General features: G+C 42.9%; 1 protein-coding gene and 1 long non-coding RNA gene across 2 annotated transcripts; one reads left to right on the top strand and one right to left on the bottom strand.

Annotated features, from left to right (window-relative positions):
- Positions 1-2,463: 2,463 nt before the first annotated feature.
- Positions 2,464-3,482, bottom strand: LOC141373182 (uncharacterized). Its single transcript, XR_012378886.1, has 3 exons — positions 3,387-3,482; positions 2,769-2,898; positions 2,464-2,555 (listed from the first exon to the last, which is right to left on the bottom strand). It is a non-coding gene; the product is annotated as an uncharacterized lncRNA (long non-coding RNA).
- A 30,767-nt stretch (positions 3,483-34,249) lies between these two features.
- On the top strand, positions 34,250-69,707 carry TMED10 (transmembrane p24 trafficking protein 10). Its single transcript, XM_025869629.2, has 5 exons — positions 34,250-34,528; positions 54,650-54,761; positions 57,835-57,908; positions 66,055-66,181; positions 66,577-69,707. Exons 1-5 carry the CDS (start codon positions 34,304-34,306, stop codon positions 66,696-66,698), a joined length of 660 nt encoding a protein of 219 aa, XP_025725414.1. The 5' UTR covers positions 34,250-34,303; the 3' UTR covers positions 66,699-69,707.
- The last annotated feature ends 2,116 nt before the right edge of the window (positions 69,708-71,823 follow it).

The following is a 71,823-nucleotide window of genomic DNA, read 5'->3' as shown; positions in this document are numbered from 1 at the left end:
TTGCATTCTCTGCTTTCAATACAATGCCTGGCACATAGTATGTGCTCAATACATGGCTGAGTGTTCAAATCAGACCCACCTTGCCTCTCCCATAGATAATAATCTCCTGCCTGCTTTTCCCATTAAATCCATCCTTGCTAAGGGCAGCTCTGATCGCATCTGTCCAATGGTCAAAAAGTCTTCAGTGGCTCCCCACTGTCTGAGGAATAAAGTCCAAACTCCTTAGCATGCTGTCTGGAGCTTGTCTCTGATCTTCCTATCTAGGCTCATTGCCCGCTACACCTCTGCACATACCATGTGCCCCTCCCATGCCAGGCCACCCACTATTTCCTCAATACCTTGAACTCTTTCCCTCCGGATCAGAGTTCACTCTGCTACCTTCACCAGGAATGCCACTGGGGGCTACCCTTGCCACCCTGTTGCAGTGCTCCCCGACTTCAAACCTAGTTCACTGGGCGTCCACTTCGAGAAACCTTCCTACATCCTCCTTTGGTGGTGGAGGATAAACAGTCCACCGTTTAACAGGACCTTCATGTCCTTGTGGGGTCTGGTCCCTGTTCCCTGGTCTCACCATATCTCTTTCCACTCTCCTCCTTGCTCTGTCTTCCCTAGAATGCTAGTTTTCTGTGCTTCCTGGGATGCGGCTGTGCTCTTTTGCACCACTGAGCCATTGTGCAAGCTGTTCCCTCTGCCTGGGTGGCTGTCCCTGCCTGCCCTTCACCTCCCTCTCCTTCCTGAACCCCAGACCAAGTGAGTGTTCTCTATAACACACTCTCCCAGCACCCTGTGTTTGTCCTTTTCTTAAGCTACTGTCCCTATGTCTATAGGCTAGACCATAGGCTGCATGAAAGTAGGGCCTGTATGTGTCCCGGTTATCATTACACCCAGGCACTTAGCACAGTGCCTGGAGCTCACTAGAGGCTCAGTCAGTGTAGTAAATGCTGGTGCACTCATAACCCCTTCATTTGGGGCATTCTCAGCAGCCTGCAGCAAACCAGTCATTTGTGTATACCTCTCCCCATCTTGAGCATAAGCTTTTCAATTTAATTTAATTTAATTTAATTTAATTTAATTTAATTTATTATTTATTTGAGAGAGAGAGCACATGCAAGTGAGAGAGCATGTGCCGGGTGAGGAGCAGAGGGAGAAGCAGACTCCACATTGAGCAGGGAGCCCAATGCGGGACTCGATTCTGGGCCTCTGGGATCATGACCTGGGCCGAAGGTAGACACTTAACCGATGGAGCCCCCAGATGCCCCGCTTTTTTATTTCTTAAAAAAGAAACTTTTTATTTTGGACATTTTCAAAGATATCCCAAAGTCAAGAGAATAATGGAACAACCCCCCTTTTTCCATCATGCTGCCTTAACAGTCATCAACATTCGCTAAGCCTTATTGAGATACGCTCCCTTCTGTTTTCTCTAGATTATTTTAAAGCATGTCTCAGACATCATAAGTCAAACACTTCTTGAGGGTTGATGTGTCTTATTCATCTTTGCTTTTCACATAGCCCCCAGCTCAGCATCTGGCCTCCAGCAGATGATAAATCCACAGTGAATGAATTAATTCCAAAGAAATGTCATTCATTCATTCATTTTGCAAATTTATTCCACAAAGTCTTCTTGAGCAGCCACTATATGCCAGGCGTTGTTGGCATTGGGAATAGAGTCTAGTGGGAGGACACAGGGAATGAATGAATGAATGAATGAATGAATGGACGAACGATGAATTTTAAAAGCACCTCATAGTGGTAAGTGCTATGCAGATCTTTAAGACAGGACAATGTGGTAGCAAGTGATGGAGTGGCTACTTAGAACAGGTGCTTAGGGAGAACCTCCCTGGGGAGGTGTCCTTTAACGGAGTCCTGAATGGCAAGAAGGAACTAACGTGGGGAGCTGAGGGGAGAAAGCACGCCAGAAGTAAAGAACAGCGACTTCAATATCCCTGAGGTGGGGCTGGCTTGACTGTTGGGGGAACAGAGAGAAGTGTGGCCGAGTGAGGAGGCCGGGGGAAGTAGCTGGAGCTGAGGTCTGAGGAGCAAGCTGCCCACATCCTGTAGGGCCTCATAAGCCAAGGCAACAAGCTTGGGTTTTGTGGAAGGTTTGTTGGGAATCCATTAGAAGCTTTTAAGCAGGGGAATGCTGTGATTTAGGATCCTTTTGGTTAGGGTGTGGAAAATAAACGATAAAGTGAGCAGGGCAATGACAATAGTTTAGGAGGGAAGGGTAGTGTTTGAGACCAGCGTGGGAGCAGCGGGGATGGAGAGGCGCTGAAGGCTCGGGAGACGTCTTGGAGTCAGCGTGCATCCATCTTGCTGAAGGACCAAATGCGGACATGAGGCAGCAAGAGTCAAGGACGATTCCTGGGAGGAGAAAGGTCACTCTTACAGAATGAGGGAGGCCTCAGTGGCCGGGGAGGAGGTGACGAGGATGTGCCGGCAAGTGAACTGTAGTGTGACCACATGGGTGGTATCAGCTCTGCTCACAGAGTTTTATTTCACAAGCTTCTGTACCCGCCTCAGTTTCCTCTTTCGTCAAATGGGCATCTTGAGGGTTTCTTTTGAAAGTTAAATGAGAAGGTGTGTAAAGGGCCTGCAGTGGGCACCGGGTCAATGCACAATGAGAGTTCTTACCCACCGGCCCAGCCGGAAACACCCTTCAGCCGGTTAGCCCCAGTCTGTCCGAGGAGCCATCCTGGGGAGTGGGTGTATTTCCCTCCCTCCTCTGGGAGTGTCAAAATTCCCAGGGAGAACCCATTCACCCACTTCACTTGTTGGGTAATTCCTGTACTTTCGGTGTGTCCAATAGGAAGCGACCCGGACAACAGGGACATTGTAGCCTCAGGGCTGAGGTTTTCTAGGGTGAATGAGACCCAGAACTCCTGGCGTAACTGAACTTCCCTGGAGAGGGGTAAGAATGAGAGGGAGTGGTAAGAGAAGGAGACCCTGCCTCTCTGTCCCCTGTGCGGCGCAGGGATGCAGGACGCCCAGGGGCCGGCCGCTCTCCCCTGCCTCAACGACCCCCTGGGCACAAAGAGCCCCAAGAACTTGCCTCCATGTGCCCTTAGGCGAGAACCCAGGACCTGGGGCCAGGCATCCTAGAGTTGCTCCTCCCATCTTGCCTCTGCCCCAGGGTTTAAAGTTGTGTGGGTGTGCGGTGTACATACACACACATCCATGCATGTACACACGGGTATGTCATATTTTAGAAGTTCATGTACGCATAGGAAGACTAAAAAGATATGCACTAAAATGTTAACGGTGAATTTTCTCTGGGCAGCTAACCTATGAGTGACCTTCTTTTTATCTGTGTGCTTTTTTGGTATCTACCACAATGCGGCACTTTCCAATGAAGGCAAAATATTATAGTTAAAGAACCTCTAAAATACCTTTCTTTCCAAGTGCTCAGAATCTGCCCGGATTCTAATCTGTTCCTGTAACGGCTCCATGGGCGACGTTCGTGTGAGAGTGAGGGTAGGATGGGTTCGTTCACTCACGCGTTCGTTTCGTTCCTTCTCGGATTGGACAACTATTTGAGGGCATTGTGGGTAATACCGCTGAACCCCTCAGTAACGCAAGACACAGAAGCTACGGTTCCTGTCCTCAGGATCTTTTTGAATTCAGATTTTAAAAACTTAAAGCTTGAATACTGCAAGGAAATGAATGAGTAATGCAGAAAATGAAGGGTCTTGAGGAGGACGAGATGACTTCCAGCTGGAGGTGTCAGAGGTCATTACAGACAAGAAACGGGATTGGAGGGGCACCTGGGTGGCTCAGTCTTAAGCGTCTGCCTTTGGCTCAGGTCATGATCCTTGGGTCCTGGGATCAAGTCCCGCATCGGGCTTCCTGCTCCTTGGGAGCCTGCTTCTCCCTCTGCCTCTCTCTCGCTCTCGCTCTCTCTCTCTCATGAATAAATAAATAAAATCTTAAAAAAAAAGAAAAAGAAAAACTTCTTAGCTCTTAAAAGTGATAGAGCATACAGTCGATAGAGCATGTGACTCTTGATCTCAGGGTTCTGAGTTCAAGCCCAACGTCGGGCATATAGATTGCTTAAAGAAAGGTGATAGGGCATATATAATTGTTAACGTGAAATAGTGCTGAGAAGATGTTTTTGAGTGGAAAAAATTATGTAATAGTATGTATATGGGCCCAGTTCTTTGCACATGGAACTTGTTTCAATAAATGGCTGTCAATGGCTGTGGCATTCTATTTTTTTAACAAGTAAATTGTTTTTTTAAGATTGGGAAAGTTAGCAAGAACTCTAAACTGCTTTTATTTGTTTATTTTTTAAAAGATTTTATTTATTTATTTGAGAGAGAGCACAAGCTGGGCGGGGGAGGGGCAGTAGGCGAAGGAGAAGCAGACTCCCCACTGAGCAGAGATTTTTTTTTTTTCCCCCATGCAGGGCTCTATCCCAGGACCCTGGGATCATGACCTGAGCCGAAGGTAGGCACTTAACCGACTGAGCCACCCGGGCACCCCTCTAAACTGCTTTTAAATTACATTTTCTTATTTACTGGATTTGATCACGGGCCCTGTCCTTCATGTTCCTAATTCATCTAGTGGCCCCCATGGAGCCCTCTGGCAAGGGCCGCAGCCTGTTTCCTGAAATGCCCCACGTGCAGAAGGCTTGTCCTGCTGCCCGATCCTGGGGCTTATTCACAACAGATCCTCAGCCCCAAAAATAAACAGCCAGGGTGTTTCCTCTTCCTAAAGGGGAAGCAGAAGCTCCTGAGGAGCAGGGGGAAGGGTGAGCCCTGTCTAGACCATCATCCAGGGGGAGTTTTGTCCACCCAGTTGCCCCTGGAAATCCCCGAGGCCCGGAGCAGCTCGGCTGACTCAGGCCACCCATTCGGCCGGCGCCTTAGATCCCAGCTGACCTTCCTTCTCCAGCACCCAGCTCCATTCCATCCCCCTAAGGAAAGGCAAATTATCCCAGAGGCACTGTGGTGCGGGGTGATCTTTCAAAGGAGAATTTGCTCTCAGATAAGGTAATGGGTCCAATTAGAGCCTCCTTGATTGATGGGCCTGTCAGGTCCAGCCTTGGGTCCTTGCCTGGAGATAATTCTCTCCTCTCAACCCTGGGAATGCAACTGTCTGGGGCTCGGCCAAAGAGATTCTCAAATAACAAAGAGACATTTCAGAAGTACAGGTAAATAGGCTCTCTTATTGTTTCTGAGTAAAAGAATTAACCATGGGCATTTTGTCCCCCAGGAGACGTTGGGCAACATCTGACATTTTGGGCTGTTACAAGTGCAGGGTGTGTATGTACTCTGCTGGCATCCGTGGGCAGAAGCCTGGGATGCTGCTACACACCCCAGAATGCACAGGACAGCACCCTCCCCCCAAAGAATCATCCAGCCCCAAATGTCAATAGTGCTTAAGGTTGAGAAACTCAGATCTAAGGTACGTTTTGTGCTTTATAAATGCAAAGAAAAGGGGTTCTGGGGAATCCCCAGACTTTGGGACCTACAGGGTGGAGGATTTCCCTAAGCAGCAATGTTTCCAAACTGCTGGCCCCAATCAAAACATGCTATAGTTCTATTTCAAAACTTTAAAAAAATTTTTTTAATTTTTAAAAATTTTTTATTTAAATTCAATTTAATTAACATATACTGTATTATTAGTTTCAGAGGTAGAATTCAGTGATTCATCACTTGCACACAACACCCAGTGCTTGTTACATCAAGTGCCCTCTTTAATGCCCATCACCCAGTTACCCCATCCCTCCCCCTACCTCCCCACCAGCAACCCTCAGTTTGCTTCCTAGAGTTCAGTGTCTCTTGCGGGTTGCCTCCCTCTCAATTTTCATCTTTTTATATTTTTCCTTCCCTTCCCCTATAGTCATAAAGCATTTTTAAAGTGATTGTCTTGGGCGCCTGGGTGGCTCAGTCGTTAAGCGTCTGCCTTCGGCTCAGGTCATGATCCCAGGGTCCTGGGATCGAGCCCCGCATCGGGCTCCCTGCTCAGCAGGAAGCCTGCTTCTCCCTCTCCCACTCCCCCTGCTTGTGTTCCTGCTCTCACTGTCTCCCTCTGTCAAATAAATAAATAAAAATCTTTAAAAAAAAATAATAAAGTGATTGTCTTCTAAGAATGTAGGAAAGGGTAGAGGACAGAAGGAAAAAGATCTGGATTCTGGTCCCTAGCTTTGCTCTGATTGTGAGCACTTGGTAATTACAGACAGACTCCCTGTCAGGAATTTAGCAAATAAAGCAAAAGAATAAAATCCATATTTGTCATGTTAACCCTTATAATTGTCTGGAACCTTGGAAATATCTTTGACTATGCCTGAAACTATAGCAACACGATACAAAGTGAGCTAGAAATTTAATACCACTGGAGTTAATTTAACTAATGGGTGGCCAAATATCTATGTGTAGAGAGCAAGATGGAGTCACTCATGTCAAGCAGGGGCCTGTGTCAAGCAATGACGCAATCAGTTAAGGCGACTGTAGCTACCAGCCTATCACCGAGACCGATGTCAGCTGATGACACACTCAGAACTGATAAGCAGGAGAAGCAGAGGAGGTCTACAGGGGCTCAAGACTGATTAAACCCCTTTACAAAGGGAGGATTTTTGCAGCAAACTGTCAGACTCTTCAGACGCTGACCCCTCTATGTCTGACCACTTCAAAAAGGCAGCTGCCACTGAAGGCTCTGCCCAACTGATTTCCAAACAGACCTAAGATCCTTCACTGCTTGAACATAATAAGCAGTAAGTGCCGAGAAGTGACCCAGACGGGACTGAGGCCTCATCTCAACTGTGTGCCCACAGACTGACTTCGAGTTTGGTTTGTTAACTTCCTACCCCCTGCTCTATCTTGTTTGTTGTCTTGGGTCCTGCTTTGTGTACCCTGTGAGAGGCCAAGTTAATCACATGGCAAAATGTCACTGAGTTTGGAATCCTGAACCTGCTTTATAATTATGTTAATAATATAAATATAAATAATATAAATAATTATGTTGCTTTGCAACTGAATAAAGCCGACATTGTGGAAAGACACACTGATGTGTGCACCTTCATGGCGTTCTCGTGACACCATGGTTGAGGTTGCGTCAATGAAGATTTAAATTAACTGTGCAGAAGTTCTGCCAGACCTTCACTTTGCTTCTCCCTACAAACTCTGGGTACTTCCTTGGATATCATGAGCCTCTGATAGGATGCTATTACATGTCCTCCTTCTTAGACTCCTTCCCCAAGATCTGATTTGATTCACCAAGCATTTACTGAGCCCTTCCAATATGCCCAGCAGTTTGGTAGCTGCTGGGGACACATAACAGCTGTGTTATGGTACTAGGTTATAGTACCTGGGTGCTAATTTTGGACTAGCATCTCTAGGATTTTGAGACTGAAGGCTTGGAAAGATGGTGTTGCCTCTAATGGAAGAGGGTACTTGGTGAGTGAGTGGGAGCTGGATCAGAATGGAAGATAATGACTCAGGGCATGAGATGATCAAGGACATCCCAGTGGAAAATGTTTGTGAAGTTGTTGGAGCTGGAGGGTTGGATCTCAGGTGAGAATAGCAGCTCAAGATCTAAATGTGGAAATCTTCCACGTTAAGATGAGTCCACTGAGATGGCAGAAAATAGAACAGAAGCCCAAGGCCTGGACCTTGAGGTGCAATTCATAGTTGAGAGGTAGGAGGAAGAAGAGAATGCAGCCAAAGGAGATGAGTAAGACCAATTAGAGAAATAGGAAGAAAACCAGGAGAGCACAGCATTATTGCAGTTGAGTGGGGGGAGAGGTTTTTGGTTTTGGTTTTGGTTTTTAAGGGACAACCAGAAAGTGTCCAAATTTTTTTTTCCAGTCGAAGTATAATTGACAGACAATATTATATTAGTTTCAGGTGTAAGAAACTGTCAAAGCTTTATAGCATGAACCCTGAGGAAAAGAAAGGATCCTATGGATGGAGGGTGTCCAGGTTTTCCCAAGACTGTCCCAGTTTTAGTCCTGAAAGTCCCACATCTCAGGAAACATGTCAGTCCTGGCCAAACAGGACAGTTGGGGTGCGCAAAGCCCTGAGTTAGAGTCTAAGTTGGGGCACCAGTGAAGAGTTCAGCCACCAGTCATGTTAATACATACCCTCTAAGAGACTACATTTAAAAAATAATCAGATTCTGCATTTGCCACATCCTCTGGGCATGACCCTGGCTCGGACAGGTTAATAAACTGAACTAGTTGGATCCAGTCTTTGAAAACCTTTGAACACTTTTTGAGTTTTTTTGGCCTGGAAGCATTTCCTATCATAAAATTTAGTTATCCAAACTCTTACTTGGCTCCAGTTCTCTTTCTCTAAATTGCCTTCACTCAAGTGATTGCTTTTACTGGAAACTCAGCTGTCAAAATAAAGCTGATGGCCTTTCAGAAAAGAAAGTTACCCTAAAAACTGACATACCCGAGAGAGAGATTAAAGAAAATGAGCTCACTCCATCAGAGCTATGGATTCAATTTTGAGAAAACTGCAACAGATTTGGGGAACTACAAGGTACCTCTCTGGCAACTTCCAGAAGCTCATAGCTTTTCTGAAGACCAGATGTACTGTGTTTTGTGGGTGATTGTCTCAAAGCTCTTCTATTCGTTTCCTGTGGTGCTTGGAAATCCGGGGAAACTCTGAATGATATTCATGTTTTTTGTTTTTGTTTTTCTACTTGCTTCTGGTTCTGCCCATTTCCCTTAAGCCAGAGGCCAAAAGCTGGCAGCCTGTGGGCCAATTCAGCCTGTGAATGTGTTCTGTTTGGCCCGCAGGGTGTTTTTTTTAATTTTCAATTAGTTGCCAGCACTTAAAAAAATCAAGAGATTTCACCAAAAAAGAAAAAAATCAGGATTTCCTGCTTTTCTTGAAAAAATTAGAAGACCTGAAGACATTGGGGCTGCGTGTCCTCATGGCAAGAGTCCACAGGAACTAAGGGGCAGCTGCCCCCTTGAACGGGGCATGAGCCCTTGCCTTGGCCCCACCCCCACCTGGCCTGCTACCTTCCTTTACCTACCAGGCTCATCCCAACACTCCACAGAGAATGAGGCTTCCAAAATACCTCGGTCATTAGTTCTAAACCACTTGCCTTGACCTGTTTCCTGTTCTACATCCCAACATATGCCCAAGCCTTGGATATTCTACTATCATCCACTGATTTCCTGTTTGTGGATTTGACTCATCCCCCCGGCCGAACGCCGGGCACCATTCGCCCATGTTACCTGTGCTTCCTGCCCATCCTGCCCCTGCTCCTCTCAACCGGGAAGACCCACCCATGTTCCATGCTGCTGGCAGCCATACAACCAAGCCACGGGCACCCCCCACTTGGTTTGCTCTCACTGTGGATCTGTTTCTGCTCTTATTCCTCACTTACTACCTCTCTCAAGGCCTCCCTGTTTGCTTCAACTTTGTCTCCTATTTCCATCCTTGAAATCATCCCTTGGGCTTGACTACAAAGTCCAGCTCTTCTTGTTTCATCTCTTGGTCTCTTTCTCTTAAGCATTGCTTGTGACTCTTCCTACTTACAAAATCTTTGACTTAGTCTGGCTCCAGCTCTTGAAAGTGTAGTAGTCAGCATAATGCTAGCTGCTGTAACAAGCAAATCCCAACATTTGAGGGGTGGAACATAATAAAAGTTTATTTCTCACTCCTATAACTGTCAAAAGGGAGTTTTTCTGGCCCAAAGGCAGGACCCAGCTCCTTCCAACTGTGGCTCTGCCATCCTTGAGGCCCTCGCAATCCTCCTTATCCAGCCAGTGGGTAGCAAAAAAAAAGAGAGTTGATGAGGAACCACCGCTTCTTAACTGTCTTCCCTCCTGGAAGCAACACTGGCCACGTCCACTCACATCCCATTGCTGAGAGCTAATCACGTGTCACCAGCTAAATGTCAGAAAGGTTAGGATGAGTAGTCTGTGGGTGAGGTGCCACCCTCCAGGGACAGAGTCATGCTAGGAAAGGGAGAGCGTGAGCTGTGGGAGGGCAGTGGATGATGTCTGGCCAGCACACAGTCCAAGCAGGGGCCCAGGTGGGTAACTCCCTGGCTGAGCTGGTACTGGTCCCATTCGGTATAGGAAGGGAGGTGTGCACTTCTCTCCAGGATTATGGAACTCTCCACACCGACTGACAGATACCCAAATCAGCTAAGAAAAAAGAGTTTTTGGAGCTCTTGTAACTGGCAAGTTCAGGGGGTTAAAGTGGTCTAAAGACAGTTGGATCCAGACACAAATATGGATGTTAGGCCCCTCTTTCTCCATTTCCATATTCTGACTAAGGCTCCTTCTCCTGCAGACTTTTTCCACATGGCAGAGAAGGCGGCCGGCAGCTACCCTTGCATCAGATCCTCCCAGTTCCATGTTCTCAAAGGCAAACCTTCTCCAGCTCCAAGCTTTAAAAACCACAGAGAAGGCTGACCAGCCTGGCAGGGGTCACAGGATTACCAGGGAGGTGATGAACTATGAGCTCCTTTCCCACCCCACCAGAGTGAAAGAGAAGCAGCTTCTTTAGGGAAGCAGGTACTGCAGAACAGAGAAAGCAATAAATACACAAACCTTTGACTGCATAGCCTCTGATTATACATCCGTGGTCAGCCCAGAGTCTGGGCCTCAGTGTACATCCCAGGAAGCAGCCTCCTGAGACCAGAGCACTCCCTATGCACTATTTTAGTCAAAGCCATGGTTTCCATAAGACATGATAGGATCTTCATGACTTCCCATGAATTCACGTGACTTGGAAAAGGCCCATTGTTAAGTTTTTTTTACAAGACCTGAAGACCTAGTAAGTTCCATCCAGTTCCACCAAAAGAAGATATATACAAAATGAAATATCATTGGAAAATGCATGTTTTTCAGGCAGAAATTTACTTCAAAGGCTGAAGGACCTCCTTTATTCATCCATCCAACAAATAATTACTAAGAAACTGCAATGTGCCCAGCTTGGAGTCAGGTGCTACTCCTGCAATGATGGCTAATTTCAAGGTCCATGGCCTCAGCAGGCATAGCGTCTCTATCTAGTACATAAGGAAATACGGTAGAGGCAAAATGTGATACCATGGCCAAGTCTGCAAGATAACATTGTTACACAAACAAACAAGTAAAGAAAAGACACCCTGAGTCCCTAGTATGGAATAAAGGGCTTCTCAAGAATGGAAGAAATTCCTGAGATGCTAAAGAAAGGAAGGTAGGAATCAGGAGGAAATTCATGATGGATGGCAAAACACTTCTGGAATGTAGGTATCACTGGTATGCTACCTGGCCAGGTTTGCTATCTGGACAAGACACACTCTGGCTCCAAGTGCTACTTAGTTTTGGTTGGAGATTTTTTTTCCCCAAGAACACACATTTCCAATTTTTTATTGTTAAATCAGTGGCAATTGTCCTACATTTTCAGAAACTTACAATACTATTATTACACAAAGTAAAGAAAACCTATACAGTCTAGCTCTTGATTCTTTTAATAAACTTTTTATTTTGGAATTATTTTAGATTTACAGAAAAGTTGCAAAAATAATACAGAGAGTTCCCATATACCCTTCCCCCAGTTTCTCCTAATAGCACATTTGTCAAAACTAAGAAACCAACATTGGTGCATTACTAAATTTTGCCAGTTTTTCTACTAATACCCTTTTTCTGCTCCAGGATCCAATCCAGGATACCACATTGCATTTTGTAGCTCTTTTTTTTTCTTTTTGATGTTTATAATCATTTAACGAATCTTACAAACACACTTTCACTGAGCTACAGGTGAGTTTCACGATGTTGGAAGCTGATGAACTACCCACCCAAGTGAGCACATGATTTACTAACTGTTTCCAAATACCTGGATATCAACCAGATTCAGGAGAGAACAGCATGATCACTCAGCCAGAGACTACTTAGGATTCTTACTTTCCTTCTTCATTCTCCTCTTCCTCCTCCCCTTAAAGACCTTCTGCAGGGTATGGATGCTCAGGATGGGAGAAGGGGGTTGGGAGGGTCCCATCATACCAGTGCAAATGCATTTTGTAGCTCTTGATTTTTAAGGACTATTATTCTTCAGGCATGGGTCAAGGCTGCCTCTTTTCCTGCTTGCTGCCAACGCTTTAGCCATTTCATGGTTCATTAGCACCTGCTCTAGAGTGTGAGCAGGGGAAGGAAACAATTTTGAAATGCAAATCAGCCAAATGTTATTTATTGGTTGGTGGCCATTAGCTCAGTTGCTAATAAGGCCAAGGTTATTGTCAATGAGTCAGCTGGCTTTGCAATGACAGTGGAAATTTTGACCTGTGGCCATTATTTGCTCCCTCAACCCTGTCCAGCTTCTCTTAAATGCAAACTTTTTGCCACAATGGGGTAATGATGGGTGTGCATATACTATTACCTTGCTGCTTAAAGTGTGGTTCATGGACCTGCAGCAGAAGCATCACCTGAAGCTTGTTAGAAATGCGGATTCTCGGGCGCCTGGGTGGCTCAGTTGGTTAAGCGACTGCCTTCGGCTCAGGTCATGATCCTGGAGTCCCAGGATCGAGTCCCGCATCAGGCTCCCTGCTCAGCAAGGAGCCTGCTTCTCCCTCTAACCCTCCCCCCTCTCATGTACTCTCTCTCTCTCTCTCTCTCATTCTCACTCTCTCAAAATAAATAAAGAAATCTTTAAAAAAAAAAGAAAAGAAATGCGGATTCTCAGGCCCCACCTGGGTCTAAGACTCAGAATCTGCACTTTAACAGGATCCCCAGGTGATGAAGAAGCATGGTCATTCAATAAATGTTGATTGAGAACCTACCCCATGTAAGTACTTGAATCTCAGAAGGCAAGAGAAGCATATCTCGCTATCACAGAGCATACAGCCTAGTAGGGATTCCAGACAAGCAAAATGGTAATTATAATTACAAAAGCATTTGCAGGGCACCTGGTTGGCTCAGTCCGTTGGGCGTTCGACTCTTGATCTCAGCTCCGGTCTTGATCTCAGGGTTGTGGATTTAAGCCCCGCATTGTACTCCCTGCTCCTTATGCTCCATGCTGGCCTACTTAAAAAAAAAAAAGAAAAAAAGAAAAGAAAACACACACAACAAAGGCATCTGTGATGATAGGGTACTGCTGGAGAACAAGAGAGGGCCTAATCTTGAACTGGGGGACCAGAGGATTTTCAGAGAATATCATATGAGACCTGAAGAATAAAAGATTTAGCCACTTGGAAGAGGGAGGAAGTACAGGGGGTGAGGGTTGGGGAAAAGCAGGGTGAAGCAGAGGACTCCGAGGAGAAGTAGACCACGGTGTCTCCTGAGAATTACACATAATGTAACGGGCTACAACATCCAATGCCAACAATGGGAATGTTTGATGAGGATGATCCAGAGATTTCCTCCTCTCTATATTCAACACCACCATCAACACATATTATGGAGCACAAACTATAGGCTAGGCACCGTGCTAGGTGTTGAGGATATGGATAGTAAATGTTGCAATCCCATTAGATATGAGACTCTGGTCCAAGTCAGTTAGAGATTGTAATTACCCAAACAAATGGAGAAAAGAGGTGCACAATACATCAGAGACCTCCTACCCACCACTCAAGGATCCCTCCAGATGGAACAGTCCAAAGGAGGCCAGGCCTGTGTTCAAATAGGGTCAGTAGAGTATGACAAATATTGAGGGGCTAAACGGAAAGGTCCCAGCTAAAGCATCCTATAATAAAAGGGTATGTAAGGGGCGCCTGGGTGGCTCAGTCGGGTAAGCATCTGCCTTCAGCTCAGGTTGTGATCCCAGGGTCCTGGGATTGAGTCCCCACATTGGGTTCCCTGCTCAGCAGGGGCGGGGGGCGGGGGTAGTCTGCTTCTCCCTTTCACTCTTCCTCTGTGCTCTCTCTCTCTCTTTCTCTGTCAAATAAATAACTAAAATCTTTAAAAAAGAAAAAGGGTATGTGAGTCCCATAGAGCCAGGAGGTGATGCCAAGGTCAACACCAGGTAGGAGATGGGAGGTACATATATTAGTTTTCTATTGCTGCATAACAAATCACCACAAACTTAGTGGCTTAAAATGACGCCTGTGTATTAGCTGGCAGTTCTGCCCGTGAGAAGTCCTGCAGGCGTGGTTGGGCTCTCTGCTTTGGTTCCCACAAGTCAAGGTATCAAGCAGCTGAGCTTTTATTTGGAGTCCCCAGGGAAGAACCCACTTCTAAACTCCTCCAGGTGTTGGCAAAACCCAGTTCCCTGTGGCTGTAGAAGTGAGGTCCCTGTTTCCTCACTGGCTGCCAGCCAGGGTCCACCCTCTGCTCCTAGACAGGGCCCACATTCTTTCTCAAGCAGCCCCTTACATCTTCAAAGCCAGCAACACTGCATCACACCCCCCTTGTGCTCTGAGTCTCCCATCTCCTCTGCTGCTGCTAGCCGCAGAGAGCTCTCCTCTCCCAAGGCGCCATGAGATTAGATCAGGCCCACCTGGCTCATCTCCCTGTCTTCAGGTCCACTGTGCCGTAGAATACACCACAACCACAGGTGATCTTTCATCCTCTCCAGGAGTCCGGGGGATTAGGACATCCCTGGGGGAGGGGGGGCATTTCAGAAATGTTTTCTGCCACAGGAGCTAGGAAGGTAAATGGAGGTGTGGAATCCTAACTGGCAGGCCTTGGTCAGCAGCCAACGTTTCCAAAGAGACTTGTGGCAAGGGCAGAAATGGAGTCTGCATTCTGATGAGTCCCTGGGAGGCATGCCTGTGCACTGCCGTGATTGCACACAGTCGGAGGAGGTCTCGTACCCACCCGTGTTTTAGCCGATCTCCTGTGGGATTCTGGTGATCATGGCTACCTCCGGAGCCAAACTCTTGTTTCCCCTGAATTGGATCAGTCTGTGAATCTTCTCACCACCGTGATAAAGGGGCCCTGTTTTGTCCCACAACAGTCCAGATCTGGAGCTCAGTCCCATTCCGGCCTTGGCACAAAAAGCCACTCTCTGGGCCGTGGTGGGAACAGCAGACCTTACTGAGGTTTGAGACACAGACCCTAGACTCCACCTGATAGCACTCAAACATCTCTCTCCTTCGAGGTCCTTCGTGACGCTTGGCTGTCTCCCCCTCTCCTCTCCAACTTCCTTTCTCGCACCACTTGACTTCTTCCTTGCTCTCAGGAGCCAACTGGTCTCTCCCTTTATCATATACACAGCAGCTCCATTTCTCCCAGCTCCGGACCTTCTTTGCCCAGCTGAGGATTTTGGCTAAAGCTTTGGTGTCACTGCGTGGAAGTATCTACCAGATTCAGTCCTCAAGTCAAGAGCACTCACCTCCCAAGTCTTTGTCTTCCCGTGGGAGCGAGGGTGAAGGTGGTTCCCTTCTTCTAGTTTCACATGCTGTGGACGGAAGTGCCGAGTGTAACAGGGGCACAGGGCTGGAGCACCTCCCAAGCAGGTCCAAGAGTTCCTAGATAGGAACAAGAGGCTGTCTGTCCTCCTCTCTGACGTTCTGTTGACAGGACCCTGCCTGGAAAGGTGTTTCCTCTTCCTCTCCATGTACTCGACTCTTAATCTTCTTTCAAGGTCCAATTCTGTGCTCCTTCTTCACTTTCTTTCTTTTTTCTTTTTTTTTTAAAGACTTTATTTATTTATTTGAGGGGGGAGGGGCAGAGAGAGAGGGAGAAAAATCTCAAGCCGACTCCACACTGAGCATGGAGTCCAGTGCTTAACTTCTGCAGCAAGAGGATATAAAAGCACAATTTTTCACTAAGTAGACTCTCAAAAAATATTCTTATGGTTGGCATCCAAACCGCGATGTATTGAGGGGTCTGGAGCCATGTGCCTCTTAGCACATGGGCTTTTCTAGGATAATGTTCCCAAAGTGTGATACATATATCCCTGATGATACATATACCTCCCTCTATGGGAGGATTTTGGATAGTACACAGGTGAACATTTACAGAATTTTAATAGCTGTGTATTCATATTAATGCATACTAGAAGAAAATTTACAGGTAGCATATCAGACCTGATTTCATGAATCAGTGACTTGATGAATTACATAACATTAATTGTTCATAAACAATTATTCACAAACATTATTGTTTATGGCAAGGCTAGAGTTAGAGTGGATAGCAAGTACTCCAGCAGAACATAATAATTGATTTTATGAAAAATACTTAGTAAGTAACAGATAGATGGCACACAGCTTTGGCAAAAACCATGAGGATGGTGTTCAAATGACTGAGGTTTGGGGAAACTCTCCCAGTGACTCATTCTTATGAGTGCCGTCACTGTAAAAAGAGGGGAAGAGAGCAACTTGAGATCAAAAATCCTGTTCTCAGGGCACTTGGGTGGCTCAGTCGATTAAGCTTCTGCCATACGTTCCAGGTCATGATCCTGGAGTCCTGGGATCGAGTCCCGCATCAGGCTCCCTGCTCAGCGGGGAGTCTGCTTCTCCCTCTGCCCCTCACCCCTCTCCTGCTCTCTCTCTCTCTCTCTCTTAAATAAATAAAATTTAAAAAAAATCCTGTTCTCCAATCTATACCAGACCCCACTCCCAAAGACCACCATTCCTTTTAACTCCAGGTATGACTGAAAGGTCTGAACTGCTCTGCAGTGTTGTAGAGAGAACACCCAGAGCCTATTAAGTAGGTTATCACACGTCAAGGTTGGATCAGCCCATTAACGGCACCAAAGGGTGGGGTGGGGAGGAGAAACTGCAAAAGAAGCCTGGCTCCAGAAACAGCATGTATTCAGCACAAAGCCTTAAGTTCAGAAATACCAGACTTGGGCGTGTTTGTTATGGAGACTTACTACCGCGAAAGGGGGGGTAAGAACCCAGGATTACTCTCCCCAAAGGGAAAACTGACAAAGTCATCTCCCAAGCGTCCCCATCAATAGCCACCAGCCCCAGACACACTGACAAAATAAGGGGACAGCTAGGAGCCACCCTACCTCTTTGTCCTTATTTTCGTCCCTCAGACCTCAGAAGAGATACTGCAGATATATGACTCCAAATGTAATGAGTACAAATTGCAACTACTCCAAAGCTATACCTTGATAATGCTTAACTGCAACAGCAGGGAGATAAGACAAGAAACTGGACTAGAGGACATTTAGAAAAAAGGGTCTACTAGGTCAGCAATTTCCAAACGCCCATCTACAGACCAGTGTCCAGCTGGCTACAGAATAATCACCTATGTCGGGGATGGGCGTGTGTTTTTTGTAATTTTTTCCAGCTTTATGAGATATAATTGACATATAACACTGTGTAAGTTTAAGGTATACAGTGTGTTGATTTGATATACTTACATATTGCAAAATGATTACCGCCATAAGAAGGGTGTGTGTTTTACTCCCCGCCACCACCCAGGGCATGTTCTGGTTCAGGTTAGAAATGGACTCATGGAATTGGTATTTTTAACAAAGTGCCCGATGGTTCTACCGCTCAGTCTAGTTTGCAAACTACTTTTTGAGAATTGTGCTTCACGTCTACTTGCTTCCTTCCTTTTCCCACTGGCCCAGCCTGGCTCATTCCTTCCATGTTGGGTGACTCTGACAGCTTACTAACCCACCTCCTACCTCTCTCGTTCTTCACTTTAGAGCCGAACCAATGACTGTAAAGGATAGAAAAATCACACAGGAAAGAGAAACAGGATTTAGTGTTCAAAAAGAGCTTTACCTCTTGGGAAAAGCCATGGAAACTCTCAAATCTGCAATTTTCCTCATTTTAAAGATAGGAGTTAATAAATGTGCCCACATTACTGGGTTGTTGTAGGATGAAACAAACCTATTGGTTCAAGCACCTAGCGACATGTGATCTATGTTAATCACCTCATTTCTAGGCTTAGAAGCATCCAGTGCCTACCAGGGCATCCAGTGCTTGTCTGGCTGGTTGCTCTTCCTTCAGGAACTCTCTTCCTTTCCCTGTTCTGCAAAATTCTGGAGGACAATCCATCCCAGATCCTCTGAGGCGGGCACATGACCCAAGCTAAGCCAATCAGACTCTTCTGGAAATTTGAATTTTTAGTGGGGATTCAGGGATGGGAGGTTTGAAGTTGAGTCATGAGGTCATCCTCTGGAGATCCCCTCTTGCCTGGTCAGTCTTTCCTTCAATTCTGTAAACTCCCCAATGTCCTTCCAACAGGTTGCCCATTTTTTCTTTTCAGTTAAACCAGACTTGGTTCCTGCCTTCTGAAACCGGAGAGCCCTAATTAATACAGCTCATCATCTACAGAATGAAGCATGCAAACTTCTCATCCTATGTTACAGATTCTCCACATTGTGTTTATATCTCACTTGAGGTCCTTCCCTAACTAAGCTTAAGCCTCTATATAACAATCCCTGCAGGCTAGTTATTATACTACTTGCATTTTATGGGCAAGGAGGGTGTCTAACTCATTTCTGTCCCATGCTAGATGGCTTGATACATTTTGATCAGATTTAATTGAGAACCAGCAGTGACATTTAAAAATTAACGAAAGGCATTCTGTGGCTCAGAGCAGAAATGGTTGCCAGAGATTTAGATTATAGAGAATCTGGATATAAACCAAGTTCTGGGGATTTTTAAAAGATTTTGTTTATTTATGTGAGAGAGAAAGAGTGCACGCACATGTACGGGGGAGGGGCAGAGGGAGAGGGAGAAGCAGACTCCCCGCTGAGCAGGGAGCCTGATGCAGGGCTGATCCCAGGGCTGAGAACCAGACCTGAACCGAAATCAAGAGTCAGAAACTGCCTGAGCCACCCAGGTACCCCTCTGGGGATATTTTTAAAGCATATTCTAAAGGTGTATTCTAGTCCTTTGGCTAGAAATTAGATTTGGAAGTTTAAGATAGAGGACCCAAATGACCTAGCCCGCTAAGTTGGCCAATAAGGCCAAATGCCTTTGGGTTTACATAATATAATCCTCTGGGTTATGCATTTTAATGTTCAGAAAGGTTATTTGTACTCTCAGGACATTCTGATGACCCAAGAATCCTACTCATAAGTAGTAAGTTTTGAGAACTTAAATCAAACAAACCATAATTTTTTTCTTAAATAAAGAAAAGGAGTGCAAATTCTTAACCGATCACCAATAAAATTAAGAAACCAGATTTTAGGTTGATTTTAAATTGATCTAGTGGCAAAACAATTAACAAATTCTCTTTCCTTCCCTTATCTGTTCTGCTCCCTCTGCTAAATTGGCTCCAGTCACCAATTAGCCATTGTTATCTGGGTCCATATTCACCAGAGGTTTTTTTTATTCCCTGAGAGTAGAGAGAGAAAATGGTTAAGGTAATTTCTCTTTCCAGAATGATGCAATGAAAAAGACAGCCCTGAAGTCCAATAAACTTGGGCTTATAACCTGCTCTGGCACTTGTTAGTAGTTTAACTTGGAGTAAGTAATTTTCCTTCTCTAGGTCTCAGTTTCTTTATCTGTACAATGGGGACAGTAACACTGCCCCCCCCCCCCATCTCCAAGATTCTGATTCTGTTGGTGGCTGTGGATCCTTGGAACTTTGTTAACAGTGAGTTGTTATAATGTTGGAGAGGTTGTGGAGAAAGGGGAACCCTCTTACACTGTTGGTGGGAATGCAAGTTGGTACAGCCACTTTGGAAAACAGTATGGAGGTTCCTCAAAAATTTAAAAATAGAGCTACCCTATGACCCAGCAATTGCACTACTGGGTATTTACCCCAAAGACACAGATGTAGTGAAAAGAAGGGCCATATGCACCCCAATGTTCATAGCCCCAATGTCCGCAATAGCCAAACTGTGGAAAGAGCCGGGATGCCCTTCAACAGACGAATGGCTAAAGAAGATGTGGCCCATATATACAGTGGACTATTACTCAGCCATCAGAAAGGATGAATACCCAACATTTACATCAACATGGATGGGACTGGAGGAGATTATGCTAAGTAAAATAAATCAAGCAGAGAAAGTCAATTATCATATGGTTTCACTTATTTGTGGAACATAAGGAATAGCAGGGAGGACATTAGGAGAAGGAAGGGAAAAATGAAGGGGGGGAATGGGAGGGAGAGATGAACCATGAGAGACGATGGACTCTGAGAAACAAACAGGGTTTTAGAGGGGAGGGGGGAGGGGGGATTGGTTAGCCTGGTGATGGGTATTAAGGAGGGCACGTACTGCACGGAGCACTGGGTGTTATACGAAAACAATGGATCGTGGATCACCACATCAAAGACTAATGATGTGGGCACCTGGGTGGCTCAGATGGTTAAGTGTCTGCCTTCGGCTCAGGTCATGACCCCAGGGTCCTGGTATCGAGTCCCGCATCGGACTCCCTGCTCCTTGGGAGCCTGCTTCTCCCTCTGCTTCTCTCTCTCTCTCTCTCTCTCTCTCTCTCTGTCTGTCATGAATAAATAAATAAAATCTTAAAAAAAAACAACAACTAATGATGTATTGTATGGTGACTAATATAACATAATAAAATTAAAAAAAAAAACAGTGAGTTGTTATGAGGATCAGATGTATGAAAAGCCCTAGAACAGTGCCTGGTACCAAGTCAGTGCTCAATAAATGTTCCTTTCCCTTCTCCTTTGATGCTCTCTTCCCTAATACCTTCCATTCATTTCCATTCCAGACCTCTGATCACATTATATACAGGAAGTAGATACATAAAAACACGATTTTAACTTGTCAACATATTCTTTGTACATATTCACTCATTTGTTCAACAAATAGTTATTGGGAATCCATTTGTGCTGGGCACTGTGATAAACCAGCTGGTCGAGTGCCCTGTTCTCATAGATCTTATTCTCTAGTAGGGGAGTATTCCCTCTGATGAGGAGCCACAGGTGTGGGGAAGGAGGGCCACATGGACTGATCAGGGAAGGCTTCTCTGGGAAGGAGGGCTTTGAGGCCAGAGGATGGGAGGAGCCAGCCATAAACCAGCCTGGGGTAGAGTACCCTAGGCAGAGGGCACAGCAAGTACAAAGCCCCTAGGGGGAGGCAGCTTGGTGCTTTTGAGAAACAGAAAAGGTCCAGTGCCAGGAGGTATGAGAGTGAGAAGGGGGGAATGGCAGGGCCCTGTTGGTCATGGTGAGGTGTTGGGATTGAAATGGGACACACTGGAAGATGCTGAAGCAGGGAAGGAATGGGATCCGATTTAGGTTTAAAAAGCACCACTCTGGCTGCTGTGTCTCAGAGTGGATTGCAAAGGGCCAGGATGGAAGCAAGTCCACATGACTACGTACACATGATACCAGGCATGTGGACTCCCAGAGTTAGAAAGGAGTGCAGAGCAGCTCTGGCTCAGAGGCATGGGAATTCCTGGGGATGGGGGTGGGGGCAGTGACCAGCCTGGGGAATACTGGTCCTCACCCGCACCCGCCCACTGCAATCACCTGGAGGCACAGTTAAAATTCCAAGGATCTACAGCCACTGCCGTGGGCCAAGAGAATCAAAATCTCATAGATGGGGCCAGGCTTATGGGATTTTCTTTACAAAACTCCCCGGGATATCTTATATGCATCCAGAGTTGACAATCACGGTGTCTGGGTGAACTCTCCAGGGCCTGAGATCACTTTCCAGTGTCAGATATCCCATTACTACAATGTTCTTTTTCAGTGGAGCTTCCCTGCACACCCACTCATGGGACCAGCCAGCAACTCTCCTTCTCCTACTAAAGTTACCCCTCCCTCCACCCCCATGGCCACACTCACCATTACCCAAGGCAAATCTTGGCAAAGGGAGGGAAAGAACCTGGATGCGGATGCAGGAACCCTGGATAGGAAAGGGGTGGTCAGGGGGCTCCTGGGTGGTTCAGTTGGTTAAGCATCCAACTCTTGATTTTGACTCAGCTCATGATCTCAGGGTCCTGAGATCAAACCCCCGTGTGGGGCTTTCTGCTCAGCGGGGAGTCTGCCTGGGATTCTCTCTCCCTCTGCCCCTCTCCCTGCTCTCATGCACCCTCTCTCTCTCTCTCAAATAAATTAACTAATTTTAAAAAAGAAAAGGAAAGAGGTTGTCAGGCTTCTGCGGATGCCCTCCAACCCCCTGCAGGGTTCCATTCTAACAGATACTTATACCCAGGGTCACTTCATGTGCTACTCAGAGCCCAGTCTCTGACCAAGTCCCGCGGAAGGAAGGTGACAGGATGAGTATCCTTCCTGACCCAGTCCGCATGTATTACCAGAGAATTTGAGCGCTGGACGGGGCTTTCACAGAAGTAGTTAAATTCTAACTTAACCCCAGGTTGGTAGGGGGTGGGGAAGGGGACCAGACACTAAATATGGTCAGTCTTGTATTTCTGGAGCATTCTTAGAAGCGTGAGAGGGGGAGGGAACTTGATCACCTGCATTCCGGCAGGCTCTGTGCTCTATAATTTACGGTCCTCACAAAAGCTCCATGAAACAGATGTTGTTATTCTTTCAGAGATTAGGTAACTGAGATTCAAAGAGGGAAAGTAACTTGGCCAAGGTCACACAGCTGGTCAGTGCTGAGGGCGCGAGGAAGACTGAGTCAGCCTCGCACCCCTGCTGAGGCTCTGTCCACCACTGCACTATGCTCCCTCTTGGTATCCGTCTCTAGAATCTTCCTTCGGTGGAGGGATAATCAGCATCACCCCTTTCCCCATGTTACCCCATTTGAGTCTAGGAGCCAGCTTTCCAATTCCTGCGGCGCCTCACCTGGCACTGTGTACCCCCTACCAGTACCCTGCCCCTCTGTCCCTCTGTCCTCTCCCTCCCCCCATGTTTCCTACAAACCCGGACCAGAGCACAAAACAACCCTACAGTATTAAGAACGAACAAAGTATGGAAGTTAAAAGGTGGTCCATTTTGCTGCCATGTTTTGATGGAGAAGCAGAGAGAAGAAACTGTTTTTACTTTTGTGTCTTGACGTATCACTGATTGCTTTGCCTGGGTTGCTGTGATTTTGCATGCATACTCAACAGTGAGAAATTTCCCAACTACTCAAGGCCTACAGTGACCTCTCATTTTAGGCTGTGCCCCCAGAGTTAGTACTTACACAGGAAATCAACTTACCCTGTAAGGTTCTGTTGTTGTTGCATAGGGACATGTTATAACTACCCCACCCCTACCCCCAGCCCTTGTTAAACCAAGGGGTTTAGTCTTGTGTGTGTGTTTTTTTTTAAGATTTTATTTATTTATTTGACAGAGAGAGAGACACACACACAGTGAGAGAGGGAACACAAGCAGGGGGAGTGGGAGAGGGAGAAGCAGGCTTCCTGCAGAGCAGGGAGCCTGATGTAGGGCTCAATCCCAGGACCCTAGGATCATGACCTGAGCCAAAGGCAGACACCCCAAGGGTTTAGTTTAGTTTTGTTTTTTTAAGATTTTATTTATTTATTTGACAGAGAGAGAGAGAGACAGTGAGAGAGGGAACACATGCAGGGGGAGTGGGAGAGGGAGAAGCAGACTCCCTGCTGAGCAGGGAGCCAGACTCTGGGCTCCAACCCAGGACCCTGAGATCATGACCTGAGACCAAGGCAGATGCCTAATCTAACAGACTGAGCCACCCAAGCGCCCCTCAAGGGCGTAGTTTTATACATCATTTGTGTTCCTCAGCACCCTGAGTTGCTAGTGGTTCTTGTTGACTAAGCGATTGGCCGACCCTGTCATATGCAGGGACCACTCAATTTACACCTGAAAGGTGGCACCTTATCTACTCCTAGACCTCACTAGAGTAGGGACTAGAGAAGGAAGCCGTTCTTCACGGGTTTGCTTTCAAGGCAGAATTCAGTCCCTGGAGGAAGCCACTCCTATAACCACATTCCTCTCCCACCTGAAGGAAGCCTGCGGCTCCTGGCAGACCCTTCGCCCTCCCCCAGGAGCTCTGGAGCTAACGTCTTTATCTCAGGCACTCTGCCAGGTCCTTTATGGATCTTATCTTAGTTCATTCTCGCAGCACACCTAGGCCGTGTCATTCCCATTTCAGAGCTAAGGGTACTCAAGATCGGAAAGGGTAAGTAACTTGTTCCAAAGTATAGACAGCTAATAGAATAGAGAGCAGAAATGGGATTAGAACCCAGGTGTGCTGGGCCACAAAGCGTCAGAGCATCCGATACTCATTTTTGTGCTTCAGCTCGACCAGATTCAAGGTTCCTCAAGGTGGAGACCAGGTTTGGATTCCCCACAGGACTTAGCATAGAGCAGAGACATAGTGAGTGTTTGCTCAGTAAATTGTCAGAGGAAGTTTACCCTGATTACCTATTGTGTGAGAACCAGTATTGGGGAAAGAGGAAGTGTTTGTGTAGTGATAAGGCCTGTGTGCCTGATAGTGGCCCCATGCCCTGGGCCAGGGACAAGAAGTGGGAGGGTGGGCAGCAGAGTGGGGCAGGGTAAAAGGCTCTTCTATGGCAGGGGCTGATGGAAGAGTTAGGAGTGGCCAAGAGACCTGGTATTTAGGGAAGGATGGGAGGGACATTTTGAGGGTTGACTGGTTGTTGACTTCTCTGACATCCAGGCCTACAGGATTCCCCCACTTGAAGGAGTGACAGAAGCAAGGAAAGAAGGGAGGCACGCTCTCAGTGGATACAAGGGCCACCGGGAGGCTGTGGGAGAAACCAGTCAGAGTGGCTGTGTGAGAGGCAGGGTTGGGATTTGGGTTTGGGAGACCTGAGGGCCAATTGGGATTTGAAGGGACTTCCAGGAAAATGGAGGAGAAATATGACTTGATTCAATACCTCTGAGAAGAGGACATTTTCTTGAAGGACCTCATACCAAGAAGGCAAAGCATGGAAGCATGGCTTGAAGGGAACAGAAAAGATGGGATTTGGTGTGGGGAAATTGTGAGGGAGGTTTAGGAAGCTGGTTCAGAGAGAAAGCTGGGACTGAGGGCACAGGGAGTGCCTTGCTGGGGGGTGGGGTGGGGTAGGAGTGCAGGGAAGCATTGGGAGAGGGGCCCAGAGCTGATACTTCACATCCACACCTCACCATTTACTGACTGTGGGACTTTGGGGAAATTTCTTAACCTGTCTGACCCTCAGTTTCCTTAGCCATAAAATGAGAGATAGTAGTAATACCAGCTGCCTATATCATCATTGTGCAGGTGAAATGAGATAAAGCACGTACTGAGCTCGGCACGGTGCCTGGAAGAGAGAAAGGCTCAGTAAATATTAGCAGTAACTGATGAAGGGGGGACAATCAGGGTTTGTTCCGGGGAAGGAGGGATCTAGGAATATAGTGAAAAAAAGAAACCCCTGGCAACCTGTTCTGTTTCGTGACAACTTAGGTTCACTGAGTGCATCATATGTGCCAGACACAGTTCTATGTTGCAGATGTTTTATTTCACTTAATCCTCCCCACAACCTTATGAGTAGGCATTACACTTAACCTCATTTACGTGAGGAAGCAGAAGCACAGAGGGTTTAGGTAAGGAGCCTGAAGTCACACAGGTAATGGGTTTCAGAACTTAGGCACTCAGACGCCAGGTTCACACCCGTACATCCTGCCTCTCATCAGCTTAAATATATGTAAGACATCAGAGATACAGCCGAGAATGGGTCGTGGAGTTCACAGCATATCATGGGGCTTCTCAAAGCTCTGGGACATCAGACTCTCCCAGGAGATGATCTAAAATGCACATTCCAGCGCCCCCTGCCCAGAAAGCCTGCCTCTGACAGCAGGGACGGTAATAGCAGCTGGAGCAGGGAGGTCAGAAATTTGTATTTTTTAACCAGCCCCTTAGGTGATTCTGATGCAGGTGGTCTGGAGGTAGGAAGAGAACACATGAACAGTGCAGAAATAACTAGATGGTCCAGTGGGGATAATATCTGAGTGGCATGAGGTGACCAGGTCTCCTGGATAAGGTAGCATTTGACCTAGGCTTTTTTTTTTTTCATTGAGATATAATTGACATATAACATTATATTAATTTCAGATGTACAACATAATGATTCAATATTTGCATACATTGCAAAATGATGACCTGGGCTTTAAGGATGGGTAGGATTTTGTCCACCCTTCTACCCTACTCCATTTGGAGGCTGTATTGGGTTAAATTGTGTCCCCCAAAAGATACGTTGAAGTCCTACCCCGGGGGAAACTGTGAATGTGACTTTATTTGGAAAAAGGGTCTTTGCAGATGTAATTAAGTTAAGGATCTTGACATGAGACCATCCTGGATCATCTGTGTGGATCCTAAATCCAAAGACAGGTGTCCTCATAAGAGACAGGAAAGACACAGAGAGAAGTCTATGTGAAGACAGAGGCAGAGATGGGAGTTATGCAGCCACAAGCAAAGGAATGCATGGAGCCACCAGAAGCCAGAAGAGGCGAGAAAGGATTTTCCTCTAGAGTCTTCAGATGGAGTACATCCCTCTGATTCCTTGATTTCAGACTTCTGGCTTCCAGACTGTGGCACAATACATTTCTGTTGTTAGCCATCCAGTTCCTGGTGATTTGTTACGGCAGCTCTCGGAAACTAACACACGCTTTCTTCCTACTCACACCATTCACCCTGGGGAGGTCTTGGTGATTAGAAACTGAGCTGTGGAGGTCACAGCCTGCAGACAACTCAGCTGTGCTTGCTGGATCCCCAGTCAGGACACCAGACCCTAAAGGAGGATGGTAGAGCACACCTGTTAGTGACTTGGGGGCATCACCTTTGCAAGCTTGCCACTTCTCCATTTCTCCTTGGATGAAGGCTTGTGAGAAGTCAAAGAAAGGCTCAGTCTTCTGGCTTCACATTTTACAGAGGAGGAAGTCACACCTAGAAAGCACAATTTCCAGCCCAAGGTCACCCAGTAAGTGGTGGCAGGGCAGAGCCAGGACCCCTGTCTAGAACATACATCTCCTATGGGATGTTCAGTCCATGGCTCTCCATGTGGGCTTGCCATGAAGCCCTGGTTATTATAATGCTGTAATGTTGTTACTTTAATTTCACTCCAAAAGACTCTATTATCTGCAAGGATTTTGCTTGGTGGTCAGTATTCTTGGCCCTGACCAACATGTGGGTGGTGGCATTTGACCTCTGGCTTAGAGATTCTGATGGTTCCCTTCCCCATAGCTGGGTCTTCTGCTTTAGGGATGCGAGTTGAGCTATCTTTGGCAGCTGCTATCTGAAATGCAGAAGTTGGCCATCTGTAGAACTGAGAGCACTGGATGTGGTCTGTGAAACACCAAATCTTGGAGAAGTACCTCTTTAGAAAGGTTATTAATACTTCCTTGTCCACGTGCCACAAGGATTTTCTGCAAGGGAGAAGAAAGTCTCCCTCATGTGCCTGCAGAGAGCTTCCTCCTCATCTGAAGCCCTTGCTCCTCATTCCTCCCTCTCTATAACACTTGAGCTTGTAGAACGTGGCCAGCCGAGGAATGAACCTTGTCCCCAAGAGTACCTGTTCCAGGTACTCTACTTACCAGAGGACTAATTTTGTGTTGTGTTCTAGGAGAGAGGGCAGAGGGCTTCAGCAGGAGAAATCAAGCCAGGAAATATTTATTGAGAGCACACTACTTAAAAGGCATTGAAAGGTGAGGTGTTGAAAATAGGAACTGGGTTAGAAAGGGTGACGGTGGAGCATTTGTATTCAACCCTGGATGCATATGGGGTCCCAAGGAAGTTTTTCAAAATCCCAGTGCCCAGGCTACAGCCCATACCATTTACATGAGAATGTCTGAGGGTGAGAGTCTGGCATCAGCATTTTTAAAACATCCCCAGATGATTTCAGTGGGCAACAAAGTCAGGGAACCACTGAAATATGGTATTCCTAGGAATTATACTCAGCTACTCTGTTTTCAGCAGTATGAGGTGGGTTCTAGGTGAGTCTTAGGCATTGGCAGTTTTGTTTTTTTTTTTTAAGATTTTTTATTTATTTATTTGACAGAGAGAGACACAGCAAGAGAGGGAACACAAGCAGGGGGAGTGGGAGAGGGAGAAGCAGGCTCCCCGCCGAGCAGGGAGCCCGATGCGGGGCTCGATCCCAGGACCCTGGGATCATGACCCGAGCCGAAGGCAGACGCTTAACGACTGAGCCACCCAGGTGCCCCAGGCACTGGCAGTTTTTAAAGAGTTGTTCGGGTGATTCCAGTGTGCAAAGGAGATTCAAGTTAATAACAGGGAAGTCATACAGGCATTATCAAGGTTCCTGCAGCTGGTGCTCTTGTCCCATCCGTACTGTCCGTGTCTCTCACAAGATGGAGCATTGGTTGAAGAATGAGTTTTGGTGGATTTCAGAGACAACTGGTGATGGTGGACACCAGATGTTGGCCGATTAGTAGCCTATCAAAGAAAATACACTGGAGAGAAAACCCAAAATATTCTCAGAATCAAGAGAGAAGGCCAAAAACAGTGTAGTCCTATGCTCCAGGTCACCCAGCTTTAAGGTCTTAGAGTACTTTTGAAGTAATCCGAAGCCTTCTGAGGATCTGCATATGTACAAGCTTCAGGCATGGCTGTGTCCAGATGCAGCGTGTAGATAACATTTGGAGGTAGATGCATTTGGCTCTCTGTTAATCCTCCTGTGGAGGGTCTCAACTCTGGGGCTACTTGACAAAGCACTGAGTAATTTTCCCATTTCTTCTTTCTCAATACTTTCTTTCTTTGTAGCGTATGTGGCCATAGACATAAGGTAAACAAGGGGCCCCTGCAGTTCCCAGCTTACCTCCCTGACCTTACTTCCTTCTCTCCTAGAGTCCCACCTTCACAGCTCTTCCTTCCTGTCCCTTGGTTCTTCGACTCCAATTGGTCCAGTAGATTTCTTTTCACCTCATACCTGCCTTTCAATTTTGCCTTCCAGGACTCCAGGACTTCACCTCTCTGCACTGGGCTCTAGGGCTGGTGTTCTCCATAAACAAACAGTGCCTATGGGGCAGAAGAGATGCCTCCCATCTTCAACTCCCAAAACTTTGGTTTGCTCTCAAGGCATGTGGGTAGTGGTGATGGTTCATGTGATGGCTCCTAAGCTTTCTGAAACTTGTTCTTTTGGGATACATTTTATATCCTTAACTTGCATCATCTCTAAAATTCTTCCTAATAATTGTTTTTTTGTTTTTGTTAAATCCAGACTTCTGAGTGCTCTCAGCTCACATATATTACTAGACTGTTAATCCTGGTAATCAGGATTTACAGGCTGTAACATGTAAGGCAGAGTCCTGATAGTTTATCTTGACATGTTCTATGGACAACATTGATGAAAGACATTAATTTTATTTTTTTTTAAAGATTTTATTTATTTATTTGACAGAGAGAGAGACAGAGCGAGAGGGAACACAAGCAGGGGGAAGTGGGAGAGGGAGAAGCAGTCTTCCCGCCCAGCAGGGGGCCCGATGCGGGGCCTGATCCCAGGACCCTGGGACCATGACCTGAGCCGAAGGCAGACGCTTAACGACTGAGCCACCCAGGTGCCCTGAAAGACATTAATTTTAATGGAGAGTTGGTGAAGGGTTCTTGTTTCCCACCTAGGAAGATAAAAATTTAGCACCATGGGAATCTGGAGAGGAAGATAAATCTTTTTTTTATTCCAAGTAAGTGAATTGAGGGGAGATGCTAATAGATGCTACCAGTTTCACACCAACTATTGACAACTTCACGGATATTCTGGAAGACTTAAATTCACTTAAGCACAAAAGTTGTATTACGAATATAAGCGAGGATAGAAAAAGAATCTAAAACTTCTCAGTAGTGTGGGAACTCAATAAAAAGTACCACGTTTTATCAAATGTAATGACAACTATGTCTGAAAATTGGTGTGCAGTTAGAAGCTCTCGTTTCTATTCTCAACTCGAACACTGACTCACTGTATGGCTTGAGGCAAGTCACTTCACAGTTTTGGACCTCAGCATCTCCATATGAAAAATGGCAAATAAAATACTAGATAGAGGGCGCCTGGGTGGCTCAGTTAGTTAAGCGACTGCCTTCGGCTCAGGTCATGATCCTGGAGTCTCGGGATCGAGTCCCGCATCGGGCTCCCTGCTCGGCAGGGAGTCTGCTTCTCCCTCTGACCCTCTCCCCTCTCATGCTCTCTCTCTATCTCATTCTGTCTCTCAAATAAGTAAAAAATCTTAAAAAAAAACTTAAAAAAAAATACTAGATAGAGGAACTGGCATTTATTGAGCAACTGCTCTATGTTGATGTGCTAAATGCTTTATTTTATGTTGTATTCTTTCATCCATTCACCAAATATTTGTTGAGCACCCAGTATTTACAGGGTATTGTACCTGGCCTAGGGATATATCAGGCACAAAACAAAGACCTTGTTTTCTTAGAGCTAAAATGCTAGTAGGGCTGGTGATAATAAATAAGAAACTTCAAGATACTCTTAAATATCAACATGTGCTATATAGATAATAAAACTAGATCGTGGAACAGAAAATAACCTGGGGACAGTGTTACTTATGCAGGGTGGGCTCTCTAGGAGGAGACCTTGGAGTTGGGAGTTGGGGCCTGAATGATGTAGAGCAGCCTGCAGAGTCTAGAGGCTATGGGACAATATCCGGGAGAGAGCACTCCAGGTAGACGGTAAGTGTAAAGGCCCTGATGCCACAGATAGGAGAGTAAATGGTTGGGTGGTGGGAGGGAGTGATCACTGGGTAAAATGAGATTAGAAAGGTAGGCAGGAGCCAAACCACAGTGGCCTTTTGGGCTGTGATAAGGTATATGGACTGTATTCTAATTGATCTGATTCACATTTTTTTGGAAAAATCATTAAAGGTATATTAAGGAGCATAGTGGGGGCAAGAACGGAAGCAAAGCAGAGACATTAGTAGGGAGGCTGTTTTCTCACGTAGGTGAGAGAAGCAAACTCTTTCTGTAAAGGATCACCTAGTAAACATTCTAGGTTTTTGTGAACCACATAATCTCTTGGGTGATATAAGAACAGGAGTTTGCATGCTGGACTTGGCCTGTCTAGCTGGGCAGTAGTTTGCCAAATCTTGGCTTAGAGAGAAGTAGAAACTGATTGGCATATATTTAGGACACAGAACGGGTAGGACACGCTGATGAATTGGCTCTGTGTGGGGATGGGCTAAGAGAAAGAGGAAACAAGGATGGTCTCATTGAAGAAGTAGAAGGTGGTGCCATTTACTGAGATGGGGAAGAAGCCAGTTTGGGAGTGGGGGGAGAGGGGGAAATTAAGAGTTAAGTATGAGTTGCCTATTAGTCATCCAATTTGGAGATGTCAAGTAGGGAGCCTGATATAGACTCGAGTTTAGAGGAGAGGCCAGGGCTGGAAATCCACATTTGGGAGTTATCAGCCTATGGATGCATTTAAAGTCAGGGAACTGGATGAGATCACCCCCAAGTGCAGCACAAAGGTTCCAGGAACAGGTCCAGGAGGACTGTAGAAATTAGAGGACCCACAGTAGTCCTTGAAATCACTCTCTGGGTCAAAGAGTGTGTCACATGACAAATATTGCCAAATTGCTCTCCAAAAGGGTCTTTTGTATCTTCATAGAACCCATTTTGTTTTAGCTGTTTAAGTACACACTGTTAGTGGGACTACACGCACGAATGGGCAGGGACACAGAGTTAGGAATTCTTGACTGCTTCTGCATTGGAGTGGGGAGCCTCAAGCCACACTGGAGGATAAGGCCGGTTAAAGGAGGCATCGAGAAGGCAGAAGGCAGAAGGCAGAAGTGCCTCCAAGGACTTCTGACCACAGAATGGCCCAGCAAGTTTATTACAAATGCAGATTTTTAATAAGAGCTTCTGATTCACTGTCTGGGGGTGGAGACAGGTGTATTTTAAACCTGCTCCCTCTCATATCAACGAAAGGTTGAGACACCTGTGGCTAAGGGATAGTCTGGGTAAAGAGTGTGTCCTGGTGACATCTGTTTACCTCCAGGGTCTTGGGAATCTTGAGAACCTGGGTCTGGCTGGGGAAGTTTCAGGCTGATGGGATGGCAGAGACTGTGAGGCTAAAAGACACATTTTTTTTTTTTTTCTGGTTGTGTGACTTTCCATTTGCTCTCTTTTCCCCACAACAAATGTAAAATAGCACCTTCTTTAATGCAGATACAGAGTTTAAAGCTTGGACTCCCCAGGAGTATCTACTCAGTCCTCTAGGTGCACAGTATAGAGGGGAGAATGGTTTTGGGTTTTTTTTTTCTGTGTTCTTATATGAAAACAATAACACATTTTTCAATTTAAAAAAAAAAGCTACCCATTTTGTTGGCAAAACTGAAATCATACCTATACTTTAGATATGTTATGGATTAAATAAATTTGTATGAAAACAGCTAAGGAATAATGGAAGGAACTTGCTGTTAGGCCTTTTGCTAGGAGCTAAGGAATCAATCTTGCATTTACTGAGTCAGTATTTATTGTAGACCAGGCCCTGTTTTAGATTCAGAAGATAAAGCAGTGGGCAAAATAGACAAAAAGCTCTGTCTCTCACAAAACAGATACCTTAGCTAGGGACACAGATTAATAAACACGACAAATAAGTAAAACATATACTGTATGAAACAGTGGTGAGTGCTATGGAGAAAAATACGAAGGAGGGAAGGGAAACAGGAAATAGGTGGAGGCGGGATATATGAGAATATAGGACAAGAAAGTACATGTGGGCTGCGACCTAGGAAAGTGCATAAATTTCTCTAAGTCTCAGTTTCTTCATTTGTAAAATAATAAATAATAGCGCCTTCCTGAAGAAGGCTCGGGCCCTCAGACTGACTGTCACCTTTAAACCATGGGATTTGGGTCTGAAAGCTCTTGGGCCTCTGAGGACCTCAGTTTAGTTTCCCTTATCTGTAAAATGAACAGACGTGCCTAGCCTATGGTGTTTGAGAATGTCAAGCGAGATAATTATGTGAAGATATTTAAAAACATATAAGCTATTATATAAATGTAAGATAGAAATTAAAACACACACACACATACCCAGGATTTTAGGGGTTGCAAATCTTTGGCTGATGGTCAGCAGAGCCTCAGAGCTGAGAGTAAACAATGAAGTAGAGGACTCCTTGGTACTGATCCCCTGCACTGGCAGGGAAAAGGCCAATGCAAATTATCATGATGTACTGAGTAGCCCAGCAATCTTATCTTAGATCAGGGATAAAATAATCAAACTAAATGATCCTAAATGGACACCTCATAAAATAATTATTACATGACATTTGTCAAATTTTAAAATGCTTTACAGCTCCTTTATGTTTGTTCTTGTTTTGCTTGTGGGACTTCAGTTCCAGGAAAAGAACTAGACAGACTGAAAGGAGTTATTAAATACTGAATAATCATTTAAATTGCTAAAAGCAGATAGTCCATCTTCTGCGTATTTCTGTAGATGCTCAATGGACACTAATCAAAATAGATGATTCTAAACATAGGTTGTTGTGTATTCCTTTTTCATCTTCATATTTTCTTCAGCCCTGAATATTTGATAGCAATAGTGACGTTAAATCAATACATGTTAGTATTTATGCATAGTATAGTGTCCGGCACATAGTAGGTACTCAATAAATATTTGTTAAAGAAACACATGAGTGATTATAGTGTAAATTTACTGACTACAGACTAGCCTATTTGATCCCTAAGGTCAAATGCATAAACAATGCATTTAAAACACACAAATAACTTGACAGCGCTTAATCTGGTAAACCTCATCAGCTCCATCTCTTAGGCTGAAATAAAACACTGTTTTACTCAATTTAAATACAAAATACAGAGGCGCCGCCTGGCTCAGTGGGTGGGGCAAGCAACACTTGGATCTCAAGAGTTGTGGGTTCGAGCCCTACGTTGGACATAGAGATTATTTAAAAGTAAAATCTTAAAAAAAAATACAAAACCCAAATTCTGTTTTAATGTTACCTAACACAGTAGGCACCTAAGGTTTACTAAATAAGACGCACATTCAGAAAGCCGTCACTTTAGCCCAAATACACGGCTCAACTGCATGAACCGGATGCCGCCCAACTCACATTCACCAGGTAACCCGTATACCTAATCTGAGATACTGGCCCCGCTCGCCTAATAGCCAAATTGGAGTCTTTCCGCTCAGCCTCTCAAAGTTTTCTTCTTAAATGCTCAAAGTCTCAGTTGTCACTGAGGCTGCAAGGTGCTGGGACTGCACATCTGCCTCCGCCCGGAGCGCCTTGGCGGCTGGTGGGTGGGCCCTACGAAGGGCCCTGTGGCTGTTTCCTATTGGGGCTTGGTTGCTATGGTATCACCGACCTTTAAAAAAAAAAACAACTCGTGGGTACTACTTCCGGAAGCTAAAGGAGAATTACTTCCAGGGCTGCCCATACTTGTTACGGCTTACTGAGCAGTCATTAAGCTCAACAAAAATAAAACCTTTGCGGTTACCTTCTAGAAAATCTTATTTAACCACCTTAACTTGTGGATACTACGTGGTGTCGTATCCTTTCATCCCTTTCAAAAGACTTATAATATAGTCCGCGTCTATTTGCCAGTCTTCAAAATGGCGCCCACGGCATTAGGTTAGAGGTGAATCACGTGGGCCTTCCCGGTTCCGGCGCGGTAGAGGCCCTAGCGGGTGAGCAGTCTCCGGCACCATGTCTGGTTTGTCTGGCCCACCAGCTCAGCGTGGCCCTTGCCCGTTGGCACTGCTGCTCTTACTCCTGCTCGGCCCCAGCTCGGTGCTCGCCATCTCCTTCCATCTGCCCGTTAATTCCCGCAAGTGCCTCCGCGAGGAGATCCACAAGGACCTGCTGGTGACGGGCGCGTACGAGATCACCGACCAGTCTGGGGGCGCTGGCGGCCTGCGAACCCACCTCAAGGTGCGGCAGTGGGCGGCGCGGGGAGGGAAGACCGTAGGCGTCGACGAGGGGAGGCTGAGGATGGGGAGGGGAGCCGGCGGGCGGAGGCCTCGAGGGCAGCGGGTCTCCCCGAAGCACAAAGGGTGCGCTGTCGAGACCGCCCCCTCACCCCGCTCGTTGGCGTTCGCGGGGCGGGGCCGGCACCAATGCTAGGGAACCCTTAGAAGGACCGCGAAGCCTTGGCGGCTGTGGTGACAGCTGAGCTGGGGCCGCCTCGACTTTGGGTCGTGGTCGGGGTCTTATACCAGTTGCGGTCTTAGGTATCTTGAACTGTGACTTGTTTCTCCAAAGAAGTCTCTGGGTGTTGAGTATTTGTGGGTACTTTCAGACTGGTACCTGCAGGAAAATCATGGAGGCACTGAAGCTTACTGTGAATAATAAAACCTGTTTTTATTGAGCATTAGCTGTGCGTCAGGTCCTGTGCCACTTTATATGCGATACCATTTAGTTCGTACTCTACTATATGAAGTAGGTACTCGTTGGCCTCATATTGCACGTGAGCAAACTGAGGCTCAAAGAGGTGTAGAACAAATTGATGTCAGAGCCGGAATTTTTAGTTTGGGAGTTAAGGTGAAAGAAAAGTACTGCAATCTTATGCTCTCCTTGCTTTTTATTTGTAATTCCTGTGATTGATTAAAGTCGATCGCAAAATGGTCTCAGGCTGTAATACTCTTTTATGGTACCCCAGAGTCTGGATTTGGCCAATTTTTATGTAAATTTCAGCGATACTCTTGGATAGTGACAACTACTATTATAATGCCAGTTTGGTCCTATTTCGCCATTAGGTTGACCAGCCCGATCTTTGAAATGTAAATGTAACATGATCTTAGTCAAGATTTGATTGTGCTTTATTTATTCGCAATAAGCGTTTTTTTTTTTTAACAAAATGCGTTTTAGACTAAATAGGAAGAAATATTTTAATAGAGCTTAGGGTGTAATAAGACTATAATTTATGTTTAAGGTATTGGAACCCAGTAGTGGTAATAAATGCAATTTATTTATACTTTATTTGGGAGATATAAACTTTTTCTTATTCTCTTCAGGCACCAGACTTCTGTCCTGACCAAGAAAGCTGTGATTGTATAATTTTAGAGGTTTAGATAGACAGTGTTTTGGGGGTCATGCTGCTGGCTCCTCAAAGGATATAGTGCATAGAATAAGAGAATTTGAGCAATGAGGGAGACTTTACTCTCATCTCCAGTGTTGCCCTTCTGATTTGTATTTCCAATTTGAAATCCTTCAGTGACTCACTGTTGCTAATCTGATAAAGTTTGAATTTCCCAACGTGCTCTGTAGTACTCTTTATGATCAGTTTCTGAAGTTTTATATACATTGTCACTCTCCACTTTGCATTTTATATGAGCCACCCTGAACAATACCCTAAACTCACTTATTTTCATCTTATATTGTAGATTTTTCTTTATACCTTATCTTATTAGACTGTTAGTATCCCGAGGGCAGGAATTATTTTCATGTTCGTATTTTCCAGAATATCATGCATACGGTCTTGCTTCTAGTGAGCACTTACACAGGAAGCATAGTGTACCTTTATGGCCTCATGGGAATTACATCTGTCTCCAAAGTTGCTGGAGAGACCTCAATAGCAGGAGTCTGTACATCTACACGCTAGCATTTTGAGATCACTCAGTCGCCCTCCCCATGTCTGCTCTCTTCTCTTGCTTCTAGCCAGCTTAATTGAACTACCCCTGGGGTCCTAAACCCAAACACCCACTAGGCAATCTAAATGAGTGAATTGGGCCAGGTATGTTTTAAAAACAGCAGCAGTGACAATAAATGGGGGATAACCGGGAGTGGTAGGAACTGTTAATTTGGCGTAGCCAGTACTAATCTGTTGATGTAGACCCTGTTGCCACATTTAATTTTTCATATGAAGTCAGAAATGCAGATTTTGATGTGAAAGCTCCTGATTTTTAAATATTACTAATTCAGGGCGCCTGGGTTGCTCAGTCGTTAAGCGTCTGCTTTCAGCTCAGGTCTGGGATGGAGCCCCGCATCGCATCGGGCTCCCTGCTCCGCAGGAAGCCTGCTTCTCCCTCTCCCACTCCCCGTGCTTGTGTTCCCTCTCTCGCTGTGTCTCTCTCTGTCGAATAAATAAATAAATAAAAACTTTAAATATTACTAGTTCAGGTTGGCTTTGACATTGGTTTGTTCACAGATTTGTTTTTGTGGGTTTTTTTCCTTTTTTTTTTTAAGTAGGGTCCATTGCCAATGTGGGGGCTTCAACTCTGGACCCTGAGATCAAGAGTCGCATGCTCTACTACTGACTGAGCCAGCCAGGTGCCCTGGTTTGTTTGCAGTTTTGTAGAGAAGAGTACGGTCAGCTACTGTAAATGTAGTATCCAAATTTAGTAATTATCAGGATGTGGCCACACTTTTTTCATTCAAACTGCCTCTCCCTTCACATTTTATGCTGAATTGTTTTAAAGTAAATCCCAGATATCATGGTATTTCAATCTTGTGTACGTCAGCATGAATCTCTTTAAAAATATGAACATAATCACAATGTTATGTGGCTATAATCACACCTTGCAAAACTAACAGTAATGCTAATTGTATACTCAATTCATATTCACATTTCTCCACTTGTCTCAGAAATATATTTTTAAATTAATTTGTTGTATCTCTCTCAAGTCTCTTTAATTTAGAGCAATTCACTCACCTTCCTTTTTTTTTAATGCTTGCACTTGTATTGTTGGGAGTCAGTTGTCTGTAAAGAATGTCCTACATTGTGGATTTGTCTGTTTACTTCCTTGAGGTATCGTTTAAACAGTTCCCCCATATTTCTTGTAAAAGAAATCAGCTGTAAAGATGTAATCAGATTCAGGTTTATCTTTTGGGTGATAGTACTTCATTTGGCATCATGGCAGAACACACAGTACTTTTCGTGCCTCTTAGTGCTAAGATCGATCAGTGGGTTCATGTGTATGTTAAGTGTCCTGCTGCTAGAACAAATTATGACAAACTCAGTAACTTAAAACAGGGCGCGTTTATCTAAAATCAAGGTGTCAACAAGGCAGTGTTGTTTCTGAAGACTATAGGGGAGAATCTGTTTCCTTGCCTTTTCCAGTGTCTAGACCACCTGCATTCTTTCGTTGGTGACCCCTTCCTGCATCCTCAAAGCCAGTAATTAGTATCTCTAAATTTTCTTTCTCTCCCTCTCTCCCGACCCCTCCCTCTCTCCTCTGCTTCTCTCTTTCCTTTATAAGGACCCTTCTGATAATCTCCTTATCTCAGTCTCTAATCACGCTTGCAAAACCCCTTTTGCCATGTAACATAACTGTTCTAAAGTTTAGGATGTGGACATCTTTGGAGAGGTGGGCATTATTCTACCTACCAAGGTGGTAACAGCCCAACGCCTCCATTTTAAAGCTTCTCATCAGTCTTTTACATATCAGTCCATTGATAACTGCTGTGTGAATTTATTGTTTCATTAAGGTTGTGTAATGATGATTTTCTAATTTTGTTATTCCTTCCATATTTATTAGTTGGAATTCTTTCTTTTCTTTTTAAAGATTTTATTTATTTGAGAGAGAGAGCGCGCACATGAGCAGTGGAGAGAGGGAGCAGACTGCCTGCTGAGCAGGAAGCCTGACTTGGGGCTCAATCCCGGGACCTGGAGATCATGACCTGAGCTGAAGGCAAATACTTAACTGACAGCCATCCAGGCGCCTGTTAGCTGGAATTATTCTTAAAGAATTCATAAATTTTTTTAAAAGATTTATTTATTTATTTTTAGAGAGCGAGAGCAAGCATGCGTGCATGACCAGCAGGGAAAGAGAGAGAGAATCGCAAGGAGACTCCTTGCGGGGCATGGAGCAGCACAGGTCATGATCCCAGGACCCGAGATCATGACCTGAGCCGAAATCAAGAGTCAGATGCTCAACCTGCTGAGCTGCCCAGGCGCCCCAAGAATTCATCAATTTTTAAGACCATTTGGTTACCCTAAAATTTATAGGATAAACACAGAATTCATTCCTTCTTATTGACAGTTTTCAGAGTGAGAGATTGTTGCCCTTGTCATTTCCGATGTAGTCTGAAGAATGTTTTTTTTAAGATTTATTTCTTTATGTTAGAGAGCGAGCCGGGGCAAGGACAGAGGGAGAGGGAGAGAAGCAGACTCCCTGCTAAGCACAGAGCCCAACACGTGGCTTGATCTCAAGACCCTGAGATCATGACCTGAGCTGAAATCAAGAGTCGGATACTCAACTGATCTCGGTGCCCCAGGTTTTTATTTTGTTTTATTTTAAGTATTACACTGAAATCTTTTTTTGTTACTGTCATTGTTTTTATCAGTTGCGTTCTTTCTTTATACTCAGGTGTCCCTTTGACTCCTGTATCCTTTTGACAACAACCCCATTAGGGTTTGATAGCTTCCCTGTTTTGTAGAACAGGGTATCCTAGGCTCATCTTTTGTTTGTCCAACCCCTGACCTGGAAGCAGTTATTCCTTCATGGAGTCCTGGTCCATTTTGTGAGGAATAGTATTTTAGAGACCGCAAGCTGGGTGTCATTTAAAAAAATTTTGATATTCTGTGCAGGCCACAGAACAACTTTTGTGGGCTTGATCCACTCCCTTATCATAGTTTGCAACCTTTTTCATAGCATCTCTTCACTTTCTCTTACCTTTTGACCACTCATGTCCCAAACTCTGCTCAAGGATTCTCTTTGTGCATCATTTCTGCTTCTGAAGTACATCTCTTGAGTGAGAGAATCTGATTGGTTTAACTCTTTTTATATGCCAGGCCACAGTCTAGGTTTCTTACAGTCTGTTGATGCCTTCTCTTTGGTCATTTGTCCACCCTTGGTTCAAGCAGCATTTGGGTTGAGTTTAAGAGGGGGGCTGGAGGCTTTCTGAAGTGCAAAACCTAGCCAACTGGACTTGATGTTTTGTTGCTGCTCTGAATGAGGCAGTCTCTTTCATAAGGATTTTTGTGAATGTAGTTGAGCAGAGACTACGTCTCATCATTGAAATGCCTGTCTAATACAATGCCTGGCACATAGTGCATAGTAGGACTTCAACATAAAGAGTTAATGAACAAATGAATTGTCGGTGTCCTAGCCTTATCTGTAATTTTTTTCTCCCCTTTCTCCCTCTTCACTTCTTTTCTCCCACTCTTGACTCTCACCATACTGAACCCCATGCAGTTCCTTGAATACAGTGTTCTCTTAATCGAGACTGGTGTTTGCCTGTACACCCCTCCTATGTGTTTCCATTATAACCTGCTTGACATGGCACTTTTGATGTAGTATGGTGCTTATTTTGTGAAGTCTAGTGTCTCATTCATCTTTGTGTCTTAAGTTTAAGTACTATGTACTTATTGTTGTACAGCTGAATTAAATATATTAGTTGTATTAAATAGAAGTCCTTATTAAATGGAAGTATAGTGGAAAGAACCTGGATCTGGAGTCAGACAGATTTGAGTTCAAGTCTCAACAGCTTCACCACTTAAAGGGTATATGGTCTTGAGGGAATTATTTAACTCTTCTCCTTGGGTCTCTGATCTGTAAGATGGGGATGATAGATCTCATAGAATTGTTGGAAGGACTAATTGAGGTGGTTCTTCATTATTCAGGGAATGGGTCATATATATGAGTACTCTTTTGTTTCCTCTCTACTGAATGAAAATTGAATTGCTAATCTGACTCCCCTGTTTTATGTCAGTGTGGTGACCTGATAAAGTATAATATGAGAAGAATTCTGAGGATTTTGTTTGTGATTCTCCTATTCATGCAATAACTATTTTAATATTTAGTGTATGCCAGACCTAGCTGGGGAAATGGGGATGGACAGCAGACAAGGTCCTTGAGCTCTACGAACAAAGACAAGTTCAAAAAATACATACAATTGCAGGTAGTGATAAGTACTATAAAGAAAAATCAAACAGTAGTGGGTAGGGAGTGACTGAAGGGTAAAGAGTATTTGAGTGGTCAGGGAAGGCATTTTTGAACAGAGAAATGGATTGAAATGATGGGCGGGACTCTACTGCTAAGATTTCTGCTTCAGGCCTATATTATGTGTTTTGTGTTGGGATTTCCAATGAATTTATCCCATATCACCAATCCCTGTTCTTTTCACAAAGTGAGGCTAACTTAGGCAAGTAGTATCAGATTTAAAGACTTTGCTACACGAAATTGAAACAGAAATATTGATTCATCATTTATAGTGAATGTATACATTTTCGTCATTGCTTCAGGTCCATAAAAAGCCTCTTGTAGGGGCTCAGAATCTCAACTCTTGATTTTTGAATTGAAAACCACATTTGCATTAAGACTAGATGATATAATAGTTTAATAAGCTGCAGTTCCATTTATTAGTTAGAATGCTTGTTAATAGTGGAAATTGGAGGATGAATTAGTTTTAGGGGATGAGTTGTTGCCTAAGCGCGATTTATACTTTAGAAATAGATTACAGAGAGAGAAAAGCAGTTGTGAGCAGTTGTCCTAATCATCACCCAAAAGGAAAGAAAAGCTTAATGGTGATAACTGAAATGATTTATGCTTTTTTATAGCCTCTTCCAAATATATAATCAGTCTAACTTTTTTTCATTGTCATTTTTCAAGAGTGCTAATGCTAATTAACATTTCATTTTGCTAAGTGCAGTTATTTTTCCTTGGATATTATATCCAGTTGTGGTGCCACTCTCTCCCAACAAGCTTATAGAAAGCCAAAGAGATCATTTGAAGAGTTCAGCCTTGAGTCATAGGCCTATCACAATTTAAGCCTAAAAATTATCAAGGAGCATCTTGGCAGCTGGGAAACCATTGGCTTTTAACTTTTTTTTTTGCCCACTGAAAGCTCTGGAAGGATTGTGTGTGTGCATGTGTGTATACACATGCGTATATATATGCTATAGTTTTGAGATTCTTTTATTTAGAACAGTTACTTCGGTTTATTACTGGCATCTGTAGTGAGGGCTGATCTTTTTCTGTTGGGAAAAATCTGTCTCTTTCAAATTGACATTTGATGTGAATATTGTCCAGTGGGTTAGAAACAGTTCAATCAGTAGGTGGTTTAGTACAGAAGGCTAATTGATACATTAACATTTGATAGTATTAAAAGCTAATTTCTTTTTGTATCATATAGAAGATTTCCGACCTTGTGTTTCCTTCTTTGTAAAAGTTAAACACTATGTTACTTCATTTAAATCTCTTATTGGGTGAACAGTTGTCTGCAGCCTTCTGTTTGAACTGATGTAGAGAAGAGGGCTGCTTAGAAATTGAAATGGCTATTCCATGTCTTTATGATGACTTCTGAAGACTGAGCCTAGTTTCTAGAAAAATGAAGCAGATTTATGAAGGTAATCTAGCAGAGTACAGTGACTTCTCTGCTGTTTCTTGTGTGAATTGCTGACTGGTGGTTGATCTGAGCCATTGCCCCCATATGCATACTCAGCCTGGCAGTCTGGACAGTAGAGCCCTCTGTGAAATCAGCTAGCTGGCCACAGACCAGAATTTGGGCTCCTAAACAAGCCTCCGACTTGAGGGAGGTTGATGTCATCTGCTTTATCCTGTGCCCCCAATCTCATTGTTCAACGTAACGTGTGGGAAATCAAGGGACTAGTTGTTAAGAAAGAACAAGGCTTTGTTTGTGCCTAAAAGGGTCACGCTGGAGGTTTTTACCGTAAATAACTTTGGAACAGTATGAAAAAAAACATTTGATCTGGCTTCACCCCCGCAGTAGTATTGTTAGGCAGCAACTGGACTTTTCCTTCTTATTCCCTTCCTCCCTGTCTTTCTTCCTTTCTTTCTCCCAACTCCTCCCCCTCCCCCCACCCAGTCAAGCATGACGTTTTGCCTGTGTTGAGTTAATGTAACAAATGTTGATAGAAGCAGGAGGAGAGCATCTATCCGTTACCATACCCAGTGCCTGGAAATTTTCCATTTCTAGTTTTCAACACTACTTCTTCTTCTTCTTCTTCTTCTTTTTTTTTAAGATTTTATTTATTTATTTGACACACAGAGAGCACAAGCAGGCAGAGCAGCGGGCAGAGCAGCGGGCAGAGCAGCGGGCAGAGGGAGAGGGAGAAGCAGGCTTCCTGATGAGCAGGGAGTCCGATGTGGGGCTTGATCCCAGGACCACGGGACAATGACCTGAGCCGAAGGCAAACGCTTAACAGACTGAGCCACCTAGGCACCCCCCTTTTTTTTTAAGATTTTATTTGGGACACCTGGGTGGCTCAGTTGGTTAAGTATCTGCCTTCGGCCCAGGTCATGATCCTGGGGTCCTGGGATTGAGTCCTGCATTGGGTTCCTTGCTCAACGGGGAGCCTGCTTCTCCCTCTGTCTGCCACTCCGCCTGCCTGTGCTCTCGTGTGTGTGCTCTCTGACAAATAAATAAATTTTAAAATCTTGGAGAGATTTTGTTTATTCATTTATTTTAGGGGAGGGAGAGGGAGAGAATCTCAAGCAGACTCCCTGCTGAGTGCGGAGCCTGATGTAGCTCAATCTCAGGACCCTGAAATCATGACCTGAGCCGAAACCAAGAGTCAGATGCTTAACCTGCTGAGCCACCCAGGTGCCCCAAGTTTCAACACTTTGACAAGCCTCCTCAAGCAATACTTCTGTGCTGTGCTACGTCATTGTTGAATTGTGTTGGAAATTTGAAAGAATTTAGAGTTGCTAAATGCTGCTTATAGCCTTTCTAAGTTTGACTTTGTTCTGGGTATAATGTAGGTGTGATCCCCTGATTTCAGGAATGCAGTTGGTAGACTTGGTTGGTACTTGCTCTTGTTTGAAAGATCAGGGTAAATTAATTTTATGCCCGTTATAGATAGCTTCTAGGCCATCAGTTACCCGTGTTCTTCAAGTTTGAAAACGGTGGTGACTTGTGGTAGCTTACCTTTCTTCTTGTGATGATGTGAGATGATGAAATGTCTGTGTGATGAGATGAAATGAGGTGAATGACGTAGACATTGTGAAGTAGCATTAGGCTAGTACTGATCTTCTGAACATATATCTGAAGGAGGATCATCTTCCATACTGCAGTGGACTACAGGTAACTGGAACCACAGAAAGTGAAACCAAGGATATGGGAAGACTACTGTATTATTTTTCTAGTCTAAAACTACAGCATCTTCAGTGATTTGGTGTTATTTCTCATTTTTTATGTCTTAGGGTAATAGACCCCATGGCTCAAGATTCACTCATGAACTTTTACCAAAAGAAGGGTATAGGCCTACAACCGCTAATCATGCACATGCAATACTCTCTTCCCTCCTTGCCATTGTTGGGTCCTGCATGTAGTTTATTACTTATCAGGTTAAAAAACACATGCAGGAAATGCTGGGATCCTCTTGTATTTCTTAATATCCCGGGTTAGCAGCTAAAAGGTATCATTGAACACCTGCTTGGTTAGACATTTTGTATCCCTTCAGTTTCTAAATCTTGCTGCTGCTTCCTTGAAAGTTTACCTTTTTGTCTTTTTCTTTTTTAAAAATTTTTTATTGTTGTGTTAATCACCATACATTACATCATTAATTTTTTTGATGTAGTGTTCCATGATTCATTTTTTGTGCTTAACACCCAGTGCTCCACGCAGAATGTGCCCTCTTTAATACCCATCCCCAGGCTAACCCATCCCCCCACCCCCCTCCCCTCTAGAACCTTCAGTTTGTTTTTCAGAGTCCATAGTCTCATGGTTCGTCTCCCCTTCCGACTTACTCCCCTTCATTCTTCCCCTCCTGCTATCTTCTTTTTCTTTTTTCTTAATATATGTTGCATTATTTGTTTCAGAAGTACAGATCTGTAATTCAACAGTCTTGCACAATTCACAGCGCTCACCATAGCACATACCCTACCCAATGTCTATCACCCAGCCACCCCATCCCTCCCACCCCCCACCACTCCAGCAACCCTCAGTTTGTTTCCTGAGATTAAGAATTCCTCATATCAGTGAGGTCATATGATACATGTCTTTCTCTGATTGACTTATTTCGCTCAGCATAACACCCTCCAGTTCCATCCACGTTGTTGCAAATGGCAAGATCTCATTCCTTTTGATGGCTGCATAATATTCCATTGTGTATATACTTTTTGTCTTTTTCTGTTTCTGTGCAGTAACCATTTGGTTCTAATTATCCCTGGGTTTAGTCATTGTGTATTTTATGTAGTTTGCCATCCATTAGAACTATTAGGTTGGAAGTATGGTTAGTGACCTAAATGTTTATGGAGTTCTGAATTGTTACTAACAAATAGTTACCATAATAATGCTAACAACAATGATGATACTAGTAACACTTAATGAGTGCTTGCCATGTGCCAGACACTGTTCTAGGCACTTTACTTGTATTAACTTTAATCCTCACAATAACCTCATAAAGTGGGTGCTATTGTCCTTATTTTACATATGAGGAACAGAGAGGTTAAGGAATATACCCCAGACTTTACAGCTAGTAAGTGACACTATTGTGATTTGAACACAAACCTGAGGTCTGACTCTAGAACATTCAGTCTCATACTGTGCAGTCTCTCAAAGGGAGAAGAGAATAGGTGTTTCTGTTTCAGTTCATTTTTATCAGTGTACAGAGCTTCTACAAGGGACCTGATGTTTCTAAATTCCTGAGTTAGTCATTCAAGAGCTGCAAACGTTGATAGTTGTCCTTAAAATAATATGTACACATTATATACTCAAATGTTATACTACAGACTGATTGTAAACCTGAGGAAGACAAAGTGCAAGAAGGAGCCTATTTGAAAGAAATTACATCTTCAGATTTTCACCAGCTACACCAGAGCTGAAAGCTAATTGACTTCTGCTATGGTAGGCCTCCTGGAAAAGAAGTGGTTTTGTTTGTTTGTTTGTTGTTTTTTAAGATTTTCGTTGACTGGTGGGGTATGGAGCTGATTGAGCAAGTGAAAGCAGTGTGTGACCTGTGCCAGTACAAAGACAGACTTGCCACCTTCCCCATGCATCATGTTATTTTACAGGAATAAGTATAGACTTTGTCCAAAGTAACTATTTGTATGTACCTCAAAAAAGTTTGTGAAAATGCTTGATGCAGGGTGCCTGGGTAGCTCAGTCTGCTAAGCATCCAACTCTTGATTTCCACTCAGGTCATGATCTCAGGGTTGTGAGATTGAGCCCCACATCGGGCTTTGCTCAGCATGGAGTCTGCTTGAGATTCTCTCTCTCCCTCTCCCTTTCCCCCTCCCGCTTGCATGTGCTCTCAATCAATCAGTAAGAATCTTAAAGAAAAACACTATAATTTAAAAAAAAAAAAAGGATGCTTGATGCTTGCTTGGCTCTGAGTAGACCGTAAATTTCTTGAGAATCTGGAGAGGTGTGTGTATATATGCATTTGATTTCATCTTTTTGAGTACTATTTTTTTAAACAAACTTTTAATTTCAGAACAGTTTTAGATTTGCAGAAAAAATGAAGATAGTACAGCTCCCATATTCCCCACAGCCAATTTCCCCTACTGTTAACATTTTACATTAGTATGATATATTTGTCACAGTGAATGAGCCAGTATTGTTACGTTATAATTGCCTAAAGTCCATATTTATCCAGATTTCCTTAGTTTTCACTTAATGGCCTTTTTTCTGTTCCAGGATCCCATCCTGGAAGATATATTACATTTAGTCATGTTTCTTTAGACTCCTCTAGATTATGACAGTTTCTCAGATTTTCTTGTTTTTGACAACCTTGTGAGTTTAGAGGAATATTGGTCAAGTATTTTGTAGGATACCTTTCTATTGGGATTTGTCTGATGTTTACTTCATGATATAATTGGGATTATGGGTTTTGGGAAGGAAGCCCACAGAGGTAAAGTGCCATTTTCATTACATCATATTACGGGGGAGCATGCTGTCAACATGATTTATCATTGTTGCTATTGACCTTGATCATCTGGCTGAGGTAGTGTTGGTTAGGTTTTTCCACTGAAAAGTTACTTTTGTCCCCCTTCCCATATTGTACTCTTTGGAAGGAAATTACTATGTGCAGCCCACAGTTGAGTGAGGAGGTTTGCTTAGTCCCAGTTTTCTTGAGGGTGATGTTTTCTACATAAATTATTTGAGTTTTCTGCATGGGAGACTTGTTTCTTCTCCTTTGTTTAACCCTTCATATCACTATGGATTTGTGGATATTTATTTTATACTTATACTCTTGGATTACAGTCAAATACTATTTTGTTGCTCAAATTGTTGCAGCTTTGGCTGTTGGGAGCACCTTCATTTGGCTTCTATGTCCTTTTGACATACCCTCATTCTTGTTTTTTGTTTTGTTTCTGAACACATCCTTAATTTCTGGCACTACAAAATGTTGCAGGCTCATCTTGTATAACTTTCTGCCTCAATCCTAGGACCAACCATTTCTCCAAGAATCCCTGGTTCCTTTTATTGGAGAATGGTATTAAAAACTGAGATCGGGGTAGATAGTATTTTTTTTAAGACCTCTCTTCCTGGCTTTTTTTTTTTTTTTTTTTTAACACACTTGCGATTTCAGCAAGTGGGCAAAAGTAGTCCCAGTCTTCTTGGAACTTTAGTAAGTCTGGGAATTCTGTGAGCAGTAAGAAGGGAGGTGGGATTAGGAGAGAGATGATAGTGCTAAAGGGCAGAGAATCAGGGCACTGGAGCCTTTGTCTGGATCCTTCAGGTCCCACCTCTGCATCAGGTCAGGCACATCATTACAGAGGAGCGCTAAAAACACTCATTCGAGCTGCCTTTGTATCTTTAGCAAGGCCATAGTTGAATTTGGAGAGTCTACTATATTGGTCACAGTCCTTGTAAAAGGACCTTCCTGATATATTGTTCTTCATGTCTAGTTCCAGGAAAATTATCTCTGAAGGTAAATTTGTGAGCTTTCATCAGAAAACAAATGATGTATAACCAACTTGGTTCTCTTTGTAGTCTTTTAATGTTGGCTTCCAGAAAACTTAGAGTCAGATATATTGTGTGCATATCATTTGCTCAATTCAGGTTCTTTTTTTTTTTTTTTTTAAAGACATAGGTTTTATTTTTTTTTTTTTTTAAGATTTTATTTATTTATTCATGAGAGACACAGAGAGAGAGAGGCAGAGGGAGAAGCAGGCTCCCAAGGAGCAGGGAGCCCGATGCGGGACTCGATCCCAGGACTCTGGGATCATGACCCGAGCCGAAGGCAGACGCTTAACCATCTGAGCCACCCAGGCGCCCTCAATTCAGGTTCTTGATAGTACCTATTTGTTTCTTCCTCCAGGTGAACTCTATATTCTTTTAATCCTGATTGCTTTATTTACCTGGTTTGGGGCTAAGCTGCCTTTTTTTTTTTTTTTTTTTAAGATTTTATTTATTTGAGAGAGAGTGAAAGAGAGCACGAGCAGGGGAGAGAGGGGTAGAGGGAGAGAGGAAGATGCAGACTCCCCACTGAGCAGGGAGCCCAATGTAAAGACTCAATCCCAGGACCCTGGGATCATGACCTGAGCTGAAGGCAGAGCTTAACCGCCTAATCAACTGAGCCACTCAGGAGCCCTTGGCCTAAGCTTCTTAAAGATCCTTTTCAAGAAGGCAGGGTATTATCCTGACTGTTTAACAGAAGAAATGGGAGCAGGACCTACTCAAGAACCTGTTTTCTGGCTGCTGCCTAGAATGGTCAAGAGAATCCAATTCTAAATGAGTTTATTTTCCCAGTGACCTGCATTTTCACTTATTTGACAGTTTCAGTGTGAGTATTCACATATTCTTGACATCAGCTACTCTGCTTATACAGTTAACACTTTTTCCTTACTAAGTTGTGAACTTTGGTTTGCTTTTCAGAAGGTGTTATCTAGAACAAATCTGTATTACTTCTTATTCCTTGATGTCATATGAGCAAATTTTAATGGTTTTCATATTACCTTTGTTTAATTAAGAACTTTATAATAAATATCACAAGTGTTTATTGTTTAAAGAGAAATAAGTACTCTTTTAAGGACTTGCTGTTACAGGAGGTAAAAGTGGTGGTTATTCATCATAATACCAAAGTACTTTAGTAGAATTTAAGAAGAAAAAATTGAATCTCTCAATTCTTGAGAAACCAGATGATCTTTTAAGGTGATCTGTAATTAGAACATTTTTATTAGAGGAAATTTAAAACCATCATTTCAACCTTTTAGATTTTGCCAGCTCTGGCTAGTCATGAGCTTGGCTCAGTTTTCTACTTTTTAATTTTAGCTACCTGCTGATTTATGTAATTATGTTGGGGTTAGTGCATATGATTTTTTTTTTTAGATCAGTGGCTTGGGTCACACACACACAAAGATCAATGACTTACCTCCTAAATAGCTGCAAAGTTATGAACTACATGGGAAACCTACTGATTCTTAGAAAAATTCTAGGATCTCAGAATGCCCAGCAGTTCTTAGGAGCCTAAAATGAAAGTTAAGTTGTCATGTTGCCTGCCTGGATTTCCAGATATCTGGATAAACAACCCTCATATAGTGGTGTCAACTGAAGGTCATGGGGAATATAGAAATGTGAAGGCCCTTAGGGAATTGTGGCATTATCACACACTTTTGGGGAGTAAATTTCATGCTAATAAAAGGTGTTGGCAGTGATGGGTCCTTTGCCTTCAGCCTCTTGTAAAGCATTTGAGTCTTTGCCCTGGATGAATCTTTAATACATTTTCTTTCAGATGTCATCTTTCAGATGTTACTTCACCAAAGCAAGTGATTCTACCATAATTGTAGTTACTCAGTACAATGCAGCAAGGGATAATTTAAACAATTTTTACCCCTTCTGAGTACCAGAGTCTTTCAGAAAAACATGGCAGACTTCTGTATTATTTTGCAAAGTGTTCATTGGAGGATTTTGCTAATGCCTTAATAAGAGTTTTCTATGTTTAAAGATTTTTTAATTTTAATTTTATTTTATTTAAGATCTTATTTATTTATTTGACAGAGAGAGACAAAGTGAGAGAAGGAACACAAGCAGGGGGAGTGGGAGAGGGAGAAGCAGGCTTCCCGCTGAGCAGGGAGCCCAGTGCGGGGCTTGATCCCAGGGCCCTGGGATCATGACCTGAGCCGAAGGCAGACACTTAATGACAGGGCCACCCAGGCACCCCAAGATTTTTTAGTTTTTAAGTGATGTCTACACCTAATGTGAGGCTCAAACCCATAATCCTGAGATCAAGAGTCGCACACTCCACTGACTGAGTTAGCCAGGTGCCCCTTAATAAGACTTTTCTGACTTAAATCTAGGCTTTTGTTGTCATCTAGAGAGGCTCCTGTCCTTAAATTAGTAAATTTTGAAAAATTTTTATCTAGGGGCGCCTGGGTGGCTCAGTCTGCCTTCGGCTCAGGTCATGATCCTGGGGTCCTGGGATCGAGCCCTGCATTGGGCTCCCTGCTCGGCGGGGAAGCTGCTTCTCCCTCTCCCTCTGCCTGTGGCTCCCCCTGCTTGTGCTTGCTTGCTCTCTCTCTGTCTCTGTCAAATAAATATATAAAATATTTAAAAATTTTTTATCTATCTCTCTATGTATCTATTTGAGAGAGTGCAGGCACATGCAGGAGCATGGGGAGGGGCAGAGTGAGAGGGGGAGAGGGAGAGAATCCCAGGAAGACTTCCGGCTAAGTGTGGAGTCCATCGCAGGGCTTGATCCCACAGCCCTGAGACCAAGACCTGAGCTGAAACCGAGAGTCATATGCTCAACCCGCTGAGCCACCCAGGTGCCCCAGGTGGTTTTTCCCAGGTCCTTGCCTGACTGTGGAGATGATGACATCTTTGATGACTCTTCAGTGCTGTATTCTTGATACCATTCCCTGCTGTCCTCTACTGGTTTCATTTACAGTAAACATTTCTAATAACCTGTAATCCTTTCCTTCTGCCTTATGGATTAAATTAGGGGCACCTGGCTGGCTCAGACGATAGAGCATATGTGACTCTTGATCTTGGGGTTGTAAGTTCAAGCCCCACCTTGGGTGTAGTGAATACTTAAAATCTTTTTAGGGGCAGGGAAAAAAATAAAAATAAAAAATAAAATCTTTTTTTTTTTTTTTTAAAGAATTAAACTAGTGTGAGCAAATCTGGAAGCTTATTTTTATCCAAATATGCCTTGGAGAAGTTCTACATTTTCTGCAACTTTATTCATAGGAGCTAAATCAAAGTTAGAGTTCTTAGGTCAGCTTGGAATGTGAAAGTATGTTATTCCTGCAGTCTACCTTTCTGAACTTCCTCCTTGCTCTTAAGAATTGTTGTTGTGTTTTTGGGGGCTAGGGAGTGGGGATGTGTGAGTATCTGATTGGTGAACAGATTCTGAATAAAGGAAGAGTGACACCATACTGGTGACTACATATTACTTTGAAATTTGATTAGTTCCCAGACTTTTTGCCCTATAATATGTGTGTGTTCAGGGTTCTAAAGAAGTCTGTTCTTAAGCCTTTTCTTTTAATTCAGAAGAAGTTTCACATGAACAAGAGCCTTTAGGAATCTTTAGGGCTAAATATTCCTTCCCCCTTGCAGATTATTTAGTTATTGCTGACTTCAGGGCCTCTCCCTTGTGAGTGCTTGCTAACCCCTCCACGGTGGAGAATGGTAGCCTGAACAATGCAGTGTCCCACTTGAGAGGACTCTTTAGGCGCTCTTACTTGCACTGACCCAAAGAATCCATCACATTCTGCTAGTCTTTCTTGGCTTCTGTGCAACCCATTCTTTCAGACATTCCTTTTGTGGGGAGGCAACATGGAATGTCGGAAGAACATGGATTTTAGACTACTTCAAATCCACACAATTTATTAACTCTGTGATGATGGGCAAAATACTAAGTTTTCTCATCAGTAAAATGGGGATAATAAGACAGGCCTCTCTGGAATTGTTGTGAAGATTAAATAAATATTATATGTAAAGTTACTAGCATAATTCCTTAATCCCTTTATCCTTCCAAACCACTCAGTTGCAGAACCTCAAGCCTAAATCACTTAATACTTTTTTCTGTGTTCCCGCATCTTGGCTGCTGAGTGTTGCCACTAGAAATCTGTAGTCTATAATCTCAGCTGAGACCTCGGTGCTACCAAGCAATACTTTTATGGGATTTTTTTTTAAGATTTTATTTATTTATTTGAGAGAGAGTGTGTACAAGCAGAGCGGGGAGGAGTAGAGGGAGAGGGAGAAGCAGGCTCCCCACTGAGTAGGGAGCCTGACACGGGGTTCGATCCCAGGACCCTTGTATCATGACCTGATATGACCTGAGCCGAAGGCAGATGGGAACTGACTGAGCCACCCAGGCAACCCCTTTTATGTGATTTTGGTCAGCTTTCTTCTTAATGCAGAGGTCAGAAGTTGGTGGCCCCAAAGAACTTGGTTCTATAGACCTCTTTTGTTTGGCCTTGAGATAGTTTTTCGTATGTTGGGTTTGGCTGTGAGGATTTAAAATTTAGGAGATTTCATTTTTTTTTTAAAGATTTTTTTATTTATTCATTTGAGAGAGAAAGCGAGAGAGCATGAGCAGGGGGGAGGGTTGGAGAGGGAGAAGCAGACTCGCCACTGAGTGTGGAGCCCGACGTGGGACTCGATCCCAGGACCCTGAAATCACGACCTGAGCCGAAGGCAGACACTTAACTGACTAAGCCACCCAGGTGCCCTTAAACTTAGGAGATTTCAAATAAAACTTAAAATGTCTAGCTTCTTTTGAAAAATTGGATGCTCTGAAAACCCAGCGTGACATGGCACTCATTGGTTTCTCTCTTGAGGCAGGCACATCTTTTCACTTTGCCAAATTGTCCACAACCTTGTGAACCTACACTGGCCCATTAGATTTAGTTACATTGCTCACTTGATCCTTGCGGGCATTTACTTTTTGGTTTTGTCCTATGGGCTCCCCCTCCTTAAATTCCCTCAAATTTGTCCCCTTCTCCTCATACTCAAAGTCCTCATCATTACTAACCTGGAGTACTGGAATAGTGTCCTAATCCATCTTCTTATCACTAGTATTGTCCCTCTCGAGGGACTTGTCTTCACAGTATTATCAGATTGATCTTTCTAAATTGCTAACTGAATCACATCACTCTCTTGTTTCAAATTCTTCATTGCCTTTCCACTTTGTGCCAAATGAAGTTTAAACTCCCTAGCATGGTTTGCATTTCTACATGATCTGGCCAGTACCTCTCTAGCCAGTTAACCTGTGTTTCAGTTTCCTGCTATGGAACATAAGAGAAATAATAGTTCTTACCTATAGCGTTATAATAAAGACTAAATTTTAAAATGCATATAAAGCACTTGGCATAGTACTCAACCTTTAGTAAGTGCTCAATAAATATTAATAGTATTATGGTACTACTATATTTTTGTTTTGTTTTTTTCTGGACCCTAGGTGTTCATATTTGCCTTTTCTTCTGCCCTGAATGTTTTTATACCCCTATTTTTCCCTTAATTGCAGCTCATCCTTTAGGACTCACGTGTCACCTCCACGATACACTCCCCGAACCTCCATATCCCATGGCACCTGTGCTTTCCTCTAGTACTGCACTTTTAACATTACAGTGAGATCTCATTTCTTATTCGTCTCATTTAGACTTTTAAGCTCTTCGAAGACAGGAACTATTTTACATATCCCTGTATCCCCAGTGACTAGCACAGATCTAAGCATTGACAAATTAATGAAGGATCGACATCATTCATGGCAGAATATACTTGATTAATATTACTACTGTTACTTTTAGGGAATTTAGAAGATGTGCCATAAAACGTTTTTTAATTACCCCTTATTTCAAATTAGTCTAGCAGTGAAAACTATTCTTTAGTTACTATATTTTTCCTCAAAATGAAATACCTTTATTTCTGACCATAAGTGATACATGCCTTTGTAGAAAATCGAAAGAAAAATAAAAGTATAAAGAAGTCTTACTACTCAGGAAAAAACTAGTTTTATTAAAGTGCTTTAAATGCATAGACTTGTGTGCTGCTCAGTTTCCGTATTTAAAATTGCACCTATAAATGAATCTTGTTTGACAGAGCATGAGAACATCTAGTTTAATATAAGGAAGCTACTAGTTTTGTGTTCCACATTGCAAGTAGCTTCCTGTCTTAAATAATGAAATGTGCCTTCTGCTAGGACAACCATGAACCCTAGAAAAGAAGTTGCAATCCAGTGTGTCATATTACTGTGTCATTCCCTTGTTTTAAATATGACCATTCACTTACCAGTGTATGCCACTTCATCTGTGCTTACAGGCCGTTCTCTACAAATGGAGCAGTTTCAGTTTGGAGAACTAAAGCTAACAACCTAGAAGAAAGAAATTATCACTGGTGGAAGCCAAGGATGTCTTTTTTAGAACAAATTTCTTGCTCATTCCCCATGCCTCCTCTGCCACCCCATTTGACCATTGACATAATTGATGTGAAATTTGCAGGAATAGATCTTCCAGATTTTCTTCTCCACGCATGTCCTTTTTCCTTCTCTTTTTGCATCAGGTGTCCCATTTCCATTCTCTGCCCCTACCTCCACCCCGTCAAGATTTGTTTTACAGAAGAGATGTGTTCTTATGTGTCTTTCTCCTTTTTGTAGTACATTCTTCTGGTAATTGTCCACTTCATTTTTGTGACCTCTCCCTTTCTAGGTAATGATACTGGTGTACATTTTATATAGCAAACTTTTGCTAATAAGCCCAGTTTGTATCAACTGTATTGCCTTTTTGGTATGGTAAGACATTCCATAGCAGCGACATATTCTATTTGTTTATTTATTTATTTTTAGAGATTTTATTTATTTGACAGAGAGAGACACAGCAAGAGAGGGAACACAAGCAGGGGGAGTGGGGGAGGGGAGAAGCAGGCTTCTGCTGAGCAGGGAGCCCAATGCGGGGGCTCGATCCCAGGGCCCTGGGACCATAACCTGAGCTGAAGGCAGACGCTTGACTGAGCCACCCAGGTGCCCCAGCAGTGACATATTTTAGCCTTTAGTGTGGATACTGTTTGAATGAATGAAATTTGCTGTATTTGAGTTTCATCTTCTAATCCAATTCCTGTCTTTAAGAATGGACTGAACATAGTCATCATAATGAGAAATATCAACTGTCTTCTATAGACAGTGTTTCTTTCCATTCTCCAGTTTCTCTAAGTTCTCTTCCCTAGTGTTATTTGCTTCCTGTTCTTACTTACTTTTTATTTTAGATCACAGATTCTGCTGGTCATATTCTGTACTCCAAGGAAGATGCAACCAAGGGGAAATTTGCCTTTACCACTGAAGATTATGACATGTTTGAAGTGTGTTTTGAGAGCAAGGGTAAGTAATCGGAGTGTTTCCCCTGAATTAAGTGTCTCCTCTCAAGTTAGAGCTTGAACTTTCTCTCTTGGGCTATTAGGAAGAGGAAATGGTAACTACATTGTTTATATGTCTTTCACACATATAAGTGAAAGTTGGCTAATCAGCTGAGTTCTTCATGTACAGGAGTAGGCATTTCTTAAATGCTGTGACCTATTTGGCTTGAATGATAGAGTTGAATTTCATATAGATGCTGGAAAATAGTGCATTTATATATATGCTAGTGACACGTTTTCTCGGGACTTAGAAATAAGGTCTGTCTGACAAACAACATATGGCAAAGTTAGAAATATTTTTGGTCTCCAGAGCACTTTCCTAGTTCTGTCTTGCTGTGGATTCTTCTGTGCATCTCAAGGTCAAGACCCCATAGTACCCTTTAGTCTGATTACTTGATGGTTTCTGTGCTCAGTAATGGGAGAAACGGCAGTTTCCTTTTTACTCCCTATTCATTAGTTTAAAGGACACTAGACTCTAAAAGCTTAATGCATTTATACTTGTTACATTATTTGGGACTCTTTTGGACTGCAGGACATAAAAACTCAAACTGCCTTAAAGAAAAAGAAGGGATAGATCATTTGACTCTCTGAACTGGGAAGTTTGCAACATGGCTCTGACCTCAGGCATAGCTGCATCTTGGGGTTTTTATGGTATCATTGGAACTCTATCTCTCTCAGTGTTTCTATTCCTTGCCTCCATTTCATTTTAGTCTCCGGCTTCCTCTGTGTAGAAGCAAAAGGACTCCTGGCAGTTTTAAGTTTGTAGAATGTTCAAAATATAGGATCCTAGAAGAAGAGCAAGCACCTTTGCCAACAATACCAGTAGATGCCCAGGAATGGCAGACGAACCAGCTGCTTTTGATAGTTAATCAAGAATTGACTCCCTTGATCTAAAGTTGGTCATTTCAGCCTAAAAGCTAAGGGAGTTTGCCAGAAGTAAATGGACTAATAGATTAAAAATAAAAAATTAAAGGATTTTAATGGTGATTTCATGGCCATGATATTTCAAGATATCCTTCTCTCTGCTCCCACCAGTGCCAGTTCCAGTTCCAGGATGTCTCAACTATATTCTAGACATTTCCACATGGTTGTGCCACTCTTACTTCAAAACCAAGATGTCTAAGACTGTGTTCACAAGCCTCCCTTTCAGACTAATTCCCCTCTCTTATCAGTGTTACCACTATCCTTCCAGTTACTTGGGCTCACATTTTGAAATTATTTTTGCCTTTTTCAGCCTATCATCAAATTATACTGATACTTCTTTCAAAATATCTTCTGTATCTGTCACCACACAAATCTGAACTCTAATCTTTTATTTTTTTTAAAGATTTTATTTATTTATTTGACAGAGAGAGACAGTGAGAGAGGAAACACAAGCAGGGGGGGTGGGGGAGGGAGAAGCAGGCTTCCCACGGAGCAGGGAGCCCGACGTGGGGCTCGATCCCAGGACCCTGGGATCATGACCTGAGCCGAAGGCAGGCGCTTAACGACCGAGCCACCCAGGCGGTCGTTACTGTCTTTACTGTCTTTTAAACATGCTGTACTCATTTCAATATTTGAGCCTTTGCCTGTGCTGTGCCCTTTGCCTAGAGTACTTTGTCCTTGCCTTCAGGTGCTCTCTCTTTAGTGAAGTCTGTCCACAAGTTAACCCTTCCCTTCGGTAACCTTTACTCCATAGCTGGGATTATTTGAACTGGTTTTTTTCTCTTAAAGTTTTTACTGCTTTGTATTTTCATCGTAGCTGTTATGAATGTTTGTCTTAGTTCCCCGCTGAATTATTTGAAGGCAGAGATTGTAATTCAGTCACCTAGTGAGTTCTCACTGAGTAGTTACTGAATTGACTTCAGTCCATTTCAGAAACCTCCAGTGTTCAGGCAGCAGGGAGTGTAATACCATTCTCTCTGGCTTGTACTTTGAAGAACTCCAATGCTTAAGTGGCACTGTTTGCCTAAACTCCTAATTCCATGCATGCAGTTATTTATTTATTTATTTATTTATTTATTTATTTATTTGTCAGGGAGAGCAGAAGCAGGGGGAGCGGCAGGCAGAGGGAGAAGCAGCAAGCTCCCCACTGAGCAAGGAGCCTGATGTGGGACTTGATCCCAGGACCCTGAGATCATGACCTGAGCCAAAGGCAGACACTTAACCGACTGAGCCACTCAGGCGTCCCCCATGCAGGCAGTTTTTTATTTCATAAATAATTAGGTAAATTGGGGCTGAGCAATTTTCTGGGACTGTTGAGTCTTTCTCTCTCTCCTACTTGATTTAACGTTACATTCTTTTTTGATCAAGCTGAATCAGTTACCTTTTCTGATACAAGCCTAGCTCTGTTGGCCCTACTGTCCCAAATAGGCATTTCTCTTTCTGAGTAGCACCCCTGAAAACTGTACCCTTCTTTAGAGGTGTTTTCTTTCTTTTCTTTTAAGTGTTTTGTGGGTCCTATAACATTTTATTAACCTACTGAAATGGCCTTACATTGACCAAAATGTTTGAATTAAAGTGGAATATTAGCTAAATCCTGTGTTGTTTTCAGTACTCATGTTTATATTACGTAAATCCAAGCTTATCGTATACCCAATAATCCTTTTTTTTTTCCAAAATTTGACAGGGCACCCTTTTCAGATGTGGAAATGTACCTTTTTAATCTTAGTTGGTGCCCACTACCGATTGGTCTATATGCCACTCAGTTTTATACTGTTTTGACTTGAGTGTTATTTCCTAATCCAGTAAGCCTGTATGTTGTCTCTTCTGCTGTTCTGTCCCTCTGTAGTACCAGCTGCAGTGTTTTGTGTCCTGCCTGCTCAGAGATGTTTGCCAGCAGCATGTTCTCATTGCTTTCCGGCATCCCACACAGATAGAGGCTTTGTCTGGAATGCTTGTGATTTTAGCCAGAGCCAGGAATTTTCTGCAGCTGAGTAGGGGGAGGAGTTGTGGCTATTTCCCTCTATTGAGAGGGTAGGGGTTAGGGAGAGGGTGGGTGGGTGATTTCCCGGAATTTTAAATATTCTACACAATGAATCTTTTGATTTCTTTCTCAGGAACAGGGCGGATACCTGATCAACTCGTGATTCTAGACATGAAGCATGGAGTGGAGGCGAAAAATTACGAAGAGGTATGTCCTGCTGTAACAGCCGGTAGTGTGCTGTGCTAGGAGGTTTCTATGACCTAGTCAGGCCAACTGGCTGTGCTTTGCCCAGAAGGCTTTTTTCTCAGCAGTCATGTGACAAGCAGCTACAATCTTATTGATACAAAAAGTTGTGTTAACAGTCTTGAACAATAATTCTGGCTGTGCCTTCGGCCAAATGACTGAACCAGCTATCCCCTAGACATGTTAGTGTGTATGATGGCTCAGTTGGTTAAGCGTCTGCCTTCGACTCAGGTCATGATCTCAGGGTCCTGGGATCGAGCCCCATGTTGGGCTCCCTGCTCAGTGGGGAGTCTGCTTCTCCCTCTCCCTCTCCTCCTCCCCCTGCTTATATGTGTACTTTCTCTTTCGCTCTTTCAAATAAATAAGATCTTACAAAAAAAAAAACCCAAAACCACAAGAACTATTCAAGACTGGAGGATTGATCTTTACAGAAAGGTAAGAGTATTCTTACCCAGATCAGAGGCTTTTTACAACAGTACCTGAAGGTATGAAGAAGAGGTGGGGGACAGGAAATGTAAATGGTTTTTAAAGAATGTAAACAAAATAAAGGAAAGGTGATTTAAGTGATTTAAGAGAATTTTCTAGGACTGATGGACCCACAGAAAGTTGCTCCATCTTTGGTCAGGACCTGGGAAGGAAATGTCCTAAAATGGAAGAAGAGTGGAAGTGACCAGCTAATTCTGCAACAGGAAGTAGTCGTACAACAATTGCAGCTCTTTAAGTCTTTCCTCTGTTTCTTAGTTCAGATATCCAGTAGAATAACACCAGACTGAGTTATTTGTAGGTGATCAACAAGAGCGAGGGATATGGTAGAGGTAGTGAATGGAAGACAGTTCCTGGTAGAGACTTTGAATTGTTTGTTTCTGTGTCTAAGCTGGTTTTTTTTTTTTTTTAAAGATTTTATTTATTTATTTGACAGAGAAAGAGCGAGAGAGTTCACAAGCAGGGGGAGAGGCAGAGGAAGAGGGAGAAGCAGGCTCCCAGCCGAGCAGGGAGCCCGATGCGGGGCTCGATCCCAGGACCCTGGGATCATGACCCGAGCCAAAGGCAGCCGCTTAACTGACTGAGCCACCCAGGCACCCCTAAGCTGGTTTTTTAAAAGAGAGCAAGAGAGTCTCTTTACTTGATGAACTGAAGAGTAAATTGAAATAATCCTTTTAAACTTTGATGGTTGAGAAGAATCTTAATTGTATTTAAATAAGGTAATGTATGTTAAAATGCTATTTTAAGGTAGAAAAGAGAAAAATGTTGCAGTTATTCTGAGGTAGAAAAATAGGTAAGGTGATTTTCAGTTTTCGATAACTGCTGCAGTATCCTCAACTTGAGACCACTCTCTAAGCCAGCATGCATTGTTAAAATAGAAATTTTACCTGTTGTAACTCTTTCCTCCTGCTATGATGGCTGCCATTTATTACGTAATAAGGCATTTGATTAGACATTAGACATCATTTTTCACTCTAAAACAGAGGGCATTATTGTGAGTTTATACAGAAAATGATGTGGACATCTCTGTCACAGAGCATGTTAGAACTATTCCTCCTGGAATTTCTACCATCCTTGGACTTTGTTGACATTGGGGAAGGGCCTTTATCTTTCCTGACCTTTCGCTTAACCTACGAGGGGAATCCCTAGCAGAAAGGAAACCACAGCACTTCCTTTGCCTGCTTCCTGCTTTGGAAGTCTGGCACGTCCTAAGCATGTCGTTACGCACATGGTTACAACACAGCTCCAAATTCTGTTTCTTAACCAAGGAACTCCTGCTACTACTCTCTTTGGCGATCTTACCACCAACCCTACCACCCCCTCCCCCAAAAAGGCAGAGCAAACTGAGACAGAGGAGAAGTGGTTTCAACACAGGCCAAAGGCAGCCCTTTCCTCAGTCAATGGCTAGGCTCCCTTGAATCTTGCTTAGAAATAGCTGTTATTTGTCTCTCAGCAAATGCCTGTGACAAGAACGTAAATAATAGAAGCACTTGTTTTCTGGTTAATTACCAGAGAGCACTGAGCGTATGTAGAGGTTTTGAGGCATTTAATTTCAGGTCTTTGAGGTAATAGAGAGCTTTTATCTCCAGAGGATTTGGGCCTCTTGGCATAAGCATTTGGCTTTGAGGAGGTGGCACATTTTCTTCAAGTTTTTCACATCCAGAGTATCTCCCTCACAGTTGTGGGCTTCATGATTCTGAAATCCCTTGTGGTCTTGTAAAATTGAATAGTAGTCAGTGTTTCAGTAGCTGGGCAGAGTACTACAATGCCTACTAAATTGTTAGAGAGGATTTACTTCATTAGTGCATGTGGAATTGCTATGTAAACAATACAAATGTAAGATGATATTTAGAAGCTAGAATGGTTGTCCTGTTGTAAAGAAGCATAGAGTCTTGTAGTTTGAATGCTTTAAAGAGTTCGGAATGCTTATGTCCTCAGAAATAAAGCACTTTTGATTCCCTCTGTTGAATTTTAAGGACCTTTCACCACTGTCTTTTGCCCGTGGTGGGAGGGCGGGGCATCTTTTTTGTGGTCTGTGGTACTAGAGCAGCTGCTTGTGTGGATTGTCTGATCCTGCAGTTGTGGAAATGAAGGCAGTAACTGTCCCACGAAGAAGGAGCTATCTGACACATCCTCAAACTTGGGCTGTATATGTCCCTTCTTGATATGGATGTTAGCATTTTCAGTACAACAAAAATCCTGTTGTGCCTGTGGGTTCTATTAGTATGTCATTTGCTATCAACATGTATACCAGAAACACAGTTGCCCTTGTTGGAACAACAGCTTAAGACTTTCCAAAAGTTCTACTTTTTTGAATGCCCTCAGGAAGGAGGAACTCTGGTTCTGCATACTAGATCCAAAATCCTTTCTCGACATGAGTTAAATGAAATAACGGGCAAGGCACCTGACACATAGTTTGGTTAGTTCAGTAGATTTTGGCTTCCTTCTCCTACCCTTCCTGGAAACTGACTATAACAGAGTAAATAGAATCATGCTAAATTTCATATAGCCCCTAAGATTGGCAGTATTATTTGGCCTTATTTTGGTACATTCTTGACCTTTTGAGCTTCTATGAAGAGGCTTGTGATTCACATACCTCCCCACACACGTAAACTTGTCCTTGGCTGTAGGTCTGCCTTCTTTATCTTGATTGTGTAGACTAGATGATCTCCACTGTTACTGCTGTGCTTCTAAAATTTGGGGGGCTATGGGGGGGAGTGTGGAGGTAACAGCAATTTGGCTTTACCACAAGAAGCTTCTCTTAAGTCTCAGTGCTCTACCAAGGAAAACAGTCTAACGATTCTCTAGAGGTCAGTTTCACAGTATGTTTTAAGAAGCAGTTTTTCAGAGTTAAAACCTTTCCTAGATGCAGTTACATATGACTTGAATTCTAGGTTTAAATCATCACTGGGGAGGGTGGAAGATTTGGATATGGCTTAAGAAGGGTAATTTCACAGTTTTTTTGAGGTGTCGTACATGTGCAGGGAAAGGCTTTCTGACTTGTAGCTTTTCCAAGCAGTCCCTCCCACCACAGATGAGAGTGACAGTGTGGTAGGGAAGACTTTCTCCTGGGCAGTGGGTGAAAGTAGGTACAGAGTGCTCTAAGGAAGCCTTGCTTCAGGGGACCAACAACACTTACTATCTCATATGAGAAAGTTGGCTCCTCTGAAGAAGGCATTGAATGGGCATGCTACACGAAGTTTACATTGTATTAATTTCTTTGAGTTCAAGGGCCAAACTAGTGTGGGGAAAAAGGATAAAAATCAAAACAATGTGAATATGACAATGTATGATTGTTAATTATGTGGCACAGTCTAAGTGCTGTAGGACTTTAGGAAGGAGGGAGTCGGTGTGGACAGAAGTTGTTAAAGAAAGCTTCATGGTTAAGGCTTGAAAGATAGGGGTTGGGTACACTGAGTGGATATGCTTTTGGCAGTCAGAGGTACGGTTTTGCTTGCATTTTACAGCGGCAGAGCTTTGCAGTTCTGATGCTGAATAAATGCTTTGGTGACCTTGGGTAGGGATTCAAGAGACCATGGTTCTGATAGTCCTGGTCTTCCACCCAAAGGACTTGATTAACTATGGAATCATCAGTTTCATTTGTAAAATGCAGTCCCTTGTAGCTCTAAGAGTCTTGAGTGAATGGCTAAAATGCAGCTTACAGGGGGAATGCTACCCTCTAGTGGAGAACCTATGGTACATAACATTGTCAAGTAGGCTTTGCTTTTATCAAGCTGTTGGCAAAATACGTGTCATCCTTCCAGCCTGAGAAGAGAGAAGTAGACTGGAATAATGGCCTGATTTTTTTTTTTTAAGATTTTGTTTATTTATTTGACAGAGAGAGACACAGGGAGAGAGAGAACACAAGCAGGGGGAGTAGGAGAGGGAGAAGCAGGCTTCCTGTGGAGCAGGCAGCCCAATGCGGGGCTCGATCCCAGGACCCTGGGATCATGACCTGAGCTGAAAGCAGATGCCTAACAACTGAACCACCCAGGCGCCCCTAATTTCACATTCGTACAGACATTGTGAACATTAAATCAGATGTTCAGAAGAGCAGAACAACAGTCATTGGGGATTTTGATACAGTTGTTCTTGTTACCTTTTTGTACTGACTATGATAAAAGTCTTGGTAATAAACTCATTGAATACTTAGTCCTGCGCAAGCAAAGAGGGTCTTCATGAGAATAGTGATGATAATTTGCTTAAAATTTTTACTCTGTTAGTCTGTAAAAATTAGAATAAGAGCAGTATGAAACCAGGGAAGTTTGACTAATAAACTGGACAACTTACCCAGATCCTTGTGGCCTAATATAGCTTGATAATTTCACCTTTGATCCAGAAAAAAAAAGCGTAGTCTATTAGTTTCCTTCATCAACGTTTTAGTACCTTCAGAATAAAATATAAACTCAGACTTGGATTCCAATCTCCACTCCACCAAGCTCTGAGAACTTGGGCAAGTTATTTAATACTTTGAATCTTAATTTCCTGATCTGAAAAATTTAGGGATAATAATATTCACCTTATATAGGGTTATGAGGATTAAGTAAGATTATAAGGTATAAAATACATACACATTATGGATACATACACATATATGGATATATGGATCCCAGGGTTCTGGGATTGAGCCCCGACTGAGGCTCCCTGCTCAGCGAGAAGCCTACTTCTCCCTCTGTGGCTCCCCCTGCTTGTGCTTGCTCTCTGTCTTTCTCTCAGTCAAATAAAATCTTAAAAAATATATTTTCAGCTGGCAGGGGCATGGCCATAGTTTCACTTCCAGGTTTTTTTGCAAGTTGCTACTTAGAGAGCCTTAAATCATTTATCGCTAAAGAAGTTTCATGCCATTGCTTTTATACTATCTCATTCAGGAAGCTTTGGAGATGAAAGTATAAACCAGGAGGGAAAATGTTAAACAGACTAAATTTGAGCTTATTATATATGTCTTGTTGTGATATCTTTTCCCTGGGGAATTTCTTTGCTCTGTGGCTCTATACGAAATCAATCAACAGGTATATATTCTAGATTAATGACAAAATTTGGTATTTGGGCATTAAGCTAGGAGAGTTAGCTAAATGCATTAACTAACCATTAATTAAATGTTACAGTCAGTTAGCTTCATTCTGTTTGTAGCTGTCAGTCATGCCATTAACTCCAGCCAACATTTTACAAATGTAAGAAAATATACATCCGGGGCGCCTGGGTGGCTCCATTGGTTAAGCGACTGCCTTCAGCTCAGGTGATGATTCTGGAGTCCCGGGATCGAGTCCCGCATCAGGCTTCCTGCTCAGCGGGGAGTCTGCTTCTCCCTCTGACCCTCCCCCCTCTCATGTGCTCTCTCTCTCTCTCTCATTCTCTCTCTCTTTCAAATAAATAAATCTTTAAAAAAAAAAGGAAAATATACATCCAGTGAAAGAAAACATTGCAAATTCATCACATTTTATGAACCTTATTTAAATATAAACTTACTTTTTATATCCCCATCCTAACAGCAATTTCTAGTTTTATTTTAAGTAACTTTTATTTTTTTATTTATTTTTTTAAAGATTTTATTTATTCATTTGAGAGAGAGAGGCAGAGCACAAGCAGGGGGAGAGGCAGAGGGAGAGGGAGAAGCAGACTCCCCGCTAAGCTGGCAGCCCGACGTGGGGCTCCATCCCAGGACCTGGAGATCACGACCTGAGTCGAAGGCAGATGCTTAACCATCTGAGCCACCCAGGTGCCCCGAATAACTTTTATTTTAAATAATTTCATGTGTTCAGTGAGGAATATAGATGAGCAAAGAGAACATAAGAACACTCTTAAACTCTTCCTATTCATCCCACGTTAACTGTTGTTAACATTAGCTGGAAAAGAACAAAGAAGGTGAATTGGACAAAAGAGAAGAAAAAGTAGGGCGTTCTATAGAGAACATTCAATAAATAGAGAGTAAAGAGGCAGATATAGAAAAAGAATTTTTTTTAAAGATTTTATTTATTTGAGATAGAGAGCACGAGCAGGGGGGCAGAGGGAAAGGGAGAAGCAGGCTCCCCACTGAGCAGAGAGCCCGATGCGGGGCTCCAGGATCATGACCGGAGCCGAAGGCAGATGTGTAACCGACTGAGCCAGCAGGCACTCCTTAGAAAAAGAATTTTTGATGAATTCTTAAGGAAAAATTTAATAGCAACTGGTATATGAGTTCTAAGATCTAGAAAACTCTGGTGGTTTATCCTCGTTTTAAAAGTACATCATAATATAAGATTGATAGGAAAAAACAGAAATAGAACAATGAAATCTTTGCTTTTGTCATATCTGCCTTTAGGTACTAGACACTCTTGGAGGTTTCACAGTGGTCTGGGTTGAGAAAGGAAAACAGTTCATTTCTTTCTCACATCCTTCATTCCTTAGCATACAAGGAAGTCCTCGAAGAGTTCTTTTGGTAATTGGCTATGTAATTCTAAACACAAAAAATGCAGTGGTTTGTTTTGGTTTGGTTTTAGCAAAGCTAGGCTTCATCTGGGCTCTTGATATAAACCCTAAAGCTGTTGTGGGATTTAAAGGAGCAAAGCAGAACTCTCTAATTTTATAGTTTGAGTTATTATCTTAATGTTACAGTCATATATACTCCCTCATTCCTGTGCATTGTGTATTGGGAATTTAGAGGGTTTTCTTTTAAAATCACGTCTGACTATGACTGTAACACTTATTATGCTGATAATATTGTTTCTTTCTTGGATGTGACTAGAAGGGCAAAGTAAAGTGCTTTATTAAAATCAGAAATCTAGGGGCGCTTGGGTGGCTCAGTCATTAAGCGTCTGCCTTCGGCTCGGGCCATGATCCTGGGGTCCTGGGATCAAGTCCCACATCGGGCTCCCTGCTCCACTGGAGGCCTGCTTCTCCCTCTCCCACTTCCCCTGCTTGTGTTCCTGCTCTCGCTGTGTCTCTTTCTCTGTCAAATAAATAAAATCAGAAATCTTAGGAAAATAACATATTTTACTTTATAGTCTACCATATTACAGTACTTCAAGGAGGTTTTTTTTTTTTATTTATTTATTTTTAATTCCAAGGAGGTTTTAATCAAAATTAAAGTATCAAAAAATTCTGAGATGCAAACACACGAACAGTTTGTGGGGGAAGGGCCGAAGCCCAGATTTTAGAATATGTTAGAGTGATAATAGAAGAGGTTTTAAGTTTGGTAAAACTTTTTTTTTTTTTTTAAGATTTTATTTTTAGGCAATCTCTACGCCCAACGTGGGGCCCAGACCTGCAACCCTGAGATAAAGAGTCACATGCTCTAGGGCGCCTGGGTGGCTCAGATGGTTAAGCGTCTGCCTTCGGCTCAGGTCATGATCCCAGGGTCCTGGGATCGAGTCCTGCATCGGGCTCCCTGCTCCTTGGGAGCCTGCTTCTCCCTCTGCTTCTCTCCCTCTCTCTCTGTCTGTCTGTCTGTCTCTGTCATGAATAAATAAATAAAATCTTAAAAAAAAAAAAAGTTTAAAATAAAAAAAAAAAAGAGTCACATGCTCTATCAACTGAGCCAGTCAGGTGCTCTGGGTTTGGTGAAACTTTTAAAAGACTCATCTGTTGCCTTGTGTTCTAGACCAGAGCAGTTATTTTCAAGGAGTAGGTTCATAATTCCTTTCTTTTCCAGATTGCCAAGGTTGAGAAGCTCAAACCTTTAGAAGTGGAGCTCCGACGCTTAGAAGACCTTTCAGAATCCATCGTTAATGATTTTGCCTACATGAAGAAGCGAGAGGAGGAGATGCGAGATACCAATGGTGAGGGGAAGGCAGCGCTTGTTTCTTCATAAAGGAGACGGAGCTCTTGTCTCAGTTTTGCCAAAAGGGGTTAGTGGAATGGGATGATGGGATGATCACTTACTTCAGTGTTGTTTCTCTGGGTAAATGAGCTTTGTTGGATATTCAAGGGAATAGAAATTTCTGTGATAGGCAGTTGACTATATTCTCAGCTTATTGTGTATCAAACTGATAGTACTAATCTTTGTAATTTTTAACATTTATATATAGAACAGTGAACTTTTAAGAAAAAACAATCCAAAATCCTACTGTCAGGCCTAGGGACTGACAGAAGTTTATTAATTGCCTTTTCCCCCTGGCCACTGTATAGCCTGCTGAGCCTCATTTCATTGCCTTATAACACTTTTGTTTTTTAGAGTCAACAAACACTCGGGTCCTGTACTTCAGCATCTTTTCAATGTTCTGCCTCATTGGACTAGCCACCTGGCAGGTCTTCTACCTGCGTCGCTTCTTCAAGGCCAAGAAGTTGATTGAGTAATAAGGCCCAGTCTCCTCCCACCTTGTATCTCAGCCAGCTGAACATCACTGGGACATGTCTGACCTAAGGCATCCTACTAACAGCACCATCAAGGCACATTGAAGCTTTCTTGCCAGAACTGATCTCTTTGGTGTGGGAGGACAGGGGTTACCACCTATACCCAACAAGTCAATGAGGGACTTTTTTTTAACTTGGTAGCATTTGGACTGGTTTTGCAACAATAGGACTATTATTAGAGACACCTATGACAAAAAATAGGGGTTACCTAGATAATGCCAAAGTCAGCATTTGTACTGGGTTTCCTCCTGTGATCTGTTTGAACCATGTTTTCTTTCCTTTTCCTGCTCGCTCACCAGCTTGGGCTTCCACTTGAGTTCCTTTACCAAGGTTTGTATGACCATGTTGAACTTGTTTCATTCTGATTGTCGCCTTTGGATTTCTTTGTGAAAACACACTTCACTTTCTCTTGACCCTTAGCTGAAATGTTTAGATAGCTTCTGGTAATATCCTTTCATAAATTTATGTCTCTTAAAAGGGTGATAGATGGGACACCCCATAGAAATGAGCATTGAACTGTACATAACTCTTAAAGAGGACTTCATTTTAGAGAATTAAAATATTTGTGCTCAACTGCCTGACCCTCTTTTGTGTATTTATGTGTGTTTAGTTCTGTGCAGTTTTATCAGGTGTAGATTTGTGTGATCACCACCGCAAGATGCAGAACAGTCTCAATTCTCGTATCCCTGAACTACTACCTTTTTATAACCACAGCCACCTCCCTTCTTTTCCCCAAAGTCCCAATTTCTGGCAACCACTAATCTGTTCTCCATCTCTACTTTTGTCATTTCAGGAATGTTTTATAAATGGAATCATATAGTATGTAACCTTTTTTGAGATTGGCTTTTAAAACTCAGCATAATTCTCTCAAAATCCATCCATGTTGTTGCATGTTATCAAGAGCTTGCTTCTTTTTATTGCTCAGTAGTATTTCATGGTATGGATGTACCACAGTTTGTTTAAACATTCCCCCATTGAAGGACATTGGGGTCATTGTCAGTTTTTGGCCATTTCTACTAAAGCTGCTGTGAACATGGATGTACAGGTTTTTATGTGAACATAAATTCTCATTTCTCTGGGATAAATGCCCAAGAGGGCAATTGCTGGGTTGTATGATAAGCACGCGTTTATTTTTGTAAGAAACCACCCTACTCTTTTCCCGGAGTGACTGCCATTTTACCTTCCCACCAGCAACGTGTGACCAATCCAATTTCTCCGAATCCTCACCAGTACCTGCTATTGTTGTTATTTTTTATTTTAGTCATTCTCATAGGTGTGTCTAGTAATGCCTCATTATGGTTTTAATTTGCATTTTCCTAATGGCAAATGATGCTGAACATCTTTTCCTGTGCTTATTTATCATCTCTATATCTTCCTCAGTGAAGTGTCTATTCCTCTTCTTTTTTGCCCACTTTCTAATTAGCTTGTTTTTTCTACTAAGTTTCGAGAGTTCCTTATTTATCCTAGATGCAAGTCCTTTGTCAGATATGTGGTTGCTTGAATCTTTAATATAACTTCTAGCAAGGAAAATATAGGTAAAATTTACCAACTCTTCTTATGTGGCCAGTCACTGACTTAATTCCTGTCCTTTTTATGTGTTCCATCTAGCAGATTAAGACATATGGGGTACAAAAAAAAACACATCTGGGAGGATTATGAATAGAGTAAGTACTTGAAAATGCATGTTGCAAAAGCAATGCCAAGAATTGCTGTGGGAATATAAGGTGCCTAAAGGCCATTAAGTAAGCAAAGGTATGGATACAAATGACTGTGAACAGTTAGGAAAAATACTGTCACTTGAAAATTACTCCATTTCGCCCAGGAAAGTGGATTGGAGTCTGCCTTTCTGTAATCTCTTTTAACCCCTGCTGACTGTTACAGGGCTTTGTCTAAGTGCAGTGGCAAGAATTAGAGGACTTAGGGCATATAGCTTGCAGTTAAGAAGCAGTGTATTAGAATTAACAGAGAACACTGCTGTGATGACCAGGGTAAAGTACAAAAGTAGAACAGGGAGTTGAGTTATGTTGTTAAAATCTCAGGCTGTTCTGTTAATGTTCCAGCTACTCTGAACCCCAAAGCCGTCCCTCCCCCCTCTCCTTGTGTGAATTCCTCGGATGTGGCAGAGTGGTTCTTTCATTAATTTGTGCAACATTGCCATCTGCTGGTAGGAATTGATAGGTACGGCTTCTGAGACTGGCGACCAAATCCTCAACGTAAGGACAGTGGATGTTGAGAAAATCCACCTGTGGTATTACATATAGTAGATGACAGAGGATACATCCCAGTAGGGAAGAGAATAACCAAATTTGTGGGTCAGATCCATTTTTACGGGTCTAAAGGTCAAATTTTGTTCTGTACCATTAGCCTAATAAGAAACTCTTTCATATTTCTGACTGGTGCCTTTCCCCTTTTTCAGAAGCAATGACAGTTCTTTGTCAAGTATAACTTGGTTATATTCTTCTGTTTTGACAAAATGGCAAAGAAAAAGATAGAAGAATATTTTATTTTATGATGATGTTTTTTGTTCCTGAATGTGACTTTGTGAAACTGGGATTTTTTCCATGTCCTTCCCTTTTACTTTCATGCCAAAAATACCAACTCAGACATTTGTGCTTTCAGTTTAAAGTTCATTGATAATTACACCTTGATTTTATCGAATAAGTAAAAATTATTTGTCTTTGATAGAAGGCTAGTGCAAGAGTAGATCAGCTTTAAAAATGGGGATTTTATCTGCTTTCCTCCATTTTGAGCCTTTTCAACACAGTTTATATAATATAGATAGGAATGATACAGTTTAAGTGCTGTTATATCATTGTCATAAACTCCTGTCATAAGCCATTTTTCTGTTTGTTTAATGGAAAGAGGCATGTGGGATTTCTACAGATTCACTTGTAAATGTTGGATTGGGGATTTTTTGTGTAAATTTTCTCAAATAAATGCTAGCAGAAACCATTTTAGGTGTATTTTTCTGTTCCTCTGTTCCTCTTTGTCTGAATTGGCAATAATTCTTCCATAGTCTTCAGTTTTAAAGTATGGCAAATTATCCATGATAAATTAGAGAAAAGGTTGTATGTAATTTACTGCAGATGGATAAAGTTTATTTGAGCTAATACAATTTTATTATATTTTGTAAGTACGTAAGCTATATGTGTATATAAATATAATCATAATAATTAACACCTTCAGAAAGGCAAAATAGGGTTATGTAAGCCAAGCATTTTCTGTAGCTTCTTTTGGAAACTGCTATTGGAATTAGTCCTAGAGTGTCCTCTCCTTTACCCTCCGTTCTTAAAATTCCCCTCCCAATTCAGAACCTTTCAGGACTTGTTTTTTTGCCCATCACATCTATATAAAACCCAACCCATGGGGTGCCTGGGTGACTCAGTCGTTAAGCGTCTGCTTTCAGCTCAGGTCATGATCCCAGGGTCCTGGGATCGAATCCCACATCGGGCTCCCTGCCCAGCGGAAAGCCTGCTTCTCCCTCTCCCACTCTCCCTGCTTGTGTTCCCTCTTTCGCTGTCCCTCTCTCTCTCTGTTGAAAAATAAATAAAATCTTTAAAACCCAACCCAGCAGGTTAGGGCCATTTTCTCCTTCCTTTTACTTACAGTTGAACATTTTCCATAAAGCTCCTTTCCAAGAGTCAACCTGAAGTGCTTTGCATATTCACAGGCTGGCATCTTATTTATCCTCAACCTCCATTCCCCCCAAAAACAAAATTTGTCAGTGACTCTATAAAGTCTATAAAGTAGGGATTCACAAATTGAGTATATTTAATATCAAAAATGTCTTGGGGCACCTGGGTGGCTCAGTCATCAGGCGTCTGCCTTTGGCTCAGGTCATGATCCCGGGGTCCTGGGATCGAGCCCTGCATCAGGCTCCCTGCTCAGCGGGGAGTCTGCTTCTCCCTCTCCCACTCCCCCTTCTTGTGTTCTCTCTCTCGCTGTCTCTCTCTCTGTCAAATAAAATCTTTAAAAAAATTTTTTTTAATTGTCTTAATTTTCACTGATGATTTACTTTTAGAGAACATAAACAATGAATGAGTTCAGCAAAACTTTTAAATGAACTTAGTAGTCTCAACAGTATCATATACTTGTTAAGTGGTAGTATGTGTTCTGCATATTATTATTCAGTCTGCTGTAGTGGTATCCCACATAACATAAACCCCATGTGTAGTTTTAAATTTTCTAGTACCACAATAAAGTAAAAAGAAACAGGTGAAATCAGTTTTAATAATAGAGTCTTACATATCCAAAATAGCATTTCAACATGTAGTCACAATATAAAAATGATTAATGACTATTTTACTTTTTTTTAAGATTTTATTTATGAGAGAGAGAGCGAGAGAGAGCACAAGCAGTGGGAGGGGCAGAGGGAGCCTCACATGGGGCTGGATCCAGGACCCTGAAACCATGACCCAAGCTGAAGTCAGGCACCCCACGAATATTTTACTTTTTTACCCCCATATAAAGTCTTCGAAGTCTAGTGTGCATTTTACAGCTACAACACATCTCCATTCAGACTAGCCACAATTCAAGTGTTTAATAGCTGCATGTAGCTAGAGGCTACCATATTGGAAAGTGAAGGTACAGACTTTGCTTGGTACTTTGGTAGATTTTTTAATCTTTACAGTGACTCTATGGCCCCAGGGATCTGCCATTCACAACTGGGAACTTCTGCTATATAGCATCCTAACTATTTACTTGTTAAAATATAACATGGAAATATCCATTTGTGTCCAAAGGCATTTTGAAATCAGTTATACCTTTAGAATGTTCAGTATTTCTGGACTTGAATATTCAAAGGCCAGATGTTTCATATATATCCAGTATAATGAAGAACTGAGCATGAGTGTTTCTGTTCTGTATTCTCTTGAGAGAACAGGACATTTGTCTGTTAAGCTTGTATCTATGCATTATAACTAAAACAATTTATAATATTAGGCTAGCCAAGCTACAGAAAACTATCATTCCTCATGGCAAAGATGCCAGAAAAAAATGAATAAGCTGTGGCTGAAACCTATTTACTTTTGAATTTAAGTAATTATTTTTTCCATTCTTTTAACTGAAA

Source organism: Callorhinus ursinus, unplaced genomic scaffold, assembly GCF_003265705.2.
Source record: "Callorhinus ursinus isolate GAN/ISIS: 27379988/994484 unplaced genomic scaffold, GSC_fseal_2.0 scaffold8, whole genome shotgun sequence".
Taxonomy (NCBI): domain Eukaryota; kingdom Metazoa; phylum Chordata; class Mammalia; order Carnivora; family Otariidae; genus Callorhinus; species Callorhinus ursinus.
Note: the sequence above shows the minus strand (reverse complement) of the source record. Positions and strands in the feature narration are given on the sequence as shown.

Coding starts and splice junctions, on each gene's coding strand:
- TMED10 (XM_025869629.2), top strand. CDS start 34,304: ATGTCTGGTTTGTCTGGCCCACCAGCTCAGCGTGGCCCTTGCCCGTTG. Junction 34,529..54,649: donor GCCTGCGAACCCACCTCAAG/GTGCGGCAGTGG, acceptor TTTTTATTTTAG/ATCACAGATTCTGCTGGTCA. Junction 57,909..66,054: donor AGGCGAAAAATTACGAAGAG/GTATGTCCTGCT, acceptor TTTCTTTTCCAG/ATTGCCAAGGTTGAGAAGCT.